Source organism: Centropristis striata, chromosome 4 (genome assembly GCF_030273125.1).
Source record: "Centropristis striata isolate RG_2023a ecotype Rhode Island chromosome 4, C.striata_1.0, whole genome shotgun sequence".
Classification (NCBI taxonomy): Eukaryota; Metazoa; Chordata; class Actinopteri; order Perciformes; family Serranidae; genus Centropristis; species Centropristis striata.
The window spans coordinates 30,642,923-30,695,657 of NC_081520.1; the positions used below are offsets into that span (position 1 = coordinate 30,642,923).

Here is a 52,735-nt window from a genome sequence, read left to right on the forward strand (position 1 = left end):
AGATTTAGGGCAACACTCCCATTTAGTGTAATACGTCTTGCTTGATTTGTGACTCATGCAGAGATTGGAAAAATGCCAGAAGTACTGAAGTCACACCCTTTTAATATATTAGGTGTTCTATGGAAAGGTGATGCAACGATGTATAAGTTGATGCATCTTTTCTGTTTATTATCAGGAAATGTGGAAGAGAAACCGGTTCACCTGAGCAAAGTTAAGTAAATATCTTTTTACTGTTTTTTTTCCCTTCACGATAATGTGATGAGGGTAACTTTTAACACATTGCTCATTTTACCAGATTTAAGCTACAAGGGAGAAAAGGGCAATAAATTCAGAATAAAAAAGCCCACAGGATGATTACCCACATCAAACTGTTGGTGATGCAAGTCTGAGGAAGGTACTTTACTTCATGTTTTACAGTCATGTGACAAAGTCCAACAATTCTGAACCAATATTTTTGATAATCTATGTGAGATTGAAAAGATGCAAATTCCACCTTGTCCTGGATTATTATTATTACTATTATTTGTTTTGAGTGATCATTGAGTTTTGACCACTGGACAGGATAAACTTATTAAAAGCTTTGTCCAAACTAGTATGATTGGCAGACAAATACTTGTCAGGGAATGGAAGACGGAGGGTCTGCCCCCTCAGCGAGAATGGGCTGTGTTGATGTCACGAGTTGCAATATTCAGAAAAATGTCATGTAAACAACTGGGTAGACTGGATCTATATAAGGCTCCTGAAGGGGAGTATATAGTTGAGACATTAGTTTTCAGTTAATTGTGGATAAATGCATATCAGTGCTTCTTACTTTTGTATGTATTCAAGTTTGCTATTATTTAAATTATTTCTTTATGCAATGCTTTTTTTATTTCTTTGTTGTATTGACCTTACCGCGATTCATTTTCTGTGTCTTAGTTTTATTCTATTTTATGTCTTGTCAGTTTGTAATTGTTGTACATGAAGGAGCACGGTGATAGATGCTTGTAAGAAAGGGTGGTGATGGTGTTTTTTTTCTTGCTTTGTGTGTGTGTGTGTGTGTGGGGGGGGTTGATTGTTATAGTTGAACAATGGGAAAAATTAAAAATGTTAATCACAAAGAATATAAAAAGCCCACACAACACAATCTTCCTTTTATAGGAAAATTTTAATAGTTATTCAATGTTCTACATTTTACAGTAAATATACAATTACAAACTTGGCTTAGTTATAGTACTAGATCACTAACTGATCTTTAAAAAAAACCCTCAACAACAAAAAAAAAAATAAAACATAAAAAAACAAAAATGAAAAACAGATTTACACTTCATATCACAAGCCTGACGCTGGTCCTTCACTCCGGACCAAATAGCTAACATACAGTTCACTTCTCTCAACGCTGAACAGACGTTGGGCTTCAGTTTCAAACACAACCTTACGGTAACAGATATACCATAGCATGTGCAAACTGGGTACCAAACTAAAACTTCCAAAGTTGGGGTTGTTCCTAATACTCGATCCTGGGGGGGGATACGAGTACGCTTTTTTTTTTTGGAAGACAAGGAATTTCCACTTTTTGCATCACATTTAGTGTCAAATTAAACTAAGAGATATCTCTGACAAATTGAAATTAAAAAGCTGCAGCAGAACATCAAAGACATTTAAGAGCCTACTATTCACTGTGATAGTAGTGTTTTAATTTATACTCATGAAAACTAAGACTTAGCAACTGCAAGGCAAAAAAAGACGAGAGGGGAGGTGGAAGGAGAGGAGGAGTGTTTATGAATGGTTCTGCTCGCAATTTCACTGTCAAAGTGAAGAAGGGCAGAATTAAAAGTATACTGGAGGTGGAGAAAAATAATAATAAAAAGAACTGAGTCATTAATGTTACCATCTTTCAACGTTTGAAAATGTCACAGAGGACAAAAGTATTGAGGAAAATAAAAAGATGACAGAAGACCCATGGTTAAGACAACTTTGCATTTCCTCCCCTGAACACATCGAGGCGTCCCAAACTCTCCATTTCCACTTAAGTGCAAATTGAAATAAACGAGAGGCAAGGAATGCAGTGAATAACTAAAACCTGCTCTGTGGGAGTTTTTTTTTTTAAATTCAGCTCCCCCAAATAGTTGTGGGTCTGCCTCTCTACTGAGCCGCCACATTAAAAACAAGAACCAGTTTTTAGGAGCATTGGTCCAAAAAAACTCTGAGAAATAAAGAAAATCTCAGTGCTCAAAATGTGACATCCAATTGTGATTATTAAAAGTAAATCATTTACTGATTTTGGCTCAAAGCCTTGAACCATGGTGATGCCACTTCCAGACTTGGTCACTGGTGACACCTAGTGTTTCAAAAGGCTCAGTGGAGAATTAAAAAAAATACAATAGATTATCACCATTAGTGACACCAATTTAACGACCATTATAGAGTTTATTATGACTGCTACTGGTGAGGGTGGCAAAGGTCAGACTGAAGACCAAAAATGAAACTTAAAAGTGGACATGAGAGGGAGCAGAACATATGATCTGACATAACTTTGCATCCCTGAATGTTTGAATGGTTGCAGGGATGCAAAACAGCCTCTGAAGTGAAAGTAGGATAAACACGGAGAATACAGTAACAAAGAGAAAAAGTGAAACAGGCAATATGCATCAACAACAATATGAGGAATAGGACAGCAATAGGAAAACACAGATTCACAGGAAGCTAGACATAACAAGGACTCAGAATTCACCAGTTACTAAGGAGAAAGTAACGAATATTCACTTAACAGTTGGTGAAATATGGCACAGAACAAAAGGGGCGTAGAGGGTTTTTTTCCGTTCATCTTTCAGTACATCTTTGCACCCACAGAAGAGAAACGGACAGCAAAGATGGCCTCCAGAGGCATCAACCAGATAAAGAAAAAGCTATCCATTTCACTTATGTAATAATCCTCTTCCTCAAAGTCTTTAAATTCAATCAAAACGTGGGATTTGGTGACAAAAACATCCACATGCTTGTTCAGACCTTGTCCCAACTTCTCCCCTCCTCAGTGACAGATATGTAGAGGACAAAGATGCAGAAGAGGTAAAAAAAGAAATAATATTAAAAGCACAAACAGTAGCTGCCACACTGATGCAACCATGCTTAGCTAGAAATACATTACTGTACCACTTGCTGTATAAATATACTGCATTTTTTTTTAAAACTTAGAGATCCAATGCTATAGTGAAATACACCTGAATATTATGCATACCCATTATGCTCAATTGACCAGAGGGAAAGAAAAAAAAAAAAGATTTAATTGAAATACTGACAGAAGTAGTGGTTGGTTAAATAAATCCTAATGACGAGTAACATTACTGCTGTCGCAAGAAAACCCAACTTTCTGTTTTCTTTTCAGTTTTACTGGCTTGAGTTAAAATGTACAAGATCTTTAACGTGGTGGGAACACTTTGACCCGATAAAATTCACTCGATATCTTCTAAAATACAAGGGTCGCTTTAAAAATAAGGCTCAAAGATCTGACAGTTTTCATCCGACAGCGGCATTATGCAATATTTTCTTGAGAATTAACCTACTAGTGTACAAACATCTGGACTAAGAATACCTCAAACACTCGACCTTATTGTTTTATTTTTAATTACAATATAAATTGCTTCTTCCTCCCTCCTGCACTACAAAGCCTAAGTACCTGTTACTTAGCATTAAATTATAGTCAAGTTTTTTTTTGTCTTATGTTGTGCAATATTTCCTCAAAGTTATTCAATACCCAAATTTTTTGATATGTTCTACATCTCTTCTTAGCAGTAACTGTAATAATTATTGAATGGAGGCTGCATATAGAGCCTGTAATCCATATTTAGAGATTACAACAATAAGCATTTTTTTTAAAAATCAATTCAAAACGCTGATAAAATAATCACTGTATGTTAACAGTTGGAGGCATTCCCTCTTATTTTATTGCAATATCAAACCACTTCATCTACATACCCACGCAGTAAATGCTTTTTGTTATACAAATCTGTACTTTACAGATTATGAAGTTTTCATTTGAGTCTTTTTTTTTTTTTAGTGTGTGTGTTTGTGTGTAAATCCTGAAAAATGCCACAGGCCTCACCTACATATTGAACCCCACCACCACTACCAGGTATGTTAGTAGTGTTTGATTAGGATGGGTCATCCTACTGCCGTCCGAATATATGCCTTTACATGTGTAAGCATTAAAAGGCAACAGAAAATGGCTGTACATGGTCCATGTCTCATTGGCTCAAATATAATCCTCAAAATATTATGCTGGATTTAAAAACAAAAGAAACAATTATGTTGAAATGCAGTCAGTAAAAGCAGATGTGTTTCAAACAAACAAAAAAAAAAAAAAAAAAAAAAAAGACAGTGAAGAAATAGATTAATCTTGTTTTTATTGAAACTACTAAAAACTCCCAAAAGCCAACTGGACTGAACTGGTTAAAAACCAAGCGACTGAGTGACATGGCATCATCACGGCTCTGCGCTCTCGCTGAAATATCTTAAAATTCTTAAACTGTTGTAGCCATGAACACTAAAACCAGCACTTTTTTTTTTTTTTTACTTCAGTGCTCTTGAAATTCACATGTAAATATCCATTGAATTAAAAATTTGGACCCAAATTCAGAGAATTACAAATCATCCCCATGACACGGACCAGGTGTTTACACACCAGATCCCTCTGATTGGACACATATCTTCCCAAATGTGGTGCAAAAACCACTAATATCAGTGTTTGGTCTTTTCAGCACTCACAGAACTGTGGAATGAACGAGCGCACCAAATCCTATCTGTCCATCTATCAACAGGTTGTTTTTTTTTCCACTAGTCCATTTTTTACCTGTATCCTCAAAAGAGTCTGGGTTACTATTTGTTAAGTGTTTGGTTACAAAGTCCTTGTCTGGAAGGGAGGAGGAGGTGATGTAATCACAGTGAGGAATCAATGTACAACACATGTAGTGCAAAAACTAGCGTGGTTTTAACTTGAGTGTTTGTGTGCTCTCTTGCAGGTGAGACGCCACAAACAAAATGTCTTGTACCTTGAAATGAAATGACCCGACTGTGAATATGCCAGCTCCTCCTCCTACTTCCTCGTCTGCTCTCCCTGACTCATCCTGCTCTTCTCTCTTTGCGCCAACACAATCCCTTTAAACTCCTTCTCTGCTGCCTGCCATGCACACCGCTACAGACCAATGTTCATGTGTGTGTGTGTGTGTGTGTGTGTGTGTTTGCTTTTGTTGATCAGTAACAACGTAGCTGGAGGTTTTATAAAGTAAGTGCCACTAAGTGATCATGTGTTTTTTCCACCACAGGAGCCCCTGTGTGTGTCTGAGTGTGTGTGTGTGTGTGTGTGTGCTTGTGTGTAAGAAAGTGTGCACGACCACCCATGCTGTTGACAGTTATTATAAATATTCTTACATTTTCTAAAGGCATTGACCTACTCTAAGGTTAAGATTTAGATAGTGTCACAACATACTAGCCTGCATAGTATGTGGCATGAAGTAGGAGTTTTTTTATTTTAGTGTGTACTATGTTAGTATGGAAAGAGTGGGACACGCAGCGGGATGGGTAATGGTCTGTAAGTGCTCTGCTCATAGCACGAACATGGAGACGTAACAACGGGGATGACGGACTGACTACTGCCGGACATACAGCTATGCGCTGGAAGACGACTGAGAATAAACTGAAAATTAAACGAAGCTGATAAAAAGAGACAAAGGGGAAGGGAAGGTAGGGGTAAAAAACGTAATTCTGTCGAGTATGGTAAAAAGAAAGATAATCAAAAAAATTAAATAACCCGATAACTAAAATGGTTATTATGCTGAAACCCTGTGCTGAGATCTAGTTGTTAGAAATTTGGCAGCATAAGTCAATATGTCTTTGAAGTGACTGATGGAGATGATAATGAGGAATAAGTGCCCAATATTTTCCAGCCAACTGAGCAGCAGCAGCAGCAGGAAGGACCACACACACACCAGCACAACACAGAAACAGGAGCAACTGACACCCGTGATTGGTCAAGAGTCCTTCTGGAGTTCCAATGACAGACACATCAAAAGAAAATGAGGAGATAAAATAAAAAATAGCCATACAAAATAAGGTAATGACTGGTTGGCAAATGAACAGAGAAAAAAAAATAATAAAAGCAGCTTTTTGTAAAAACGTTAGAGAATGTCGCATACTAACAATAACAATAATAGTAAAGTGGCTGTTGCACTTTAGTTTTGTTCTTGCAGACAGGTGCCGAGTTCCCATGGTTACCAGTGGGAGCCCGTGTAAGATTTGAGCAGTTGCATACGATGGTGGACTCCAGATCTGGTGGGAAAAGAAGAGCAGAGGTGATTGATTAAAGGCAGGGCTGGGCGATATGGCCTTAAAATAATATCATGATATTACAGGGTATAATTGCAATAATGATATTCATGACGATATGACAAAATAATGAAAAACTTTATGTATAAAACATGATTTTTTAAAAATTATTATTTTCAAGTCTGTATGAATGAAAGTCATACAACAAAATAAAAATCAACCATAACCACATCAAGATTTAACTTAAAAAAAAAGTGATTAAACATTTTTTCTAAATTAAACCACATAAAAGAGTATTAAGTAGTTTAAATGACCGGTTACCTTGACAACAGTGAAATGCTGCTTACGTAAATGAATACAGAATATCTTAAACAATCTGAGTGGGCCCAGTTTGCATAAAAAGTACTTTTACTTTTGTTACTTTAAGTAAGTTTGGTTGCTGGTACTTTTGTAATTTAACTAAGTTTTGACATCACTAGGTCAAGAAGTAGGAATGTTGCCATTATCATGATATGCTTTTTTTTTTTTTTTAATCACAAAAAATATACCGGTATTATCATGAATGATACGATATGGCACACCTCTAATTAAAGGCTGTCTCAGACCTCTGAGGACAGGAGGGGAGAAAAGAAACTGACAGAGACAACAGGAGAGGAATGAAGAGGGGGCGGGGTGGGCGGAGGAGGCAGATGGAGGAGAGAAAATTAGGGTGGTGAGGAACATTTAAAAAAAGAGGGAAAAGCAAGAAGCAGGTGGGCTGACACTTACATGATGGGTGGGCTCTACCAGTGAGGCGGTACGTAGCTGTACCCAGGTGTCCCCTGGGGCCTGTAGGTTGGCACAGTAACTGGGTGTCCTCCAATCTGGGCGTGCTGGGGCGTTGTAAGCAGTGTCCCTACAGGAAGTAAAGAACACCATTAATGAGCTTCAGTCACTTTTAATTGTATCTGTTGGACAGAAATGATGGCTCGGTTTGTGGCTCTAGTTAGTCTAGTAGTCGTAATGACTTTCATGTATGTCAGCATGTCTATTTTCTAGTTAGTTTAGTTTCTAATTAGTTTATTCAAAATGTTGGTGCATTTTCCCTTTTTGTTCACTATGTTAGCACCTATGGTAATTTATGCCAACTCTAGATAAAACTAGAATCACTGCCTGCCAGTAAAAATACTTATTAACCTGCCTTGTACATAATAAATAAACCTTAAGGAAACAGAGTTAATACTAGGGCTGGGCGATATGGACCAAAAGTCATATCTGGATATATTTAGGCTGAATATCGATATACCCCAATATTTTCATCGCAAAGTGAGAGCAAATGTTCAGTCAAAGTCAAATATGACATGTCACAAGTAGTTTCATTGAAACTGTTTATTTAGGTACATAAAGGTAACATAAATACTCCATAACAGGAGTAGGATTTGTTTTTTTAAAAGTCAAAACTCCATAAAGTGCACATTTAAATAGGAAAATATGTTCTTTTCTGAAATAAATATATTTATATGAGAAAAGAATAACAAACATTACAAACCCTAGGGAGGGAGGGAGGGAGGCACACACACACACACACACACACACACACACACACACACACACAGTTAAAAAGGTATGTTTAAATTGATTATCAAAATGGTTGCCCTTTAATGTTCTGTTGTATGATAATTTATTAATTGTTTAATTGTTTCAGCTCTACTAATGACTTTCATGTTTCGTCAGCATGTTGATGTGCTACCAAGATTTACATTTATTAATTCATCTTTTTTTTAAAATTTGTTCAAGAATTTTGGTATATTTTCCTTGGTTTGTTAGAATATGCCTTGTGGTTTATGCCTCTGCCACCAGTGAAGCAGTTTACATCCATGTCTGTCCAGACTAACTTAAAAATGTAGTGAGGCTTTGAAGGAATTTAATAAAATGCATTATGTGTATTTTTTGGCAAAACGTGGATGCTTCACACACTTCTTCAATGGCACCACAGAAGATCAATAGTCACCAGTCTCAAGGCTGTCAAACATTACTGTCACCAAATTGGTATCCAACCAAAATTCTCCCCTTCTGTTCTTGAGTTATGACGTTGAATAATGGCCAGAAAAGTGTTGACTGTGCATTATGATGTCACAGTAAAGATTACCATAAATTACTTAAAATCACAGATTACAGTTAAGAGAGAGCACTGAAGATGTCAATGCCTTTAGCCGGAAAGTAAATCTCCTAAAACTGAAATTAACAGTCACTTTGGAGTAGGGCTGAACAATTACCGGTAGTTGCATTTCCAATTATATTGCGATATGATAGAACACTATTTTCTAATTGCAAAGGCCACGATTATACTCTGGTCACGTGCCACGTGAGCGGGAGCAGAGCAGTGGGGCAGTAGATGGCGATTCAACTCAAAGCTGTCTGCGATTTGCCATTAAACCAAGAGAAGAAGAACAAGAGCAGCCCAGGCTGCTTTAAATGAAGAAAAAGCAACAACTTGATGCGCTGCTGCTGTGACGATGACCTCGGTAAAAAAAAAAAAAAAAGTCCGACCACCTGTTCTTTTTATTTCTGCACTTTATGACTGGACACCAGTAAGATTTGTATTTATATATAGACTATAGATATAAAGATATAGACCTACTGTACTCAAAGTGTATATTATTTATTTTATAAATAATGTCTAGTAAAATTCACAGACAGTGTTAAAGTGCAATCCCAATGTTTATTGCAAGAACTTGTACGTTTTCTAAATATTTTTCAGTGGTTGAGCCACAAATGTTATTTTTTATGTTTGCACTTAATTTGTTTGTTTAATTTGTTGATTTGTTGCCAGTTAAAGATCAGTAAGATTTCCACATTGTTTTCACTGATTAGGCTTATTCTGGAGCGTTTGCCATTAATTATTACATATTTACAAGGCTGGAAATCAAATCAGTCAGTACAGTAAAGTAGTAAAATAAAGATGGCATACAAATTCATCCATGTTTATCTCATTTCATTATAACCTATAGACGTTTCAAACAGAAAATGTATATGCTGAGACTATTGTGTTGTGTTGGTTAGACTACAGAGCGATGTATTGCTTGTGAACAGAACAGAAGATGAGGAATTAAAAAAAAAAAAAGTTGCAGATTAAATAGCATTATTGGTGAAAAAAAATTGCAATAAGATTTTTTCCCAAATCGTTCAGCCTTACTTTGGAGTCGGTGGTTCTGGTCTTACCTGCACTCATGGCCATGGTTGTCCCAGCTACCATCCCCATGGCAGCCATGCCGTTGTTGCGGGGGGCAGGTACAGGGACCGGGGCGGGGTAGAGGGCTGTGGAGGGGATGCTGTTAGGCTGCACCACGGTGGTGTGATGGATCACATGTGGCTGAGCCGCATACACTGGCTGGGTATAGTACGCTCCCTGACAGGACGCACACAGGAAACAGTTGGTGAAGCATTTGTGCATGATAAATAAAGCTTATTGTAACATTTTCATGTTTAGTTTATTTGAAGGAAGTCTAAGAAGAAGGTTTAACTACAGGTGCATCTCAGTAAATTAGAATATCATAGAAAAGTTTATTTATGTCAGAAATTCAATTCAAAAAGTGAAATAACACATTATATAGATCCATTACACACAGAATGAAACATTTAATTTCATTCATTTAATTTCTTCTAATTATAATGACTATGGCTTACATTTAATGAAGACCCTAAAATTCAGTGTCTCAAAACAAATGTAATATTACAAAAGACCAATTTTAAAAAGTATGTGTAATATGGAAATGTTGGCCTCTAAAAAGTATGTCCATCTATATGACTCAATACTTGGTTGGGGCTGTTTGACTTCAACTACTGGAAATTGACTTTTCATTATATTCTAATTTATTGAGAGAGATGCACCTGAGAGATTCCGGTTCCTGCAGTGGAAAATTACTTTCTTGAACTTTCCATCTCTTCCTCGTTCTACACTTTTCTTCTCAAACATCCATTAACCATTAATCCAAATTACAAAATGATAGCTTTGTTGTTGACTTGCCGTGAGTAACCGCATCTCAAACAAAGCTTTTTAATCTGTCATCTGTTTAATTTGCTCAATCACCTGTTTTTTCTGTGGAAATGCAAACTAAAGTGACTTTTAGCTCCCGATGTTTCATCTCATCCACACGCAACATTTGGTCAAAGCTGACATTCAGAACTGCAATGTCGCATTTGTGAAATTGCTTCACCGAATTGTACCAACATGCTGTAAAGTGTAATCAACTAACCAGACACAATATGTGCATGTTTATGAATTGATTCAGTTAAAAGGCACTGCCAAATGAACAGGTGCAACACGACAAATCTGATCAACATGTTTCAGTGGCAGAGTACGCAGCGTGCCTCCGGGGTAGAGCTGTCAGATGCAATTCAGTCTCCTTACCTGTGCGTATATGTTCTGCTGAGGGTAGGCACTGCGGATGGGGTACATGGCTGTTGGGTATGGGGTGGGGGTCGGGGTGTAGGGAGGGGGCGCTCCATTTGACTGAGTGGGGGGCACTTTGTACGGGGTGCCTGCTGAAGTATATCCTGAAAATAGGAGAGGAAGGAAGAAGAATTTAGAGAAACATTAAAATGGAACAACCCATTTTATTAATCTTTTTCTCATAAGAGTCAGGTGATAATTACCTCCACCAAGGAGTAGGCCGGTCACGATAATTACTATATCGACTTATGGTTCGATATGTAAAAATGGACAAGTTCGTTTTTTTCTTGACTCTTCTGGACAAAATATTGTTGTTTACATGTGCACTTTTTTGTGCTTAAAGTAAAGTTGCAAATGTTTGACAGGGAGCACACACTGCTGTAAAAAAAGATATTTCACAAGCAGCCATTCCAGCCGTTTCTATGTTATTTTAATAATAAAATAATATAATGCATGATGATTATCTCATTGCAATCTTTTGTTAACAGAGCCTGAAAGTTTTAATATTTCTTTTCCACATTTCAATTCCAATGTTAAATATTCGAGATTTAGAAATTCTTTGCTGTGGAAAAGGATGAACTTATTATGCTCCAATATGGTTCTAAAACTAAAACAACATTGATACTATTGTTTATCGTGATAGTTTCTGGGAAAATATATCGTCCTAAAAAATGTGTTTTCTTGACAGGCCTACCAAGGAGGTTATGTTTTCGGTTTGGTTTGGTTGTTTTTAGCAGGATTGCAGAGTTTTATGAAACTTGGAAGGGTTAAGCATGGATCAAGGAAGAAACCATTAACATTTGGAGCCGATCTGACTCACAGGGCAAACGCGTCATTTTATACTTTCCCTAAGATGTTTGGTATTTTGCTTGAAAAGTAAAAACTGATGGTTCGATATTCTCAAATGAGTGAGTTGGCTGCTTTTCCTCGACTTAAATGATGGGAAAATAAAATATTTTGGGGGTTTGGACAACACAATATTTCTGATATATTTTAGACCAAATGATAAAAATCATTAATAACCATTAGTTGGGGTCTTATTTAAAGGTTTTCTCTTTTGCATTTCTTATAAAATCCACCAGATGGGGGACTAGTGCCGTCTTTTGATGGGACTTGAGTCAAAACAATACAGCCAAGGGTTTTTGTGTGATGAAATACTCATTTAGCCAATCTAACCATGATGTTTTTTCTTCTAAAAAAGGGTCAGAAGTCTTAAGTGTGTCGACAATGGAGTATAATCACAATTTTATGGGAAATACACAGAAAAGCAACTTCCCAACCTTAATGGCATGAATATGAATTGAGTGTAGCCACAATTTAACTGACACTACTTCAAAAGAGGTTAACAAACACAAGGTCTGCTGGCAGAGAGTGGTGGCATCTGGTTCAGATGACTGCATTAAGGTCTGCTGATAACTGGGCTCTGCTCTGTGGGGCGCAATACCTCTGAGCCGCCACTCGGAGGAGCCTGAAGGTCAAACATGCTACTAGCTAGTTGCTGCTGCTGAGCTTATGAAAGCGCTTCTCTCACACAAGGACAAGGGAACAAAGAGATGCTGGAGCTGCTATGTGTGTCTCAAAGTGTGTGTGTGCACTCTCTTACACACACACACACACACACACACACACATGCATGCATGCAGGGCATTAGAGGACAATGGTGTGTGACAATTACACAAAAGCCCTGCTGATAGAAAACAGTTTGAGTATTCAATGGTCTTCAGAAATAATGACATTGACCATTTCTAATAAGAGCTCGTCTGGAGGTGGATGTTTGTCTGGGACGCGAAATCTAAAAGACTTTAATTTCACCATACATTAAGCACTGCAGAATGCATAGAAAGAAATGAGCAGTTAAACATAACCGCTGCAGATTTAAACAACAGCGTCAATAACAAGGTTCTTTTGTTGGAATGAAGCTGGGTGAGCTTTGCCAAAGCAAACCTGATATTTTGTTAGACTTCCAAAAGATAAAACCAAAGTGGGGGAGGGGACGAGAGGAAAGGGGCTTCAAAAGCAGCACAGATGAAATCTACAAACCATACTGCCTCGGTGAGACACTTAAAATTCAGGAGAAGAGGAAACATTTTGAGTTGCTACCAATACCACAGATTCAGAAAATTATATCTTTTAATGATTTATAGTAATTAATACTTTCAAGATATGTTTTTATTGAGGGAATAATCTTTCAAATGCTTCACTTCCTCACAGTATAGCACTTCTTCAAAAAGGACTCTATTGTTCTTTTCATTCTAGATACCAATTAACCATCCCACCTCTCTGTCTGGAAACGCCTAAAATCATTTATAAAGTCATACAGTTCTTTGCACATCTTGAAGATCCTACTAAAAAAAATATTATTAACTTATTGATTGCACAGCCATTTTTTGACATCGATCTTTCAGTTATTTTACAGTTTTATTCTTTTGTCTCCCGATCAGTTTTTATTTTTCCTTTGTTTGTTTGTGTATCTGATGCTGTTAATTAAACTTGATTGCTTTCCAGTCTGACATCCCATCAGCCTCTCCCTTTCTTCTTTGCTTCTATACTTCCGATTCTTTTGTTTTTTGATGTATGCGTCATAATGAATGTACGAGTCTGCTGATGAAACCCAACTCACTGCGGTTAAGACATCTGAAAGTATTTAAGATTAGCAACAATTGGACAAGAATTGATTGTTTTTGCTTTCAAATTCTACAGTAAATACGTGCCTCAAGCATATTCATATAAAGCAAATAACTATAAAGTAAAAAAAGAAAAGCTTTCCTTTTACATGCTTTTAGGAGACACTACAGACACATGCTGGTGGCAATTTGTGTGGCCCCTTTAAACTATTACAAGCAGGTGAACTATGTTGTAACATGTGACATCTTATAATAAAAAACACATTGACAGAGCTTTCACCCACCCATTTTTCAATTATTTATTGCCAAACGGCTAATTATTGTTTTTCTATTACAGCAAAGCAGAAAGCACATTTTGCTTGAGGATGCCAAATGCTGGAAACAGTGTGGGTTTCGGGAAGCCAATCACTGTATTATATTTTAGGAGTGTCCGGTGATAAGACCTTTCTGGGCAGCATTTCACAGAGCACTTAAAAGCACACTTAACACTGATCTGCCCCAGCAATTTTCCACATTATTTTGAGGGAATGTTCATTTTTTAGCTCAGCGCCCTTATGAATATACGTTTGGTATTTTAAAATTCCAAAAAACCCATTGAGATCTTGTTGGTCGAAGTCTGACTTTCTATGCAAAAAGGTTCAAGACCCCGACACATTAAACTATCTATATCTATACAGACAGACCATATCTGGAAAGCACAGAGACAACTGCTACTCCCATCTGCTATGGGGGAGCAGACACTGAGCCCCAGCAGAGCACGTATCTGCTGCTATAAGGCCACTGGCAGCTGTTACTGGCTCGTTTCCCACTCCTTCACCATCAGTGCCCTTTAGGCTGAGATCACCACTTAATCCACGCTGCCTCCACATTATTGCAACCTGTGTCGAGCTCTAAACAACCTTGTTTTCTCAAAATGTATTGACAATTTGAAGCATGAGTTTTTATTGCTGGCATAAATAACTCACATCAATTACTAAAGCTGTGGGTAGACATTGTTAACTTTAGGTTTTGTTTAAGTTACAGAAAAATGTTGTGCAGCTTTGTAAAGCAGCAGCTGTAATTGATCACCTGACTTCAAATTACATCCGTGCATGTTTATTCAACACAATAAGCCTTAACCTAAAAATCTGACTATAAAGCAGTTGAGTTACATGTTGGTATGAAATAAAAGTTGGAGTATGAACTGGAAATGTTAAGAAATCCCTAATTGCCAATAGATTTTTTTTTAAATTTACATCCCTAACAATATTGTTGAGTCAGGTTTGCAAAGACAATGGTTGCATTTCTGTTGTTTACCTCATGAAATGTGATGTTTAATTCTCTATGGGAGCCGCACAATAACGCTCTTGGCGTTTTGGCTCTGTCTGCACATTTGTTTATGTTGTTGGATCCTTTCCTTCAGTTTCAACTTGTTAGAACTTGGCCCTGTAGATTTAACATTTTCCATTTTGCATTCTGCAAATAAGGAATCAAACAACGGGCAAGAGCATCATATCGACTTTAAAAAGGAGGGAGAGCAGACGGGTTAACACACTCTACATTTTAAATATAATAATTATTATTATATTATATTATTATTAATATAATAATAATATTTAAAAAAGTGATCAATTATGCAAAATCATCTGCATGAACACCAGCGTCTTTTAAACAAAATGTCAATGGATACCCTATACTCATCTCGCCATCTTTGTGGTGTTTCTTTGATTTTTTTTCCATGAAAAAGGACAAACAGCTCACTAATTAACTCCATAACAACACAAATTTGCAGTAGCAGCAACCACGTACACACATGTATCAACTCTTGTGACATCTTTGCCACATTTTAACCTTCTAAGACAAAAGCTGCCCCTGTGGGGAAATGTTTGTGGACTGACCGACAAAGAAAGCCATAGAGCTGCTGGTCACAGTTAAGAAGTTGGGGAGACTGCAATCTCTCCAGAGATACTACCTTGTTAAATATAACCAAAGTCCTTAAATGGACTTTCTGTATGTGTGTGTGCATGTGTTAGGGCTCACCTGGTGGATACCCAGGACTGCCTGTTTGATAGAGGTTGGGTGTATAGGTGGGAGCCGTGGCAGGATACCCTCCTGGATAGCCTGCAGGACATCACAGACGAGAGAAAATATCAGAAACCAGAGCTGAACAAACAGAAAGGGCCACAGATGCACCCAACAAAGACACGCACGCGCACACACACAGGTAGGGCAGTATTTGGTTTGGAGCAGGATGTGCACAGATGGAGCTCATTAAAAAATGTCTGCACCAATAACACAGTCGGCTGAATGAGTCTTACATACAGACGAGACACACCTGCCAATATGGTGTGGGAGGAGATAAATTCAGAAACACATTAGCGATGCACATGTGAAGGGGGAGGGGAGGGGGGCTCACACACATACTTTTGTGCGTCATCAATTACATGTCAGCAGACAAAGCACATTTTGACCAGAGAGAAAGCTTTCACTGATAAAAAGGTGCAAGTTCAACACAGCGAGACAAAGAAGGGGAGAGAGGAGAAAAGCAGAAGAGTTAAGAGATGGTATGTAACTGAGCGAAGTGCTGCTCGCTGCTCGCTATTATTGGCTGTTGGTCTCACAGACGATCTGTTCTATAGCCTTGAGCCTCGGCTATATCCAGCTTCGGCTGCTGTAGGTTGAGTCAGTCACACGTAACAGGTTTAATAAATACGTATGAGTGCTGTGATGGTTAGGTAATGTTGACTCAGTTTAATGCATTTTTATTAAAGATTATACAGGACCATTATTAATCTAAATAAAAATAAATAAATAAATGTGACAAAGGAGTTAGGGCTAGGAGATAATGGACAGAATGGCATATCCTGATACAGATATTATTTTTATTTAATTAAGAGCAAAATGAAAGTGAAATTTTAGAAAAAATTGAGTACATGTTCAATTTAGACAACTAAATTGTGTAACTGCCAACACACTGAAGGTGTTTACTATTAGAGGTTTACAATTTACAGAAAATTCAATTAAATGTGTTATTGTGGATATTATCCAATAGGAGTGCATATTATGTTTTAATTTAGTGCTGAACACCATAATAGCCTTATTAGTTATTAAACGATTTGTCCAAAAAAAACGTAAAAATTGCTAATATTAACAGTGGCTTATGACTAAAATTCTTTAATTTGAGCTTTTGTTGCTTTTGATCTAATTGGAAATTGAATGTCTTCAGCATTTCAGACTGGTTGCTGGATAAAAAATGACTAATGTTCTGAGAAAATAGGATGAGCATTTTTATACTACTTATTTTAATTGTTTTAATGACAAAAATCAATCACCTACTTAATAATATACTTACTAATATATTACACAACATAGTGGATGATTTGATCGTGAGGACATAATATTTTAGAGTTGGGAATGAGACAGCTGAGTCTTTAACGTGAGATCAGGCTCATTTAGAGCGGTTTCTCAATTGGAAAAAAATCATCATCTCGGCTCAACAGCTGTAGCACGGCATGGTTCTAAAGATTTTGAACAAAATGTCTGGTGACATGTTCAAGTCATTAAATATACCGATTCAAAGCCTTGCATTAAACGATACATACACACGAGAGATGTTATTACAACCCCTATAAAACACACTGAACAATTATGGTTAACAAGGTGTTTAAGTTTGGTACTTAAGAACTAGAGGGAGGGACTAATATGAACACTGACAGACAGAAATGTCTTAACTTTATTTATAAATTGACCTGAGTAACATTTAACATCTCTGAACTGGCCCAGAGAGTCTATTACTACAAGACCCAGTTAAATAAGCAACCTAATACTACAAAAATGCTACTGAAAATTGCAGCCATGGAATGTAACTAAGTACATTTACTTTTGCATTGTTATAAATAGAACCACACGAAAGTATGTTAAGTAGTAATAAGGAGCCTGACCTTGACAATAGTAAAATGCTGCTAACATAATCAATATCTATAATAATAATAATCCAATAATATATTTGGAATGTATAAAAAAGATCTGAGTGGGTCCATTATGCATAACGAGTACTTTTACTTTTGATACTTTAAGTACATTTTGATGCTGATACTTTTGTACTTTTACTAAGTAAGTTTTGAATGCAGGATTTTTACTGTAGTGGAATGATTATGCAGTGTAGTATTTGTACTTTTACTTAAGTAAGGGATTTAAATACTTCTTCCACCACTGGAAAATTGAGACAAACTTAAAGAAGTTATTAAAAGCCTGGTGATTTACTTGATGAAACTGACTGAGTGATATTACATTATTCCTGGTGATGTCTGTTGGTCACAGTGAGTGTGCAGTTAAGATACATCAGTGCTTATTTTCTTATATTCAGAGGTCATCTACTATCAGTCAGATTTAAATATAGGAAAATCAACTTTCATGGAAGGTTTTATCATTTAAATGAGTCTGCGCTGAGTGTTTTTTCGCATCAATGGACACCAGAGATGGGCTGCTTAACTGACGCTCATGTGGAGAAAAAAAATAAGTCTCAGCCAGGAAATAATCCCTGAAAAACATGCTGCTCCTCAGACTGTCACGTTGTGTCTTCTAGTTCACATGCAAATGTAACTAAACAGGAGTGAGAGCACAGAGCTGTAAACTATACTAGCTTCCTCATTTTAATGCATCAAATGGACTTCTTAAATTATGTGTGCAACGTGGTGAATACAGGCACCTTTGACCTGCAGTTCAAACTCTGCACTGTGTTTTGAGAAATATAAAAACCCAGAGGGCAGAATAAGATTCACAAATCTGGAGAGAAGGGAACTGAAATGACCTCATGGAGGAGCCAAATTATCCCAACCCCATGCTTCTGAATCAGGTTAAAGTTTCTTTCATCTTTTCCTTTTTGTAACTAATTACGGTATACTGTAACAAATCTAACCAGCTGACTTGGATGTCAAAATGCGGAGCTGCTCTGCTGATTTTTGCTTTTCTCAACATCTTTATTATGCGTTGTTAAAATAATCTTAAACATAATTGGGCTTTTATATATCTTGTAAAATTTTGTTCTGTGCAAAACAGCTAATGCTTATAATGATCCACTCCCTCCACTGATTGCAAGCTGGCTTTAAGTAGGAGCTTTTTCGAATCATTGTTCTTATTTCTCCTTTAATTTCTCATCAGTATATCAGTGTTTCCCCTATCATTGCATTGCAGGCAGCGCATCATCACACCTACATACGTAACATACTTTAACGCTAAGTAACACATCGATATTATGACGATACTGTGATATAAAATTAGGTGGCGTCTGAGATTTTGGATATTGTAATATGGCTGTATGTAAGTGTTGTTTTTTCCTGGTTGTGATTTTCTGAACTTGCCGCATTGTTTTAGCTGTTCTGTTATTTGCCACTTTGTCATTAAGTACACATGGTTGATTATTTGTCTAAAATGTTGTTTGATATTTTCTGAAAGCAACTATAATCAACCCTACAATACTGTTGAAATATTAAATTAGGTATTTGGTCAAAAACATAGTATTTGCTTTGCCATTTTTCCAAATAAGGTTTTAACGCAGAGTAGGGCTGTGCAATATATCGATATAAAAAATATATCGATACAATTTCAAATGTTATATGTGGAGATGTCCCGGTACCGTTTTTTCCCTCCCGATACCGATTCCGATACTTGTGCTGTGGTACTCGGCCAATAACGAGTACCGATCCGATACCAGTATGTTATAAAAAAAATATATACTACACCTGCATGACTGTGATATGATTATCATTGTGGTAAGGCGTGCCTCAGGTTAAACCCTTTATTAAACATGAATAAATACAGCAGATTCAAGCCATTTATTTTTAAATGACACAGTATAAAAAACAGTAGTGCAACAGCTACTTGAATAAATAAATCTGGGGATCCAGGGGCATACCCCCCTGAGAACATTTTTGCCATAAAAGCCTAAATTTGGTGCCTCTCGCACATTCTTATGCCACTATTCCATCTCAATCATTGCATATTTTAGAGAATTATTGTATAAGAAAATAAGGGTTCTTCTATGTTTTATTAAAGGCATCTTATTTTGACAGTCTTCTTGTAAATTCTGTGGTGGACTCTGCTAACACGTTCATGTGCTCTTATTTTGAAAGCTACATGTGTTTGCTTTTATTTTGAAGGCGGGTCTAACACGTTCTTACCGTAACGCCTTATGGTGTTTTATCTTAACACTGAAAGTCAGAACTTGGAGCTCGGAACAACGTCGAAAATTCTGACATTCATGTAGACCTTGAACGCACCATTAGCCGCCGGACTCTATGTGTGCTGGGTTAATATTTGCGCTGTGATCCTTGCTCCAGGCAAGCTGCTTTATATATAAATGCTGCCCTTACTAGGGTTTGTCATATTTAGTTTTTTTGTAATGTTTGTTATTCTTTTCTCATAAATATATTTGTTTCATAGATATTTTTTATTTTTACTTAAATGTGCACTTTATGGAGCTTTGTTTTTAAAAAGAAAAAGTTCTCCTGTTATACAGTATTTTTCAATAGAACTACTTTTGATATGTCATGTTTGGCTTTGACTAAACATTTGCTCTCATTTTGCGATAAAAATATCGGGATATATATCATATATCCTTATTCAGCCCAAATATATCAGGATATGACTTTTGGTCCATATCACCCAGCCCTAACGCAGAGTATATACAGTATACACTATATATAGTGTCTCTGAAATGGTAAGAGAAATTACTTTACTCTTTGATTTTGGGTAGAAGGAAATTATTTAAAACAAAAAACTGAAAGAGCTACATTTCTAATGTCTGACCCCTCCAAGACAGTTGATTTAAAAGGAAACACAATGTTCTCGACCTTCTGCACTGAAAGCTTGTGCTTGTATAAAAATAAAAAGCCTCATGATGTGAACAACTAAATCTTAAGGTCATGGCCCAAACTCAAACCGCTGCTCTGCACAGAGCATCGACTCTGCTTTTTCATTGGGAGATTATTGACATCACCAACTTCAGTCAACACTTTGTGACTATCATCTCCCACCTCCTTTCACCCTTACCTAACACCTTCCATCCTGCATCAACCCCCTCTTTTACCAAAAATGCTAGAAAGTCTGTGAGACTTTTCCATTGTATGTGACATAGCTGTATACTACAAAATTGCATGTAGATACAATTCTATGGAATTAAATGTTTTGTTTTGTTTTAAATGTTTATTTTTTGAACTCTTCCGATTAGACCGCGTTTCTATAAACTTTATTCTGATGCAGCAGCCAAATGGTGTTTGTTGGGCGTAACATGAAATTGCACTTTAGAGACATTATATAAAACTGGAAAAACATGCAAAAGAAATCTGAGCAGTCTGAGTAACTTCTGGGTGTAAAAGTGCATGAGAATAATATGCATGTATCACTATTTTATTAGCAGCATCATGGTGCTGCTCTATAGTCTGATTGTGCAGCATTACTTATCCTTTCCTCTGGTAGTTTTTTGTTGTAGCGTGTATGGTAGTTAGTTATGGGATGCATGAAACAAAAAAGGTGAAGTTAGGTAACCATACCCAAAAAAGGAAGCTTTTGTAACTAAACAGCTTTTGGGAGCAACAAGACGCCATTCGCTCTATTTGAGGCACTCAATCACTGACTCAACACTTGTTTGTCACAGCCATCCTAAAAACATGTTGGTGCAGAGGATGACACATGTGAATGTTAGTCTTACCTGCAAAGGCCATGTTCTTAGGGTTTCCATATGGGGTGCCAGGCTGAACGGGGCTGTAGACTGGATTCATAGCTGAAGCTAACCTGTTCTTACTGAGAATGAGAGAAAAAAGCCAGTGTGGTGGGGAGGGCAGGGGGATAAGAGAAGATAGAAGAGAAATGGAGGAGAGAGACATAAGCCGTGTAAATTGGAAAGAAAATTGTTACTATTTCCAAGCATACACACACACTCATCACGCACAAAAATCCCAAACTCAGATTCTTAAGGCGACATCCAGCTGAAGGATTTTGCCAGCATGCAAAAAAAAAAAAAAAAAAAAAATCAAACCCTGTGAATCCTCACCCTCAAGTAGGCTCAACGTAAGTATGTATTAAAAAACAGACTTCTGGGAATAAATAAGGCACAAATACTGACACACAAACACAAGTACGCATGGATCCACTGAAAATAATGGTTTTAGTTTCCTGTGTGGCATTAAATACAGCTAGCCAAATGTTGCACAGCTGCTTTATTTTCAGTACCACAACAAGCAAGGCAGAGCGAGCTCTACCAGCCTGGTTTCCACTACAGGATTGATTGGACTGCTGGAAATGACTGGGGTGAAGGTGACCAATAACAGAGCCATTTATATTGCCTCTCCCGTAAGTCATCTCACCGTCTCCCACTGTGGACGAAAAGACCTCATTGAGAGCTCCAACTTTCCACTTACCTGGTCCTGGAGAATATGGGCATGGGAAATTGTGTACATGTGTGTGTGTGTGAGTGAGTGTGTGTGCATGCGTGCCCCGTACCTCTTGTGCGTGTCTGGTTGATACATGAAACTGAATTTGTCTGTGGGATGCCCGCTCGCCATTCTTGCTGTATGCAAATGAGGAAGGAGTGGAAGTGGATATGCAAATCTGAAATTAAAACAGCGAGAGGTCATGATTACAACGAACACAGGAGAAGGAAAAAAAAAATAAAGAAAGGAAAAAAAAAAAGAGCAAAAAAAGCAAGCACCAGTGCAACAGCAAATGGTTAGTGACCGCAGCAGGGGAGACAGTGATTAAGACGGTGCGTTTGAGTGAGTGACTGTGTGTCTTTTGACACTTACAAAAACATCTGTGCTAAATACAAAACACTGTATGGATAAAAAAAAATGTATGCAAATATCGTGTGAAAAGGACTGTCCCTTGTGTATAGGCCTACAAAACAGGTAGTGCAGGCTACAGCCTTGAGATATTTAATTAATTTCTGTGTATGTAAAGCCTAAATAATGCGTGTTTGACTAGTAGAAAGTGAGGAATGAGCATGGGTGCGTATATATGTGATGTGCTGTACAAAACATCCAATACAAGTAGCAAAGCAAACATTAAGCCAGCCAAATGAAAAGAAGCACAACACACCCAGTGAGCGGGCAAGTGACGGAGAACAAAACATAGTACAAAATAGGTCGTGTCTTGCACCGAGCCATGAGTAAGCATGATCCAGTGAGCATGAGCCAGAACCACAAAAGCATTGCACAAACACAGAGCGGAACAGCTGAGGAATAAATAAAGAGAGGAAAGGTGTGTGTGTGAGCTGTGTGTTCTTTGAGTTTTATGTGAGTCTTGTGTTGATTTGCACTTCCGCTGCTGAAAGAGATGGGAGCCGCTATGTGACGGCAGCGATCAGGCCGGTTCTGTCTGGTTTTCAGTGTAGCTCTGTCAAGTGTTATGTATAAGACTGCGTGAAATGTGTTGTGGCAAGCTCTCTGCACACAGCACATCACCCATTCACCATCATGTGTCCAATTCTGCTTCCTGTGAATTGAATATTACCAATAGACAAACTCAAATCAGACCAATCCATCCCAGGCTTGGGGTCATGGCCAGTTAACAAATCCTTCAGGTGATTATAGCTTCAGTGTCATAATTCCTGGGCATACGCTGCACCGCGGTGATGCCAAACGGCACCAAGTGACACTTGGCAAGGAAGCATCTCAGCGCTCCATCCAGGAACACTGACGTCAAAACGCCCAGAGACTCTCTGCAACTGAATGCGAGCACAAACACGTGGGTGCCATTGCTTTTGAGTCGATCTTTCCATGAATTCCTTAAAAACGTATATGCCCCAAAAAATGATTAAAAGCCCAAACCTGTGTGTTTGTGGGTGTATAAAAACAACAAAAGTGGTGATATGTCAGCTCTGGTTTATTACCCAAATTCATATCTCATAACAAATCAATGTGCCAGGGGAATTCATTAACCTATTGCTGCACACATCGCATAGTACATTCCTCATTAATCTACTGTATCTCCTATGATTTAAATCCTTCCTCTGGGGCAACACTGCCTCCCACCTTTGATTCCTTTCTGCCGTTCTTCTGCATTTAATCTATCATTAGATTTCTCCACCTCACTTAATCAGCTTCTCTACATGCAAACACCTGATTATAGCAAGATTATAGCAAAACGCGAAGATTATTACAACTGCAACATAAAAAAACAGTTTAACTGGATTATCTTAAAAATACAACCCTTGATTTCCCCCAAAAATGTCTGCAAGGTTCACAATGCAAGTTTTAAAATTCAACATGGAAGTCAATTGAAGTTGATCTGAAATGACCTACACAAGGAGCATAATGCAATGACAAAACTATACCAACTGTGTTCATCATCTTAGTATTTAGCATGCACAAACAACAAATGGACAAGTGACAAAGCAAAACTGGGACAGATGATGGTGCTAGATGAAAAGTTAAGTTTAGTGCAGTTCATCCTGGTGGGGACATGGATGTCTGTACCAATAAAATAAAAAACTTACAAATGTTATATACAGTCATGGAAAAAAAATAATTAGACCACCCTTGTTTTCATCACTTTATTGATCATTTTAATGCCTGGTACAACTAAAGGTAAATTTGTTTGGACATATATAACGATAACAACAAAAATAGCTCACAAGAGTTGAAGAGTTGATATCTACACATTTTCCATGGTTTTCTTGATAATGATTTTGGTTATTATCAAGAAAACCATGGAAAATCAGTATTATAATCATAACTTAAATTTGTATGCCATTTTTGTTGTTATTATATTTTTCCAAACAAATGTACCTTTAGTTGTACCAGGCATTAAAATGAACAAGATATTGAAGAAAACAATGGTCTGGTAATATTTTCCATGACTGTATAATATCACATGGCAACCAAATGGTAATAGTTAAGTATTTAAGGTAATAAAATACTTCAGTCTGGACTAAAGTAGTTGATCAACAGCCCAATTATTAAAGGCCATCATTAAAGCCAAGGACGTGAGCATGGCTTTTTGATTGATTTCATAATTAATTTAACATGAGCACTAGTTAGTCACATACTTTTGTTTTATTTTATTAAAAAACAAATGGAACTGCAGACTCTCATCATCTTAAACAATTATAGGACAAAATCATCAAAGTTATGGCAAAGCATGTAAGAGCAGAATATCACCATAGTCTGGGGTTTTTTCACGTGAGCCAAGTTGCAATGTGCATTTGAATGTGTAGAGTAAGTGAACAATGGGCGTTAACACATGGACAGGTGGCTAAGCTAACCCTGAGGTCTAGTGCTGCAAATGCAACACATACCCAATTACAGCTGTGCATGAAGACAGAAAAGACATGCGTTTATCTGCTTCAGCCTGAGAAACAGAGTGTGTATGTGTAGGCAAAGGTGACGATGAGTGAATGAGAACAATAGCAGGACCACAATGCGTCTAATGAAGGTGTGTGTGAGGAGTAGAGGACGGCAGAAACACTTGTGAAGAGTAGGAGTTTCTGAACACAACTCCCTTTGTTTTCAGGGGGTGGGGATGATGAGGCGCTTCAGACTCTTTATTCCTGAAAAAATAAAAATAAAAAAGCCAGAAGACCTTCTGTTCCAGACAACTATCTGAGTGAAGAAGACCATTTTCCATTTATATGTAGTTCAGTGAAAATGGGCAGAGGTGAGTGAATGGTTTGAAGCATTTTCTGCACTTAAGCCACACTTCATCAAGAAAAAATAACTTAGACAACCAACAATATGGTGTCATTTTGACAATATTAATATTACATCCATGCTTGCTTATAGAGACACTAGCAAACAGCTACTGTAAACTCTGAGCCAAGGGTTTGGGTTTTGTGTTCACAATGAAGTCTTAATGATTTTGTTGTGCTCCACTCTTTCCTGTAAAAGGAACATTTTTAAGAAATGTGCTTAGATATCATCTATACGGAGTCAGACAATAACAGATGCCATCTCCCTTTACGGATGCAAATACTGATTCATTCAGTCATCTCTAGGGTTGACTAATATTCACATTTGAATCGATAGTGATATAAGTAGCTGGAATTCCGTATCAGAACCCAACAGTACCCTTTTTCAATACTCTCTCTGTAATGTAATTTTAGTTGAAAAAAAATACTTCAAACGTAAACTTCCACATTGTTATTCTATGTTTAGGACATTTTGTTATTTAATTAGAATATTCTACACAAAATATAACCGCTCTCTACCTCTCTCTCCTCCCAAACAGCCAGTCAGGCCATCACCGGAGCATAGTGTGCTGTGTCAGAATATGTGTGTGTGTGTGTGTGTGTCGAAGGAAGTGTACGGCCACTTTTGGCTCACCATCATATTGTACTACATTATATTGCAGTGAGCATCATCTGTGAAGTGTAAGCGTAAAGACATGTAAGCATATATATTTTTTCTCATTATTTATCCAACTTGCTCAAGTACCAAAATTTTGCGCAGATTGATTTATCTACAGCTTTAACTAACGATTATTCTCATAACTGCTAATTATACATTTCTTTGAACTTCTCAAATGTGTTTTGTCCAAACAACATTTCAAACTCATCAATAGTTATTATAAATTAACAATTATTTAGGAGAAAGAAAACCAGCAAATTGTTTGGCTTTTTTTTCTCCAAGAAAAAATACTTTAAAATAACTTTCCTGTTGATCAACTGATCAGTTAAAGTTCAAGTAAGAAATTAATAATGGCAATCACAAGTTTCTGGAGCCAAAATTAATGTTTTCAAATTATTTCCGACGCATCAGGAAATGAAGTGTTTTCTTTATTTGATCAATTACTTAAAATTAACAACCATCAAGGTTATCAGACAAAGTATTTAACACTGAGAAGATAAACAATGTCTTGCAAGGATATGTTTAAGATCACAGAAATGCAGGAAATACATTTTTACAGATATTATATGGTATGTAGGTGCATTAAACATTTAACGTTTGTTGGCAGAAGCCACTGAGAGCCAACAGTTGGTCTGAATCTCAATTTATATTTTTTAATGACTTTTTGTAAAAATGGATTTCTCACTTCTCTCCTCTCCTTGATACAAACACATGGGACTTTAAAGACAGCAGGTCTAGCTGCAGTGTCACATAACTCCATCAGTCAAAAGGCTGCAGATGATGAAACTGTACATGTGACACAAAGTGTTTTCACTCATCTGCTGACAGCTTCTACACCTTTCAGTAGCTTATGACAATCAAACCAGCGACCACGTTAAAACACGTTTGGCTCTGTAACAACCTACCATCCTCAACATGAAATTGGATCTCACCACATTTTTTTTTCAGCTACCCGTCTGTGTCTGACACTGTGATGATGAAAAACATTTATCAGAAAATTGGATTTGCACTGAAAACTGACACCGCTACACAACAGCCAAAAGATGGTGTGTGCTGTCTAGTGGATGTTGTTTGCCATTCTGATTGGACTCGTTTAGGACTTATCGCTCTTGCACTTTCCAAATATTCAATTACACATTTCATTCTAGATTCTCCTCACTTGCAAAGGAATAAATGGCCATACAATCTCACTACAACATAAGGAATAAAAATAATTATTGTCTGATAGGGCTGTAGCTTCATTCATTACAGGGACAAATTCTACATTTGAATGCTGCACATACAGACTACACTTATATTAGTATTATGCTATTTGGAGAACTAGATTCTCCAAATATGCCGGCTGTGTAGAATTGTTTCCGATTTGTGATATTTGCTTCACTTCTTCCTGCCGCAAGAACACTTCGCTGGGAGGATATTGGCTTTCAATAAAATACTAGGAAATTGTAATAAATGCCTATTATAATTCACAATTCCTAAGTTTATCTCATCAACAGTCTAAAATGCAAAGACACTATAATTACTATAAAAAATGATGAAAACAAGAGAATCAAATCCTCAGTTTTGAGAAGGCGGGAATAGCATTTGTTCAGTGAATGTCAGAAGCAATTCAATAAAAAAAATAGTTGCTTTTGGTTAGTTAGTCGTTTTTTGTTGTTGCCTGCCAATATAGACAAAGTGTCAGTCATTGGAAGCTTGCACTGTGTCGCAAATAAACACATGTACTCTGACATTATTAAGAAGACTTTAAAGCTCCCTGGCTTAACCTGAGATATTTATCAGGACTTTGTTACGCTTAAACTCTATTAGTGGGACTTCATTTGGACTGAACTCACAAGCTATAGCCTCGAGGCCTAGATACAAAAACACAGCTTGCTAGCCTGCATGCTAACAGAGCTGGGGCTGGGTGTGTATATCTTTAAATGTTTTGTGTGAGCTCAGTAGTGTGATAGTCAGGTCTTGCCTTGTTTCAGATCTTCAAGGATTATGCCCACATATTTAATTTGTGTATGTTAATATGAAAATGTGCGTGTTGCAAAACAATAACGCTGGTTCGGCTCCATAAAGGGAGATTCCTGCAGCCTAGGGGGACCAGAAGAGGTAATAATGAGGGAGGAGGATTGTGAAAGAATAAACCTCTCACTCACACACACAGACACACACACAAAGAGCTACCATTCCTAGAGAACATGTACAATACAACACAACCCCCACACCGACTCTATCCTCCCACATAATACCTCACCAGGCATCTACTCTTTAAAGCAACAAATCAAAACCAGTGGGCGTCATCACACTTCAGCCCAGGAGAGAATAGCTGAAAAGCTTTTTTTTTTAATCCTCAAGAAGGCAACGTTTCACTTGGGTCATATGAAAAGGAAACAGAGAAATAAAAACCATAAGACGATAAACTGCTGAGTGTAATGTGGTGCGTCAATAGTTATTCTGCTCTTACGGAACAATTAATATTCAAAGTACCTACCTAAACAATGACTCATTTATTTCTATACTTAAAGTAGGCGGTTCTTTCTGGAGGACTAACAAAGCCCAGCCAGAACGTGGCGTAGCTGTTGATAACATGTTTGAATTTTACAAATGAACTAAATGAGTTTTATGTCAATATAAACATTTAAAAAGCAAAACGACAGTGGGGGCAGTGAGCAAGTAATGTAACCGGTGCATGACCGTGTAACACTGACTATCAGAGTAAGCCTGATTATTGATAATGGAAATAATTGCTAGTTGCAAACATACTGAACCAGTGACCATTGACCATCAACAACAAAGCTGCATCAAAGCTCCTGAAAACATGATTTCAAATGTATTTCGCTTTGACGCTAAATATTCATAGAAAAAATTGTGCTCATGTAGGTTTTCAGGGCCTTTAATACAGCAGCAAGTCTTACTACGGCATGATATCTAACAAATCACAGGCCCAAGGGACCAACCAACTAATAGCACCTGCTATCACAATCACAAATGACATCCATAATCAAGTCCAAGACCAAATCTATCTAACCACACAGCTCAAAGGCAGAATGATGGAATCAGAAATGCCCCCTGCCTTCAACACAATCAGACCTGCCCTGCAGCAACGCGCTCCAAACAGCCCTGGGCTATTTTAGATCTAGGACAGCACTATACACTTTGGGACAGCATCTCCCCTTTTCTCCGTGCCGGTCTCCTCCTCCTCCTCCTCCTCCTCTATTCTCCTTTACAAAATCATCTCATCAGTCACACACCTCATGGGTCTGCATCCCTCGATTATGTGACAATATTGTGCTGGCCCACAGAAAATGGAAATGTTACCATGAAATAAATACCCTTTAACATTATCCCTTTTTGGAGATTTCTTTTTACCCCTTCTGTGGGCCTTGATAACTAACACAAGTTAAGAAAGAGCTACAGTCTATTAAATAGCATTGAGAGTTTTCTGTGGTGTTGACATCGAGGTCAATATTTGTATTTTTTGCTATGGTGCAGTTTTCATTAAAATGTGTGATTTCAAGCAGCAGAAAGAAATCTAAAATTCATTTTTTGGTGTTAAGTTCATCCTCACTGACGTTAAAAGGAACAAGTAGGATGGTGAAAAACTTGTCCCCAACAAAGAGTCCTCATTCAAAGTGTTAATTAGAAGATTATTTGTAACGTTCTGTGAAAGGGAGCATCAAGTCATTTGGCTTTTAATGAGTTCTCACAGCAACTAGGGAATTATAACATCGATAGTAGGCCGGAACGATACTGGAAACTAGCCTGGAAGTCTATGGCCATGCTACTCGCCGAGTGAAGCAGTAACGCTCATTTATACACCAGATAATTGTGGATTTATCTATAGATGTGTTTCCATGAGCCAAAGTGAATTTCACTACTCCAGAGGAGCCAGAAAAATTGAGCAAAAACTTTAGATGGATGATAGTGGATTTATGCCAACTGAGTGAACTTTTAGGGCACTCAAATGCATGGCATTCATATTTCATGTGAAAATTATATAAATCATTATTTCTGCAAGTTAAAAATTCTACCTTTCTGAACTAGTTAACTACATATACAATATTATCAATCGGATTTTTTCACACAACATACTGTAGTGCATTTCTGTTGCAGAAACTAGAACGCCCAACAAGACTCATTCTTTCCCAAAATTTAGCTGCAAGTGAATTAGTCACTAATTCTAAAGAAAAGGCTGACCTAAGTATGCCTGTACAAGGCATACGTGCATCCTCAACACTGTGTGATCACTTATAAAAAAATTTGGTGCATCTTTGGCCTTTTGTAGTACATTTCTGTGTTTTTTGACTCCAGGCCACACTTACTGAATGCATAAAAGTCAAAGGTGCTTTAGAAAAAAATAATGAACCTAGTGCATCAAATATTATTGATTACTTGCAAATGCCACAGCAATCCAATTAAGATGAGAGAACAAATAATGAGCTGCTGGCCCTGAGTTTGATTGTGAATTTTAAAAACCCTTAAAACATTTTTATCGCTACTTCTTACTTTTCTACAAATTAGACAATGTGGATTGATTTTTACTATACAAGAGGCCATAAACTTGCAGAAAGCCTGGGACAACAAATTAACACTTAATTAAACTTTTGTTTTGAAAATAATCTACTTTAATTTAGCTCCTATAATTACCAGGCACTAATAGCAAGTGATTAAAAAAAGTGAACCCCCATTTCAAATGCAAGCATCCCTGGATTCATATTCTAAATAATCTGATCATAGAATGTACAGGGGAAAACACACATGCACACAAACACAAGGGACAAAAACAGCTTTATAAGCTAGGACTTGGCAGTTAAACCCATGATAAACAATCAATACCTCCAGGAAAGATTAACAGCAGACAGACATTATTGCCTGCGGTGGAGGTGGGACTAGACAAACACAGGTGAAAAGAAAACTCCATGATGTAGTTAACATAGCAACCAGTAATATTTTACTGTCTCTTTGCACATAATCACCATTATTAAGCAGCTGGGTCTTTTAAGAGCTGCTGATCAGAGCCAGTCACTTAGATATTTAATTCTTTCTGAATATATAGAGCAAACTCTCCAAAAAACCCATTCAGTGTCAGCTAGCTCTTAATTGGATGGTTAGATACAGCAGGGTTCTGGATGTAGAGAGTCAAACATTAAGTATGTTCAAAATCTATGCTGAACACAAGAAAACTATTGTGTAATTTTGGAGTAGCAACATTTAATACAAGACACGTCCTGACAGATGTCATGGTGCAAATTAAAAGGGGACTCATTATGCTTTTAGTGATTTTCTGTCATTCATATGGTGTTGACAATATCCAATATCCACATTGAACATAGTCCAAGTCCCAAAACTAGTGCACCAGAGGCCAGATGTGTATGCCTTTTTCCACACATGAATTGGGATTTATAAAAGGAAGAATGTGCACACCTTGAGCATTCTTCAAACCAGGTGTACATACATTTTATATTGAATCTCCTCCTTATCATTTCACATTTTAAGCTGTCCCATTAAAATGAACAATGGGTAAAATTTCAGGTTTTTTTTTAACATTTTACTTATTTTGCAGTCACACTGTTCTGTAAAATGTCAAAGGCGCACTTAATCATTTTTAATTATTTATGAGTAATGAATTTTATCACTCCTTTTATTTACATGTAATCCCTTTGTAAGGTCAGTTTCAACTTGAGCACAATATGAATCATTGATCATCCTTCAGCCACTAATAATAATAATAATGATGATTGAGATTTACCGTGATGATAGCTGCAGAATCATATGAATAAGTGGGATGGATGCTACAAAAGCCACAGCCGTGCATTATGTCAGTGGTGATTCTACACAGTTTTATGCAGCTGGCCCCAGGTTTCAGTCTGCTCTGAATGCCGGGCTTTTTTTTGAGAGGGGGCCTGAAAGAGACAGGCACTAAAATGGACTGTTTCAGACAAAAAGAGGTGTTGCAGCATTGACAATACTGAGAACCTTTTCATTTTTGGCACACATTAAAATAAATAAAAACTAAAAATATGAACCTGAAAATAAGCATACATGTCCCCTATAAGACCACTGCTTCAAATGTTTTATAAACATTGTAAACTTGACTGAAAGCCAGAAAAATGTATCTGTCTTTGTTTACTGGGCTTTCACTAAACATTTTTATCCAGATGATTAAATCATGATTCTTTTTTTTTTTAAATCATGTTTGTTTTGAACTCTGCTATTGGACTACAGCATGAATAAATATCACTGATCAAGACTGTAGGTATCACTAATGAAACAACAGCCTACAGCACAGACTCATGTGTATGCATGTGTGTACTGTGTGTATGTACACAGTTGCAGACTCCCACCAATATGACTGGCAGGTGAATGTACTACAACTTTGTCCCTTGGGATCAGTTCAACCTTTTATCCTAGTCCTTTATTCCATGTGACATCTCTCACCCGCCACTGTGTACACACACACACACATTAAAGGATTAATCTCATTAAACAATAAGCTCATGTCATTCAAACTCAATGTGTAATCCACCTACAATTCTTATTCTAGACATAACATCTAAAATAATGCTATAGTATAACCAAACCTTTTGTCTACGCTACAGACCAGACTACTATTTCACAAGTGCTATCATTTGTATTAAACAAATTATGCTGCAGACTGCCATTAGAGAGTTTCATTAGAGCTGCAATGGTTTTTCAATTAATCAATTAGCCAATCAACAAACAATTAACTGCCAACTACTTTGATTATCCATTAATTGTTTAGGTCAATTTTAATGCATGGTATAGTTATTGCCTCCATTTTCTCAAATGTGAGCCTTTACTACTATTCCTTGAATTAAATTATTGTCAAATTAATATATTTAGGTTTGGGATTGGCTAAGGGAAATGTATAATTTATAGGCTCAGCAATTAATAAAAAAAAACAATAAATTTCATTAGATATAGAAAATGGATCAAATCTGCCACGAGAGCCCCAGTTTTATAATGAACTCTGATAATTAATGATTTCCATGATGACATTTCAAATATAGCAACTTTGTTGTCAAACACCACTGACTTCTAGACCTCTAGTCCAACCAAGCAATTGTTTGTATTTGCTATTCTCTACTAAAAAGTGTTGGTCATCCAGTCAAGGGACTGTGGGCTGGACACCAGAGGAGGGTAAATCTGCAAACCACCGTCTGTAAGTATCTTGTTGACGGATCTCTGATGAGCAACTCATTAAGTGGTTCAAACCAGATGGGACTGAAGTGCTAGAAAGACAACAGTCTGTTATAGAACCACTGACTCTCATGACATTAAGTGACTCCAGCTTTCTTCTATAGTCTGACAGTTTTACGCCTGCATTGTACAGCCCACCATTCATACACATGAGACTGTGCTCAACGCATGCCAAAACCCACCCCCTTTTCCTCTAACATGGCAGACAGGGGTCACCTTAGACTGAAGATGAAATTTAACCAGCAAATACTTCACCTCATATTTAGCCCATTAAGCTCTAGTTTTTATCCTCTGCAAAAATACAGATCAACTTAAAATGCCACCAATATACTGTAAGTTGTAAGTGGATATCTCAAGGATGTCCTTTCATTTGATATGCCTTGATCGGGGGGGATGCAATTCTACAAGATGCTTCTTGATTTCACTGGAGTCTTAAAAAGATTGTGCACAGCATTTATGATTTGTGTTTTTTCGTTGGGTAGAATCAATAAAACTAATGTAGTTCAGCCTCATGAAGCAGAACCTAAATTAAGAATTTAAGATAAATCACATCACTGTCGTACATGGAGCAGTGTGCTACTTCTCTGCGGGATACTGTTTGAACTGTACACAGCTCATCTAAACTGTGTTGCTGTGGCGAGGGCCAAGAACAGTAGTATCTCAGAAATCCCTTTAGACAGATAAGGCTTCTTGAATTAAATGGGATTAGTAGTCAATGACTAAAGCAGGTAATCCCCCCCCAAAAAAGAGATGATCGTGAAGAGGATTCATTTCACTGATAAGAGCGGTCATAAGAGAGAAGAAGAAAAATATGCCTTTGGCATTTTGTGTAATCCGGTCTCTTTTGAACTATGCGAGGCTCCATTTAGTTTTTGTATTCTGTGTCGTCAGTGAGTGCAGTAATACCCTGTTAGACTGTTGCATCTCTGCTAACACTGACTGATGAATAATCAGCAAGAATCCTGATCATGAAATAATTGTTCAAGTTGTTTACCAAGCACAATGCCTAATACTCTATTTACAGGCTGCTTTTCTCTGACTGATTTCAGTGTAAAACATTTAGTTTTTGTTTGGGAGAGTTGGTCAAACAAAGCAAACGATCTCTAAAATCGGCATTGTTCACAATTTTCTTACATTCTTTAGTCTTAACAATAACTGTTCAATCAAAAACCAGCCAACAAATGTATCAATTGAGAAAAATAATCAGTTAGTTCTTGCCAAAATAAATCTGTATTTAGTATCCGTGATATGACGTCTTCAGTAGCCCAAACTTAAAACCAACCAAGAGGGACAGCAGGTTTATTATGAACCTAAGAATACGTGTGCGTATACTTGGGGAAGGTGAACCCTTTAAATTCAATGAGCAAATATCTGCACATGCAGAATAGCCGCTACGCTTCATTTTGATGCTATTTTCAAACACACAACATATGCAGCACAAACTCCGTTACAAAGAAATTAGTTCCACTCAAAAATTCGATTGTTTTGCAATAATGGTGGCTGTTGCCTGGAGGATACAGCCTAGCATGCAGGCGTTTGTATTTATTTAATATGTAGTTATATCCATCAGAGTATGGCATGTACTGGCAGTACACTGCATTCCTCAGATAGCAAGCATCGCCAAAACTGCCATGGTTGGACAAAAATGGTCACACTCAAACAAGCTTAAGACACCATTTTGAAAATCCACCGATTTCTAGATAACAACTCCGAGATGCCATCTTGCCAATTATCACCAGATTAGCTACCGTTAGCATTGCTATTCAACCATTCCGAAGAACCCCCATGCAGGAATCTATGCGGGTCACATAACACTAGCGTTAGCTTAGCTTGTCTGCTAGCCTGAAAAAGACAACTGCTAACCCGTAGCCGTTGTAGCATCCCTGCATCCCTCGGCACACGCTGCTGAAATTGCTAATTAGCGAGCTAGCTGAGTAAAGATTAGCAAACGAAAATTGAAAACCACTCACAGTAGGTCAGAGCGGACAGCACCGGGACAACAGCAGCTGCTTTTACCGCCTGGACGCAAACCACTAACGGCAAACCACTAACGACAAACCGTTAACTAGTAGCCGTTGGATTCCGCTGTTTAAGCTAGCTCGGTTAGCTTAGCCCGCTAGTTCTCCCACTGTAGCCACCACGGAGGACAATTGAAAGGATACGGAGGAGGAAAAAAAAAGACAGAAAAAAACGAACAACTAGTAAGTCGACACATGGACATTCCTGCCCTCCATAATACAACATCGGAGGAGACTTACCAAAGCCTCTCGGTCGAATAAAAAAGCTTCCCTGTGTGCGGACGTGATGTCTCCTGTGAGTTTGCGGTGCCTCAGGTCGGTGCGGACTGGCTCTGCTACAGCAGCGTTGTGTCGGACCAGTGGCGCAGAGAAGACAGCTTTCACCCGAGGAGACGGCCACCGTGTGTGGGGGATGGGGATGCACTGCCGGGAGGGAGAGAGGAAGGGAGGGATGCAGGGATGTAAGGAGAGAGGAGGGGGTCAGACCCACCGATAACATATAGTGGAGAGGCTTTGATAATGGCCAAATAGTGATAATATAGATCGGGGATGGGCAACTTAAAGGGGGCCACAATTTTTCATCGGTTTACAGTGCAGTAACTTAACATATTTCATGCTCAAATGCATGTTTAACAGTATAAATAGGAATACAAAAGGTTTGAAGCAAATAAAAAATAACCACTTACTGTCTTTTATTTTGTTTCCAGTGCAAGAACAGCAGACCAACATTAATTGAAAGAAGTCATTTTGTGCATTTTTACACTGCACTTTTAAGATTTCATGCTCAAATGCATGTCGTTGTACTGAGGGCCACTTCAAGTAAATATGCGGGCCGTATGCGGGCCCGGGCCTCCAGTTGCCCATCCCTGATCTATATAGTCCAGACCTAAAAGAAAAACGGCAAATGAGTCATGGCCTTAGTTTATGTTGTTCAGTTGACGAATATTGCTGGCCCTACTCTCAATCAATTAATAATGGGGCATTTGATTTTAAGGGTTAGTGCGACTATGAAAGGATGGTCTATTAATATAAATAATGCAGGTGGAGGAAGGTGGTTAATTAATTGAAATGCTATTTCATAATAGCACTCTGTTTTGTGTGTGTTTACTTCGTGATTGAGTCCGTGTTTTTATATATATTTTTCTTTTAAATGAATAATTACCTATACCAGTATGTAATTTAATGTATTATTATTACCAGGAGTAACACGCGTTGTCGTGTATGTTTACAAAAGCTTACTGTTTGTATCTTTGTAATCAACATTTCCAGGCAGAAAAGTGTGTTATTTGGTCAGCAGCACTGTGGTGGTGAGACGGTACTGCAGCATTGCTGGAAATTCACATTAACTTATTCAGAGGCTTTTGCTTTGTACATAATACCAAATTTTGTTTTGCAGCAAGGCAACGTCACCCAGTGGTGATGAGTTGCATTGCACCACAGTGACTCACTTTTCTAAACATGCACGGCCTGTTATGCCACAGTTATGTCCCTTCAGTTCACGTGTTATTTATTTATTTATTTATTTGTTTGTTTGTTTGTTTGTCTGGTTATCTTTAGATAGCATAATTAACATCCCTTTTACTTAATGCATATATGTATGTAGGTATATGTGGTTGCATGCATACATGCACTATGTAGGATAACTATGTATGGATGGATGGATGGATAGATGGATAGATAGATAGATAGATAGATAGATAGATAGATAGATAGATAGATAGATAGATAGATAGATACAGTCATGGAAAAAAATTAGATCATTGTTTTCTTCAATTTATTGTTAATTTCAATACCTGGTACAACTAAAGGTACATTTGTTTGGACAAATATAATGATAACAACAGAAATAGCTGATAAGAGCACAATTAACACTGCTTTTAGTTAATTTATATATGTGGATATAGGTATATCTGGTTGCATGCATACATGTACTATGTAGGCTGCATATAAATATTTGTGTTTGTGCATGTGTGTATATATAGTCATGGAAAAAAATATTAGACCACCCTTGTTTTCTCCTTGCTTTCTTGTTCATTTAATGCCTGGTACAACTAAAGGTACATTTGTTTGGAAATATATAATGATAACAACAAAAATAGCTCATAAAAGTTTAATTAAAGAGCTGATATCTAGCCATTTTTTCATGGTTTTCTTAATAATGGTTTTGGTTATTATCAAGAAAACCATGGAAAATGTCTTGATATCAGCTCTTAAATTAAACTCTTACCAGCTATTTTTGTTGTTATCGTTATATTTGTCCAAACAAATGTACCTTTAGTTGTACCAGGCATTAAATTGTTCAAGAAATTGTAGAAAACTCCCATAGAAATTGTAGAGGGTATCCCATACCACCAATTTTGTTTTTTACTTTTTTTTAAATTAAAAGTATTAAATGCTGTGGAAATGGTTGCAGCATTTAGTTTTAGTTTTTATACTTCAGGGACCATTTAATGTACAGTTTGTAAAAGACAAATATTATAATTTTAAAAAACGACTGGGATATCTGCAGAGAAAATACCAACACGCATGAGCACCCTCTCACTGAGGTTTAACCACCATAGGCTGGGAAAAGGCGACCAATAGGAGAAAACTACAGTTCCCAGCAGCCATTGCGCATCCCCTGACGCAAACAAAGAACCACATACATGCACACTCAACTCGAGGGCTTTTATACGCGAGATAAACATTATCTGATAATTATTAACAAAAAAGCACTTTAAGCTAGTATGATGTTACCGACAAGTAAGACCGCCAATAAAGAACAAGCTGCCCGAGTCATCGCGTGATTTCACGCTTCCGGAAGTTGGACTGGGATGAAAGAGAGAGAGAGAGCTGTCCGAGGTGCTGACACTGTGAGTAGTGCATGTCCTGCTTCAGACTACATACCTTCATATTTCACATGTATTTATGCTACTTATATATGTTTGACTTTTAACAGTAATGCATTATCTAAGGTAGTGTGTTGGCTAATATCTGTATGTTTAACTGAGTATTTGTGTGACAATACTGAATTTGTTGGACACAAACTGTTCTCAGTAATATCTTCTTATGTCTCTGTGCCTCTAATTCTCAGACACTTACACATATACAATTAATATATGACAACAGGCTCAGACTCACTATGTTATGTGAAAAAGCACTATGATCTTTGATTGCTTTCTTTCTATTTATATTGTCAGAATTTAGGAAGATGGATGAACCTCAAGAGTCATCGTCCTGTATCACCAACGCCCACAACTCCAGCAGCAGCCCCCCCAGTAGTAAACCTTCCCAATGCAACGGTGTCCCAGAGTCCCGGACCTTGCTGCGGGTGCCTGAGTCACATGGGCTTCAGCTGCTGGGCGTGCTCAGATCTTTCAGGGAGCGAGGCTTGCTGTTTGACTTCACCATTAATGTCCAGGAACAGAGCTTTCCCTGTCATCGCTGTGTTCTTGCCGCATGCAGTGATTTCTTCAGGTAATCTATCTATCTATCTATCTATCTATTTATCTATCTATCTATCTATCTATCTATCTATTTATCTATATATCTATCTATCTATCTATCTATCTATCTATCTATCTATCTATCTATTTATCTATATATCTATCTATCTATCTATCTATCTATCTATCTATCTATCTATAGTCATGGAAAAAAATATTAGACCAACTAAAGGTACATTTGTTTAGACAAATATAATGATAGCAACAAAAATAGCTCATAAGTTTATTAAAGAGTTGATATCTAGACATTTTACATGGTTTTCTTGATAATGATTTTGGTTATTATCAAGAAAACCATTGAAAATGTCTAGATATCAGCTCTTAAATTAAACTCTTATGAGCTATTTTTGTTGTTATCTTTATATTTTTCCAAACAAATGTACCTTTAGTTGTACCAGGAATTACATGAACAAGAAAGCAAGAAGAAAACAAGGATGGTCTAATATTTTTTTCCATGACTGTATATACACACATGCACAAACACAAATATTTATATGCAGCCTACATAGTACATGTATGCATGCAACCAGATATACCTATATCCACATATATAAATTAACTAAAAGCAGTGTTAATTGTGCTCTTATCAGCTATTTCTGTTGTTATCATTATATTTGTCCAAACAAATGTACCTTTAGTTGTACCAGGTATTGAAATTAACAATAAATTGAAGAAAACAATGGTCTAATTTTTTTTCCATGACTGTATCTATCTATCTATCTATCTATCTATCTATCTATCTATCTATCTATCTATCTATCTATCTATCTATCTATCTATCTATCCATCCATCCATCCATATATCTGCTTATATGATGTGTTACTGCTCTGTGTTTAGGGCCATGTTTGAGGTGGATATGCGAGAGCGTGGTGATGGTTCAGTGACTCTAGGTAACCAGTGTCCGGTGGCGGTGGCTTCTTTCCTGGACTTTGCCTATTCTGGAGAGACACTCATCACTGATAGCAATGTGGACATGCTGTTCCAGCTTGCCTCTTTTCTGCAGGTAGAAAGAGAACCATTCTTACTTTTTTCTTTTTCTAGATATAAGTAGCATATCCCATTTGTATACTTCATGCAACATTACGTACTTTGTAAGGGCAGCTGCAGTTAAAAGGAAAAAGTATGTGATTTGGAACACAGCACATGTTTCATTAGCATTTGTAGCACCTATTACTACTGGTTAACTTACAGCGTCATTATTGTTATTGGTCCATGTAGTGTTAAAAGTGGTTTGAGTGGTTGCCACAACTCGAAAAGCACTATACAAAGCCAGTCCATTTACCATTTATAAAAGACACGGTTGTAGGGCTGGGCTATATGGACCAAAAGTCATATCCTGATATATTTAGGCTGAATATCAATATACAATATATATCTCGATATTTTTATAGCAAAGTGAGAGCAAATGTTCAGTCAAAGTCAAAGTTAAATATGACATGCCACAAGTAGTTATTGAAACCGTTCAAGTGAACATAAATACTGTATAACAACAGGAGTACCCTTTTTAAAAAAAATCTAAGCTCCATAAAGTGCACATTTAAATAAAAAAAATATCTTAAATAAAAGCTGCAGCTTGCCTGGATCAAGGATCACGGTGCAAATTTGAACTATATCGATATATGCGATATGGTCTAATTCCATATCACATTTAAAAATATATCGATATATCTTTTATATTGATATATCGCCCAGCCCTACACAGTTGCTTACTTGTATCCAAGTTGCAGTTTTTAAATATGTACTCTTTGTGTCCCCAGGTGTCAGTCTTGTCCCAAGCATGCAGCAACTTCCTGATAGGAACCATGGATCTGTGTAACTGTTTGTCCCTCCTCTCCATCGCTGAAGCCTACGGCTCGGCCTCCCTCCTCCAAAGTGCCAACGAATTTGTGGTTCAGAACTTCTCTGAGCTTTCCAAAACCCAGGACTTTCTGGATATGCAGGTGCTTCTTAAAACTGACAGTTATTTTATCTAAGGCTTATATAAGGATGAATGTAGATTATTTGTTATTACATTCATACATTGCTGAAATTAATTAACATATTTATATGTTATGAATCAGGAGTCTGCATTCTGTCTGACAGCTCCAAATCATATTTCATAATCAGTAAAATTTCACTTTTTTATCTAACTCTTGGTGATTTATAACATATGATGTATCCATGTTAAAGGAGAATGTTGTGAAAATGACAGCATCCTTTCAATTTGACCTATAAAAAACAAAAAGCAACAACATTTGTTGATATATTTCAGCCTTTTTAGCCACTCTTTAATCTTCCATATGGTGAGGGAAAATGTCATGATTCAGATATATAGATGTAGGATTCTAAGATATATTTATTTTATAAAATGTTTTAAAATAATTTCATCAAGTTTATTGATAAAAATGTGGTACTATGTGTCTACTTGTTCCAATAATTGCACTTAGAAAAACACAAAGTAGGACCTTTGTCAGTGATAATAGTGTAAAAAGACATTTTTATTTCACATGTAAACGTATTATCTTCCATCTCACATTAAAAAAGGTTGACTGAACTCGCTCGGTATTTACTATTTCAATTGTTTCTTGTAGCTGAATGTGTTGGAGGCGTGCCTAAGGTCAGATTCTCTTAACGTGCCCAGTGAGGAGGCTGTGGTGGTGTCACTTCTAAGATGGACAAGCCACGATCTCTCTGGAAGGAAAAAGCTGTTGCCGGGCTTGTTATCTCTGACCAGACTCCACCATCTACCTGCAACTGCGCTGAAGGTATGAACACCCTGCATGTACAATATTTGGGATTATACTATACTTATGATTTAGTAATTTTCAAGAAAACCATGGAAAATGTCTAGATATCAGCTCTTAAATTAAACTCTTATGAGCTATTTTTGTTGTTATCATTATATTTGTCCAAACAAATGTGCCTGTAGTTGTACCAAGCATTAAAATGAACAAGAAATTGAAGAAAACAAGGGTGGTCTAATAATTTTTTCCATGACGGTCTGTCTAAAAAGTCTGAATTCAGGCTTGTCAGGTCTGTCCATAAATCAAAAAGGCAAAAAAACCCTTTGATAATGCTTGTTTTCTGAATGGAGTTCAGATCAATCAGGACGATAATGTGCAGGAGAATTTATGACTTTTTTCACATTGACTTTGTATGTAATCAAACCGCAAGAAAAAATGGCTTTATGTTTGGTGTGAACACACCTTAATATTGATAAAAGGACGCTGAATTCCTCCACGAAGCTGTCTAAACGGAGCCTCAAAAGTGTTACATTAGAAAGTCATTGTAGTTGTACCAGGCATTAAAATGAACAAGAAATTAAAGAAAATAGGTGATCTAATAATTTTTTCCATGACTTTGTATGTGGCTTTATGATTGTGACATCCTTCCTGTGTCACTGTCACCTTCTCCCTCAGACTCTCCGTGACTCAGATGATCTCCTCAGCGATAATGAGTCCTGTCTAGCCCTACTCTCCGAGGCTCAGAGCCGGCAGGATCAGTACAGTGGCCTGCTCTCTGACGCCAGGCCAGCCTCAACACAGAGCTACATCTACATCCACAAGACGGAGGAGAACGGAGAGATTCGTCACACCTTCTGCTACTGTCTGGAAAAAGACCAGTGGAAAGAGCTGGGGACAGGGCAGGGAGCAGGGACAGCCACTATGCCAGACCCACCAGGGTCCTACCTGACCAGCTTTGCTGAGAAGGTAGGTTGTTGGGATTGAACCTTGAGACCTGCCACTAATTACAGCAGAGGTTCCTTATGATACAGCATAGTATTGCAATATTATGGTGGGCAATATTATATCAATTTATGGCGGCCAAGTATTGGTATTTAGCATTCCGTCGTGGGTCGTCAGTATTTTTGCCATTTTCGTTTTTTCGATCTCAGGAATCTATAGGCAGGACTTGTGTCGGGAAATTGTCGAAATAACGCTGCAAAGTTAGGCTTTTTTCATGTTGCATTCAAAAATAATTCAGAGCAGTGAAGCTTAAAGTTGAGGAAAGTTTGATAAAATGCTGCAGTTGTTGTCGTCCATACATGTTTGATATCAGTTGAGTTCAGTTTGACTGAATACTTTGCTGGTCAGTCTGTGGGTTTGACTCTCATTGTGGAGAAATAAAAAGACTGATGTGAGATGAATAGACTGAGAATTTTCTCTTATTTGACAAAACAATTCTTGATTGAATTTAATTTTGTGGACACAAAATACAAACAGTTAAATCAAATTATATTGTATCGCAATACTCACCATATCGCATTATGCTTAAAATTGCAATAATATCATACCATGGGGCCTCTGGAGATTCCCACCTCTACAAGATATAGCCTTGATGTGGGCATGGCCTATTAGCAGTTAGAGACTTGGCAGCTTTTGGAGACCTCAAGAAGTCAGGACATAAACCTATTTTTAAAGCATTCTTAGGTTAGGAATCACCGGTTTGGAGAACAGATGTAAAAGGAGGAGCAACACCTGAACAGTAAGGGAATGATAAATCAGGTAAAATCGGACAACAAACAAATGAGTAGAATTATCTAGAATGGTTTGTATGGTTCCCTCTGGTCCTTGACTATGGACATTTGTGAATTTTAGGGGGAAAGAATCAAGGCCTTGAAGTTTTTGAAAATAGACATTAAAGGTGATTGAATTCATACTGTATATTTTGTGCAAGAAAATATGTTTGTTTGTTTGTTTGTTTGTTTGTTTTACCTAACTTTGAAGGCTACGTTCTGCTGTCTGCATGTGTGTCTTCTGCAGTTGCATCATTGTTTCATGCACCACATGCCTCGTGAAAGTTTAACGTTCATGTGACGCAGCACCATTTAGAAGTCTTCACATGTTTAAGTCTCTCTCTTTTTAATAGTTGTCCGCGTCTGTACAAGTTCTAATAATCAGCTCAGTTTTGTAACTGATATTAATCTTGCCATTTTGGGTCCTTTACTTTGAGGGAATAAAGCCTGGAAGTAATTGAAAAGTCCTTGAATTTGATGTTCAGGAGGGTGTGGGAACCCTGGGTATTGAGTAAAAAAATATCACGACATACACTCATTGAAAAAAATATTAGACCAGCCTTTTTTTCTCCTGTTTTCTTGTTCTTTTAAATGCCTGGTACAACTAAAGGTAAATTTGTTTGGACAAATATAATAACAACAAAAATAGCTGATAATTAATTTAAGAGCTGATATCTAACGTTTCCAGGGTTTTCTTGATAATGATTTTGGTTATTATAAAGAAAACCATGAAAATGTCTAGATATCAGCTCTTAAATCAAACTCTTATCAGCTATTTTTGTTGTTATCATTATATTTGTCCAAACAAATGTACCTTTAGTAGTACCAGTCATTAAAATGAACAATAAATTGAAGAAAACAATGGTCTAATATTTTTTTCCATGACTGTATATTCTTATCATGCTCTGAGCTATAGCTTCAGATTGATCTCCTTTTTTTTGTCTTTCTACTGGACCTTAGATGTTTGTGACAGGTGGTTGCAGAGGGAACTGTTGCCGGGCAATCCGTCTCCATGTGGCCGAGCCGTTCCATGATGCCACGGATGAGGTTTGGTGCTTCTGTCCTGTGACCCTAACCTGCACACCTGCACCATCAATGCTGAAGCCCAGAACCACACACACAGCTGTAACCTGCCTGGATCGAGTCTACGTCATTGGAGGACGGGCCAAAGGATCCAGAGGGGGAGCCCCCAGTCTGCTGGAGGTACAGGAGCTCCTTTAGGTTCAGCTGTCCATTCATTAGAACAGAACAGAATATATTCCCCAGGGAGTGGCAAAGTCAGAGACACATACTGTCATCTGTGGTGTCCCTCAAGGGTTGGTTCTTGGCCCCACCCTGTTCAACCTCTACACTCTTCCCCTTGGGAAGCCAGCATGGAATATCATTCCACTGCTACGCTGACGATACACAACTGTATTTAAAAACTGGTCCATCATCATCATCATCATCATCATCATCATCATCATCATCATCATCATCATCATCATCAACACAGAGCACCTGCCTTAAGGAGATAAAGAATTGGATGGCGAAAACTTTCTCCAACTGAATAGCTCCAAAGCAGAAGTTATCTTAGTTGCCACACCACACCAGTTCTGGTCATCTCCCATAACACGAATCACCTTCTCTGGTCAAAACATCCCCCTGTCATCTACAGTCACCAACCTGGGTGTAAAATTTGACACTCATCTCACTTTAGACGCCCACATTAAACATCTCTGCAAGACCTCCTTCTACCACCTCCGGAACATTGCCAAACATTGCTTTTAACAATGAAAAGTGCAACAAATAAAATGTATTGTTGTTATTATTATTATTAGTATTATTATTATTATTATTATTATTACAAGCAATATTTTTTTTACAAGCAGTACAAATGTGTTCATACCTTCTAGGTGGAGTATTATGACCCTCTGACCCAAGTCTGGTGCTCAGTCAGCCCGCTGCCCACTGCCATCTTCTACCCTGAGGCCAGTGCTTGTGGCAGTGTAATCTACACACTGGGGTCAGAGGTCGAGATCACAGACTCTTTTAATCCCTCACTGGACTGCTTCTACAGCTATGATGCCCAGCAGGACCAGTGGAGCCGCCTGGTGGCAGAGTTCGGCCAGTTCTTCCACGCTACACTGGTCAAGGCAGTGTCAATTAATAACACACTGCACCTTTGTGACCTGTCCACTTACAAGGTGAGCCATCAGATGGGCACCCATAAATTAATTGTCAGTCATAAAAAAAGTATTTTTTGGCAGTTTTCCTAGCAGGACTGTTTAAATAGTTAAACCTGGAGTTCAAAGTGTGACTTTTTTCCCCCATCAGGTCTACAGTTTCTGTCCAGAGACCTGTGTCTGGAAGGGTGAAGGGTCATTTGAGTGTGCTGGGTTCAATGCTGGAGCAGTGGGCATGAGAGACAGAATCTACATCCTGGGTGGAGACTATTCGCCAGACGAGATCACTGATGAAGTTCAGGTAGGAGAGCATTTAAATACGGAGTTGTAGCCCAGGTGTACTAAAGTTGCTTGGGGGTACATTGACAATTTGGAAGTAGCTCAGTTTATTTGAAAAATGTTTAGATACATAATACAAAATATTTACAGACAGAGTAGGCTATAAGACCTGAACACCATACAGTCATGGAAAAAAATATTAAACCATTGTTTTCTTCAATGGAGGTATGGGACAGTGCCAGTGGAGTGTGGTGGTGGTTCCCATTTTTAAAAAGGGGGACCAGAGGGTGTGTTCCAATTACCGTGGAATCACACTGCTCAGCCTCCCCAGGAAAGTCTACTCCAGTGTGCTGGAAAGGAGGCTCCGGCCGATTGTCGAACCTCAGATTCAGGAGGAACAATGCGGCTTTCGTCCTGGTCGTGGAACAACGGACCAGCTCCCATGACCATTCATGGGAGTTTGCTCATCCAGTCTACATGTGTTTTGTAGATTTGGAGAAGGCTTACGACCGTGTCCCTCTGGGAGTCTTGTGGGGGGTACTGCGGGAATATGGGGTACCAGGCTCGTTGCTACGAGCTATCCGGTCCCTATAGAACAAATGTGAGAGCTGTGTCCGCATACTCGGCACAATGTCAAGCACGTGGGTGTTGGCCTCCGCCAGGGTTGCCCCTTGTCTCCGATTTTGTTTGTGGTCTTCATGGACAGGATCTCAAGGCGCAGGTCTTGAGATCCTTCTTCTTAGGTCACCAAACCGAATCCCTAGGAAGGGATTCGGTTTGGTGACCTAAGAATTCCATCACTGCTTTTTGCAGATGATGTGGTTCTTTTGGCTTCATCAGACCGGGACCTCCAGCACTCGTTGGAGAGGTTTGCAGTTTGCAGTGCGAAGCAGTTGGGTTGAGAGTCAGCACCTCCAAGTCTGAGGCCATGGTTCTCTGCCGGAAAACGTTGGACTGCCCCCTCTGGGTGGGGAGAGAGGTACTGCCTCAAGCGAGGGAGTTCAAGTATTTCGGGGTCTTGTTCACGAGTGAGGGTAGAACAAAACGTGAGATGGACAGGCGGTTTGGTGCGGCATCAGCAGTGTTGCAGGCGTTTTACCAGACCGTCGTGGTGAAGAAGGAGCTGAGCCGGAATGCAAAGCTCTCGATTTACTGGTCCATCTATGTTCCAATCCTCAGCTATGGTCATGAGCTTTGGGTAGTGACCGAAAGAACAAGATCGCGGATACAAGCGGCTGAAATGAGCTTCCTCCGTAGGGTGGCATAGATATAGGGTGAGGTGCTCAGACATCCGGAGGGAGCTCGGAGTAGAGCCGATGCTCCTTCGCGTTGAAAGGAGTCAGCTGAGGTGGTTTGGGCATCTGGTAAGGATGCCTCCTGGGGGCCTCCCGTTAGAGGTGTTCCAGGCACGTCCAACTGGTAGGAGGCCCCGGGGAAGACCCAGAACACGGTGGAGGGATTATATCTCTCGCCTGGCCTGGGAACGCCTCGGGGTCCCCCAGGACACCTGGAATGCCCTGCTTATTCTTGGCCCCGGATAAGAGGAAGAAAATGGATGGATGGATGGATGGATGGATGGATGGATGGATGGATGGATGATTTTGGTTATTATCAAGTAATAAATAATCGATGATTAATGTATGATTAACTAAATGAAAGTTGATAGAGCTGATAAATATAATTATACAATTAAACACATTATAATTAAATAGGACATAAATGTATTTCATGAATTAATTTCTAAATTTTCCTTTATTCTTCCATATCTTTTTTAACTGTAAAATAGTCAACTTTTCATGTCAGAAAAACAGAAACAGAAACCTTTTCAGCTTTGTGAGGGGGCATTTTGTGGTGTCTTCTCCTCTTGTTTTTGTTGTTGTTGGGTTTTTTTTTTTCAACACAAACCACTGCACACACTAGAGCAGCTGGAGCCAAAAGCTGCTTCTCCTCCATTTGGTAAGTTTTTACTACGAGCATGATGGGAAGAAAAACTGCATGGTAGGAAAAAAAATGCTAAAAGCATTCACAGTCCGTCTAAAATCTCAGTGTGAGACTAGGCTGGGACTAAAAACTCTAAATACTTGTCTTTAGATGTGAAAAGGTGTGAGCCGATAGTTTTCTGGGAGTCTTTTCCAAATCTTTTCAAAGTCTTCTGATGTATAGGTAGCATAAGATGTGTTTTCTTGTGGCCTGTACAGGTGTACCACAGTGGGAGGAGTCAGTGGGAGGAAGTGGCTCCCATGCCCAGAGCTCTCACCGAATTTCACTGCCAGATCATCAGCTTCAACAGATACAAAGACCCCTGGGGGGACACAACAGATACACACTCATGAACACACATGAGCGGACTCATACATGTGTGTTACATGATGTAAGCAAGTACCCACGAGTGTCCTGTGTGCATGACGGACAGCTGAGTGAGAGAACGACCATCTTTGACTTACACCACATCTCTCACAGATCATCATTATAACATGAAGAGCACCTGACCCAGATTATTTTTTTATTTATTTTTATTTAAAGATTTAACTTTTTGTAGTTCAAATCAAAATGTGGTCCCTTCCATGAAGGAACCCCATTTAGAAGAAGAATATTTTAGAAATCCTATTTTAGTTGCTAAATCTTTGTTTTCTGCTTTTTCTGTATGTTTTAAAGAAAAAATCACCCAAAGAAGAACTCACAGTATCTGTACATCTGTAAGTTATCCCGTTGCTATAAGATAGGAAAGGAGACTTTCTAATGTAACACTTTTGAGGCTCCGTTCAGACAGCCTTTTGGAGGAATTCAGCGTCCTTTTCTCAATATTAAGGTGTGTTCACACCAAACATCAAGCCAATTTTTCGGGTGGTGTGATCACATACAAAGTCAGTGTAAAAACACAAGTAAATACAGGATTTGCATCATTTGCTTAGAGCAATGCAAATACAATTTTGAACTCAAGTCATAAATTCTCCTGCATATTATAGTCCTGATTGATCTGAACTCCAGTCAGAAAACAAGGATTTCCAAAGTTGTTTTTGTCTTTTTGTCTCATGGACAGACCTGACAAGCCTTAATTCAGACTTTTTAGACAGACATTCATGGAAAAAATGATTAGATCACCCTTGTTTTCTTCAATTTCTTGTTCATTTTAATGCCTGGTACAACTAAAGGTACATTTGTTTGGACAAATATAATGATAACAACAAAAATAGCTCATAAGAGTTTAATTTTAGAGCTGATATCTAGACATTTTTTCTTCATGATGATTTTGGTTATTATCAAGAAAACCATGGAAAATGTCTTGATATCAGCTCTTAAATTAAACTCTTATGAGCTATTTTTTGTTGTTATCATTATATTTGTCCAAACCTTTACCTTTAGTTGTACCAGGCATTAAAATGAACAATCAACTGAAGAAAACAAGGGTGGTCTAATCATTTTTTCCGTGACTGTATGTGTCCTGCTGTCGTCATTGCAGCCTTCTTTTAGTCTGTGTATTGGAATGAAATCACAGTAAAATCTGATTATTTTGGATTTAGATCATTTTAAGAGCGCCATAGTGGCTACAAAGCAGCAATAGTGATACAAGGCGAAGATTTGCTTCATGTTTGGTATGATCACTGCTTCAAACAAAATATCCCATAAGTCCCTTTCACCTAAATGTGCTTTATTTGATTGTATTGTACAGATTAGAAAATGTGATTTTTTTTTTTTTTAGCAAATGGTCAATCATATTTGTGGTTCCTTATAATAATGTCATGGTGTTCTATATTATTTTCATGATTTTTATTTCTTTGTTGTTTTTCTCAACAACAATTTATAATTTTAATAATTTATTAATTAAACAATTTAAAATAATTTCACCTTAATACTGTTTAAATTATTCGCAGAATTTTCCTTGAACTACTTGCCTTTATTCTGTTTCAGACTGTCATGTATCCATGCATGCCCTCTTTCTCCTCTCATGTGATATAATGCAACTAGGATCAATTCACAGATCACCTGATAATCTCCAGCAACCGCTTGTTTGATGGAAACATGCAACGATCACTCTTAAGCACCTTAGCAAGACTCTGTAGCTTTAAAGTGCACAATAACTAAAAGTTATAGAAACCCGGAGGAGAAAATGTGGGCTTCGTGGTGTAAATCATGAATGCATAATGATTGTGTTATGAAACAGAGAAAAATAATCCAACAAATTAAAGACTGTTTAATGGCAAGAAGTGAACATAAACATGATGTTTCATTATTTGTGTTGATGTCTTCTTCTTTGACTAGGTACAGTATCTAAATCTGACACATTCATCACTTAGTAAAAATAGAACAATAGCCACAACAGCATGGCTCAACATGTCAAAGGTCATGTGGGTGACGTGTTCATACTGTTTATAGTGACATTACAGTGTCACTTTAAAGGTTCCCACAGTGAAAAACTAGAGCCTTAAAGCCCTGTTAATTTTTTTTTTTAATCATCCTGCCAGCTCTGCTGTGATTTCCATGCCAGAGATTCAAGGCCTCATTCAAAACACATCTCACATACACTGATCAAAGGCTAGTTTTCTGTGCTGTCTGTCATGGTTTAGACCTCATATGAAAACTAGAGTTCTGGACCAGATTGTGCTATAACCATGCTGGCTTCCTTCCACACATAGCTCTCCTCAGCCTCTCACTCTTCATCTCCAGTCTTGTTGCTCCATGGTTCAGTCCTGGTAGGTTTTCACCAGCAGCCACATCAACAGCACGGTGATTAAGACGATCATGAAGTTGAGGAACAGCTCCTGCACCGAGCGGTCCATGATGCTGTCACACCCCGAGGAGAGGAGGAAGGATGCAGAGGTGCCTTAAGAGGTGCGGCTGGTCCTGGAGCTGAGAGGAAAGATACAATACAGGTATGACCACGGACAATGAGATGGTAAAACATAAGCATCTGTGTGTGTCTTCAGTCTTGGAATGTAACTAAGTACATTTACTCAAGTACTGTACTTCAATATAATTTTGACGTATTTGTGTCTTACTTGAGTATTTCAATATATGTAACTTTATACTTCTACCTCAGTACATTTTAGAGGCAAATATTGTAAATTTTACTCCACTACATTTAGCTGACAGCTGTAGTTACATTTCAGTTCCAGATTTACCATGAAAAAAATGTTTATGCCTTACCTTGACAATTGTAAAATGTTGCTAACATAATTAATATCTATAATAATAATCCAATAATATATTTGGAATGTATAAAAGAATCTGAGTGGGTCCATTCTGCATAATGAGTACTTTTACTTTTGTACATTTTGATGCTGGTACTTTTGTACTTTTTCTTCAGTAAGTTTTCAATGCAGGACTTTTACTTGTAGTGGAGTAATTTCACAGTGTGGTATTAGTACTTTTACTTAAGTAAAGGATCTAAATACTTCTTCCATCACTGCACATGTGCATGTTTGTCGCCTCTGTTAGATTAGAGGGATCAGGAGGTTTGTTGCATCTGTTCACAGTTACCATCACTCAGGAGTGAGAGAGGAAGAATATTCCCTCCTGTACACACACACACACACACACACACACACACATGGATTATTCAACATGCCTATTGTGCTGCACAGTCCCTGGGGCCCAACGTGACAGAACGCCCCTGGCATTCACCTACAGAGGGTCACTTGAAGAGACATGCACCAAACACGAAAAGATGCTAAATAACCACAAAGAAACATGAAGTGACTACAAAGAGACAGAAAGCAACTGGAAAGAGATGAAACAAAAAGCAGAAAGAACACAACACAACAACACAAAGTGACTACAATGAGACACAAAGTGAACACAGAGACACAAATCAGCTACAAAAAAAGTCAGTAAACCACCACAAGGGGAGAAAAAGACAAGCACAGACAACATTTTGTGACAACAAAGAGACACAGAATGACCCTGGAGAGACAAATTGACCACAAACAGACACAGGATGAGTAGAGAGATATGCGAAGAGGCACAAAATAAGCACAGCAAGACACAAAGTAACTACAAAAATGTTAAAAAAGAACCACAAAGAAGCACAAAATGACCACAAACATTACCTTTAAGAGACACAAAACAAGCACAAGACAGTGGGACTTTTTGTGTGTGCAGAGAGGCTCATTTTCTCATATCACATGACTCTGATTTTAACTGCTTTGCACTGATTCCCTGTTTGTTTTAGGATTGATTTTAGGATTTTACTGATCACTTTCAAAGCTCTTTTAGGTCTGGCTCCTAGCTATTTAACAGAATTATTAACTCCATACGAACCGACACGCGGAGGAGATAAGGCGGTTAGAGTAAATAGCTTCTTTTAAATCACTTCTTAAAAACCACTTTTATAGACTTCTTTTATGTAATTCTTTTTATCTCACCACTACTTTTTACTCCTTCATTTTTTACTTTTATACTCCTTTTACCTTTTATTTTCTGTGTATCTGAGAATGTCTTGTGATTGTTCCTCCTCTGTCTCTTATTGTTTTTCTTTTAATGTAAAAAATATTTTTAGCCTTATGGCATCATTCTCATTGTGATTAACTGCTCTCTGTGGAAGCACTTTGTAAACTGCTCTTTTTAAAAGGTGCTATATAAATAAAGTTATAATAATAATAATAATAATAATAATAATTATTGTTATTATTATTATTATTATTATTATCATTATTATTATTATGATTAACATTATTATTATTATTATTTTTAACATTATTACTATTATTATTATTATCCATTGATGCACACACACGATCAGATTAGAACACACGAAAGGGAAAAAAATCACCTTTTCTCATTCCCTTTACAGGCATTATTTTCCCAACAACATTTTTCATAATGATAACACAAAATCAGATGTCAGTGAGCTGTTACCTTTCTTCTTCTATCAGTGATCTCACTGTGAACCGGGTGAGAAGAAAGCTGCTGTTCTTTTGTGTTCCAGTATTGACCTCTGATAGTTATCTTCTTCTTTACTGTGGCTTTTCTCCTCCACAGCATCTATTAGCAGCTGATCTTCTTGCAGTTGTCCAGCTCTCTGTGGTTGCCAGGGGCATGGCCCGCTCCTAAAGTAGCCACCGTCAGCGGACCGCCCTCGTTTCACATACACACAGACTGATGTCACGTACCAACTAAACAACCAATAGAGTGCTTTATTTTCCACAATCTCATCCACTGCTGTGTTCCCCATCTATAACCATACAGAGTCTCTTTCTCACACGCAGACACACAACAGAGGAGGGACCCAGGGTTATTTATAAAACATTATTGCAGATACTTGGTGGATTATAGTTGTTCCAAACACAATACTCGCGTCTTCTGATGGATATAGGAAAGTGTAACAGTATCACTCAGTATCTGGGTTTGAGCTATGCACAGGGGGAAAGAAGAATAACACAGCTACCTCTCCAAAATGCAACATTG

The 52,735-nt window shown here is 37.8% G+C and overlaps 3 protein-coding genes across 6 annotated transcripts; 1 reads left to right on the plus strand and 2 right to left on the minus strand.

The window, feature by feature from the left end:
* Window positions 1–1,128: 1,128 nt before the first annotated feature.
* Window positions 1,129–35,324, minus strand: fam168a (family with sequence similarity 168 member A). Of its 3 annotated transcripts, none has more exons than XM_059330503.1 (8): window positions 35,147–35,315; window positions 21,835–21,942; window positions 21,044–21,135; window positions 15,376–15,456; window positions 10,691–10,836; window positions 9,502–9,688; window positions 7,069–7,195; window positions 1,129–6,303 (listed from the first exon to the last, which is right to left on the minus strand). In XM_059330503.1, exons 2-7 carry the CDS (start codon window positions 21,894–21,896, stop codon window positions 7,083–7,085), a joined length of 681 nt encoding a protein of 226 aa, XP_059186486.1. In that variant the 5' UTR covers window positions 21,897–21,942; window positions 35,147–35,315; the 3' UTR covers window positions 1,129–6,303; window positions 7,069–7,082. The 3 variants fall into 3 exon arrangements, with proteins under 3 accessions (XP_059186486.1, XP_059186487.1, XP_059186488.1); XM_059330504.1 differs by lacking the exon at window positions 35,147–35,315 and adding an exon at window positions 34,859–35,135; XM_059330505.1 differs by lacking the exon at window positions 21,835–21,942 and having other exon boundaries at window positions 35,147–35,324.
* A 1,957-nt stretch (window positions 35,325–37,281) lies between these two features.
* On the plus strand, window positions 37,282–48,459 carry kbtbd3 (kelch repeat and BTB (POZ) domain containing 3). 2 transcript variants are annotated; one of them, XM_059330431.1, is made up of 10 exons: window positions 37,282–37,758; window positions 38,086–38,362; window positions 39,230–39,395; window positions 40,150–40,332; window positions 40,963–41,136; window positions 41,791–42,081; window positions 43,848–44,090; window positions 44,783–45,073; window positions 45,204–45,353; window positions 47,530–48,459. In XM_059330431.1, the coding sequence occupies exons 2-10, from the start codon at window positions 38,097–38,099 to the stop codon at window positions 47,662–47,664; spliced, it is 1,899 nt and encodes a 632-aa protein (XP_059186414.1). In that variant the 5' UTR covers window positions 37,282–37,758; window positions 38,086–38,096; the 3' UTR covers window positions 47,665–48,459. The 2 variants fall into 2 exon arrangements, with proteins under 2 accessions (XP_059186414.1, XP_059186413.1); XM_059330430.1 differs by having other exon boundaries at window positions 37,282–38,362.
* A 1,554-nt stretch (window positions 48,460–50,013) lies between these two features.
* LOC131970335 (sarcolipin) lies at window positions 50,014–50,109 on the minus strand. Its single transcript, XM_059331705.1, has one exon. It carries the CDS (start codon window positions 50,107–50,109, stop codon window positions 50,014–50,016), a length of 96 nt encoding a protein of 31 aa, XP_059187688.1.
* Between the last annotated feature and the right edge of the window lie 2,626 nt (window positions 50,110–52,735).

Coding starts and splice junctions, on each gene's coding strand:
- fam168a (XM_059330503.1), bottom strand. CDS start 21,896: ATGGCGAGCGGGCATCCCACAGACAAATTCAGTTTCATGTATCAACCA. Junction 21,136..21,834: donor CAACCAGACACGCACAAGAG/GTACGGGGCACG, acceptor TCTCATTCTCAG/TAAGAACAGGTTAGCTTCAG. Junction 9,689..10,690: donor AGCAGAACATATACGCACAG/GTAAGGAGACTG, acceptor GCGTCCTGTCAG/GGAGCGTACTATACCCAGCC.
- kbtbd3 (XM_059330430.1), top strand. CDS start 38,097: ATGGATGAACCTCAAGAGTCATCGTCCTGTATCACCAACGCCCACAAC. Junction 38,363..39,229: donor GCATGCAGTGATTTCTTCAG/GTAATCTATCTA, acceptor CTCTGTGTTTAG/GGCCATGTTTGAGGTGGATA. Junction 39,396..40,149: donor AGCTTGCCTCTTTTCTGCAG/GTAGAAAGAGAA, acceptor TTGTGTCCCCAG/GTGTCAGTCTTGTCCCAAGC.
- LOC131970335 (XM_059331705.1), bottom strand. CDS start 50,109: ATGGACCGCTCGGTGCAGGAGCTGTTCCTCAACTTCATGATCGTCTTA.